The sequence below is a fragment of the Larus michahellis genome, chromosome 3, assembly GCF_964199755.1.
Source record: "Larus michahellis chromosome 3, bLarMic1.1, whole genome shotgun sequence".
NCBI lineage: Eukaryota > Metazoa > Chordata > Aves > Charadriiformes > Laridae > Larus > Larus michahellis.
This window is the reverse complement of record NC_133898.1, coordinates 48,052,409-48,124,497: the sequence shown is the minus strand read 5'-3', so window position 1 is coordinate 48,124,497 and position 72,089 is coordinate 48,052,409.

Genomic DNA, 72,089 nt, shown 5'->3' with positions numbered 1-72,089 from the left:
TCCAAGTCTGTATCACACTAAAGCCTTACGGTTTTCACTGTGCTTGACCAGTACATGCATGGATCCTTTTCCTCTTTCATCGCTTCCAAGTGCCAAGGCAGCAGAAGTTCTCACTGCATGTTTCTAACACTTACACATTTGGTTCTTACACAGTTTACTCCAGCCCTTGGGATTAGCTAGTTCTTTCTGTATGCAGCAATGGTCTTTTGCACTAATACCTTAGAACTGCAGTTTTGCTGCACCATTGTGAGTATTGTGGCGCTTACAAGAAGAAATGGTTGCTTTGTTATATGCCCTTCTTCTTTCCACCTGTCTGGGAAAGAACGGAGGAGCTGAAGGGGATTTAATTCACTGTTGAGTTTACTACGTCTCCAATTTACCTATGCTACTGTCTTTCACTCTAACCTCTGATCACTTTTTGATCCTTTCGACACTGCTGTATTTGTTATAAAAGCAGAATTTCACATTTTGGAGGCAGGAGTTTTGTTGATCTGGGAAGTTTCACTGATCCAGCAGGATTGCATTCACAGTTACAGCTTTTACCTTTTTTTGTCATTCATGCTGACTAAAGGGAGGATATGAGAGACAACTGATACTCTGAGTCTACGGTTATACAGTACAGGAAGAAGTAACACGCTTTTTTAAGATGTACAGGTACAGAAAATACAGATCCTCAATGGTTCTGTATCGATCTAGAGCAGGACAGGATCTGATGTGTAGTTTTTTATCAGGATACACAAGATTTTCTTAAGGATTAGTATCTAAATTTGAAAAGATTGAGCAGGTTTTTGTCTTTACAAGTGGCTGGGCTCCAGGGAATAATGTGTGTCTAAATTAGTCACCATTGCAGTTTTACCCTTTCGTCTTCATAGATTTTAATATTTTTTTTTTATATCATATTATTTTAAATAGCTAACCATCCCTCTGTGTTGAGGCAGTTAACTCATAGTTGCCCAGATAGGCAGTCTTTCTGGACATTCTTTAAGCTGTCTAAGGAGGCACCTTGAGAGGCTTGTCGAGAAGAAGTGTGTGCATGAGCTTGAAGGTTCTCTACTTGTAAAGCTGGGACCAGACGTTGCACTGCTAGAAATAGCAGTCAGCCTCTGCCCACAGGCCAAATCCAGTCTGCACAAACCATTCAGCTGTCCGATGGTTGACTCCTTTCTGCCCTCTTTCCTCAGTGGTCAGTGGAAGCATGACCCAACACATACACCTCCCCCTGATCACACTGAGCTGTATCATCAAGAGATGAATGCCCAGCTCATTAGATGATAGCACGTGACATGATGGTGGGATGAATGGCTATCAGGAGTGCCTATCAGCTCTGGGACAAGCACACATCTGGTCACAAGTTGAAAATTTGCAGTGCTGTATGATCCTTGCATGCCCCTATGAGAGGGCACGAAGCATAACCTGGACAAAAGCTTGGGCACCTCTATGCTACTACATAAGAACTAGGAAGAAAAGATGACTGAAAAGGAAAACAAAGGCCTGCTCTTTCTCACGTTTGTTAAATCAGAAAGGGAAGCATCCCTCCTGTCTAAGTTATATCCAGCTGGGTTTGCTGTTTTACCGGATTGCTGTTAGGACAAGCAAGACTTACAGCAAATCTCGTCACATAATGTTTCTTTACAAGGCGGATTTGTAATGAATGGATTTGATGGCAGCAGGCTGACAAACGAGACAAATATTGATTGCAAATGCCAAAAGGCACAAGAAAAGAGAGGGGATAGGTGTCAAGTTCTGCTGGGGATGCTGTGACAACAAGTATTAAGCCCTAGTGTTCAGCTTAATGCTATCCAAACGAAAATACCATGATGTAGGCAGTCATACAAATGTTAACGGCCCATGAGGGGGAACAGGCAATTCCTGTGCATTCAGTATAGGCAAGGAAATTATTTGCATGAAGAAGGCTTGCTAATTTAGTCCATAAAAGGGAAAAATAAATCATATTCCAAAGTAATGAGCTCTCAAGATCTCTCACGGAGACACTCTACTGGATTCTGGTTTCATTTACACCAGCAGAAATTGCTCAGCTGGAGTCAGCAGAGATTAGAATCAGACCTGCAGAGGTCCCATTGATGATTTCACATGCATTTTGTTGTTAAACAGACTGATTTCTCTCTTTGTGCAATATTATACTCTCACAGAATTGGGAGCTGGAGCTCCAGGACTGAGGGGAGAATCAACAACGAATACAACCGAAGGAAAAAGCAGGTAAAAGATCAATATCTGGGGGCAAACACATTCTGTATTGAGAATGCAAACTGCATGATTCCCTGATCTTCTTCAGGATGAGGTTAGTGTTGCTCCATTAGGAGTGGCATTCAGAGATTTTATATAGCTGAGTTTTAATGTAAATTGCAGGTAACCATACATGCTATATTCCTTTTCTCCTTAGACGTGTCTCTATATGCCCCTGTGGCAGTTAGCAAGGCAGACGTAACACAGCACCACCTTAGAGATTGCTTTTGAATCAACTTAGAGATGCTTTTGAACCAACTAATTGGAATACACAGGAGGAAGGCGTCCATGGAATTAGAGCCATGAAATAAACCAAAAGTAAAGAAAAACATTTCACTCAAAGTGACGTTTAGTGTGAACAGATTTTTTTCCTCTCAAAGTAAATATTTTTACTGTCCTTAAGTACACAATTATCACAAACCTAGTTCATTATTCCAAGTGGCACTTACCAGTTTTGCTTCATTTCGGTGCATTTTTGGTTTAATTTCTAAACAACTAACAGTGCTTTGACATGAAATAAATGCTGGTATTATTTTGGACCTGAAGGAAATTGAACAATTGTCTGCACGCCGTGCAGGTGTTATTACATCGTGAGAAGTCTTTACATCTTTCTGCGGTGGCACATGACGTATAGCCGTGGGTGTAAAAATTTAGAGCGTGAGACAGGAGTGGGCCTCCTGGGCCACACAGAGCTTGTGGGAAGTTGAGGTGCAGCTCCTGTGCTGGAAGCAGGTCAGGAGACGATGCTCATGTGAAGACGGGTGGCTGCCTGTGATCCCCCGGAGTGCTCCTCACCTGAGGACTGAGCTGAGGCTTGTGCTGAGGGAGCCACAGGGGGTTTCCTAAGAAAAGGAGGGGGGAAAAAACCTTTATGGGCTGAGATAAAGAGAGTTTAATAGAACAGTAATGGAAGAGGAAAAGAATAATAGTAATGGTAATAATAATAATAATAATAATAATAATAATAATAAAAAATATACAAAATAAAGTGATACAATGCAATCCTGATGATCGGTTTCCCAGCCCATCCTGAGCAGCGATCAAGCATTCCTGCTCCCCCACCAGCCCCCATTTAGATCCTGAGCATGACGTGTATGGTATGGAATATTCCTTTGGCCAGCTTATCCTGCCTATGCTCCCTCTCAGCTTCTATGGGAAGCTGAAAAATCCTTGACTCGTATAAACATTACTTACCATGTTATCAGTATTATTCTCATACTAAATTTAAAACACAGCAGCTACTAGAAAGAAAATTAACTCTACCCCAGCTGAAACCAGGACACAGTGCATGACAGCAATTAAAGCCAAGCAAAAACTTTATAGCTTTGTCTCATATTCACCTTTCCAAAGTAAATATATATATATAAAATATAATATATATATATATATATATATAATTTAATCTCTAGCTTAATGCATTGAAAATAACGTGGTGGATTTCAGGTCATCCAGCCAGTGAAAAATGTGCTCCTTTAGTTCCCCATTTTTGCACTGGTATTCATCACTGGGCTAGTTTCATCCATCACAGGAACACGAGAAATTGTTGCTACTTGGAAACTCAAAGGAAAGGCTGTAGCATAAAGCTACACTCCATTGACTCTCCTGGCACTCAAAAAAAAAAATTTCTTCTGATGCAAATGAGAGTAAAATCAAAACATTAGCTTTAAGCTACGGCGAGATTTTCACCATTTTTTTTCTTTTTTTTTTTTTTTTTTCTTCTCAGCTCTTGAATGCTTTTCTGCAGTAACTGCTGGGCTGCCCGTCCCGTAACTCTCAAGCCGCTTGACATAGATGCTACGAAATCCCGCACTGGAGCACTGAAGTTGAGGCGCTAGATTTCTGAAACAGTTCCTATCCCTGCACTATCTATGCTGCAAGCAAAAGTGCCAGGAAATTTACTGTGTACAGAGGTAAAAATCAAAATGTTCCTCTTCTAATACAACTGTGGTTCTCTTATCCGCAGGGAAGATTTCCATTACCTGTTCTCAAAGTCATTCTATAGGGAAGAATCATAGTGAAGACATGCAACTTCAGTGCTCAACTACAAAGCAAAATTATTGAGAAGCTTTCAGTACAGACAGAAAATGTAGCCTTGGAAAAGATCAATGTTACTTCGGGGGTATGAGACACTTGCTGGTCTGGTAGTACTTAACAAAATATATAATTTTTTTATTTTGATGTTAGGTAGAAATACCCTGGTTAGGTGAGGAAAAGCAAAACAGATCCCTGTTATGAAGCAAACGTTCAAAAGAGGTTAAGTTCTAGAGCTGCATGGGGATAAAAAGCCAGATTTTCAGAAGGCAGAATGGCTGCATTGTAAATATCCAGTGCTTGATTAATAATCATCCCTTGAAATCTTTTTGAAAACTGCGGGTCAAAATGTTTGGCCTAAAATCCTTTGCAATTACTAGAAAGTCTCCTGAACTCCTCAAGTTCAGTCCTGTGAGCGCACTTTAACACTGAAAATCCCTTTAATGACACTGACAGGGAGACTGCAAAATGTGCAGGCAGGTATTTCCCATCAAGTGATGTATCCCCCACTGGGGACTGGGAACCCAGCCTTATACCAGTTTCCTCACAGCCCTCTAAACATGCTGTGTGAAGCAGCGGCGTGAAACTTGGGGAAAAAAAATCAGGAGACCACATGTATTGCTCTGCATTGACTTGAAAATTTTGCTGGGATCGATGCATAACTTTGTCGGTATTATTTTTTTTTTCAATTTATTTTATGTAAGCTCGTGACTCATTTATTTGGCTTTCTAGCGGGCTGGAAGCATGGACTGAATGAATCAACTATTTTCCTGAGTATCTCTACAGCGAGATTTAGTCACCATGATGCACTGTGATGCACTGACCCTTCTAAGATTTGTATTTCTTCTTAAAACATAGTCATGGACTAAACCACGGTAATAAGATAATTTATTTGGATAAGTATAACTGGAAATAATTTCAGCTGTTTTTTTAAAATAAATTAACACTGGAAGCGATGGACAGTTTCCTGGAGATTGCTCTCTTCCACCTGGTGATGGGCTGACAGCTCCCACTGTTATGCATGCAGTGTAAGCTGCTGCTTTCCACTGGACTTTGAGAGCAAGAGTGTTTTCATTGTAAGTCTGTTCTGTCATGCCTTTAGTTTTTGAATATTCAAGTCTATGCTGACCTCCTCACCTTTGTTAATTTTTTTTTTTTTCTTTTTTCCTCTCTATTGACTGAGCCATAATTCTGTGTGTGTAGAGATCTCTGTTTAGTATCTGGAGTTGTCGAGAAGCCACTTATTGATTCTCATGCTGTGGCTACTGAAGTTTCTCTGTGACCTGCTGTAATTTATGCTGGTGTCTGTAGTTCCCAGAATATGCCCTCCAGTAGTTGACTGATGCCATGTCATTGTCCTCAGGCGCGTGGCAGGGCTGAGAAAATTGGCTGAAGGGGTGACCTCTAGCTCTGATGTGGCTCAGCTATGGACAGGTTTTGATTTAAATGTGACAAATAGGAAGGTAAATTTAAATTGAGGTCATTATTTAATTCAAGTTAAAACCCGTGTGCATATTATGAAAATGCCTCATTCTTTAGTTCCTGACTATTGTAAATTACCAAGATAAAGCTTTGGTATCAAAAGAGATGTACACTCATTTCCTAGAATTGTTAGCAGTCGGTGTGTTGGAAGAAAGAGTTATATATAGGCTTTAAATTCAGAAGTGCAGCCTACTTATTATACAGCTGTTGAATTATTTTTAGATAGTTCTTCTCTGTTTACTGTAATTAAATATTTTTAATTTGATATAAAGGATAAATGGTACAAAGCAGAACGTGAATTCAGGGCAAATAATAGTATAATTTAACATCTTAAGAAAAAACAACTGCAAAGTTATATGAACTGCAGAAAATCAGTGTCTCCTCTGCACTGGCTTTGGAAAGCTCACAAGGCATCCACCTCCTAACGGGTGAGCTGCCAGGCTCTCAGACATGCACCCAACACACACAGGCACTTCTGAAGAGAACTTCCACTCCAGTGTGGACCTTTCCTATCAGCATGAGAAGGCACTGGCCAAATCACTGAACAAGAAAAGATAATGTGTCACAATTTATTCTAGCTCTTCTACATACTGTATGTCAGAAGATTTTGGTGAACTTTCCAGAGGGAGTGCAATCTTCCTAAGGAAGCAATTCATCTATGTATAGCCCCTTGTGTTATGGCTGGTGGGCACCAAGGCCAGCTTGATGAAAAAGCAGCATCTTCACACCTTTGTGGTGTCAGAATTAATTACAATTAGTTTCAACGCTGATTTATTAGGGTATCATTTGCGATTAGCCCTAAAAGTATTTCAAAGTAGTGCTGAAATGTTGTTAGAAACAGGTTATAGCCCTTTGATCTGGGAAATAACAGCTAATGATACTGACATGATTGACAAACCCACAAACAGTATAATTGCAAATCTTATCAGCTATTCATGCACTCATCCATTTGTTAAGCTGATCTCATCTGGCATGGGACAGGCTGCATGCCAAACAGACACTGCTCAAAGGGGTTTAATTTTTTCTCTGCCAAAGTACCAGCTTTGGAATGTGTTTTTGTACCTTCCTGCTCTCAGTCCACCTGTTGTACGTGTTTCCCTTTGCCATTTTTTATTATATTACTCTATGTTGGATATGATTTGGTTTTTTATTTGTAATATTCATCCAAATGCCAGTACTTATATTTCTAGGACGTATGTTCCTACAATTTTGTAGCTTTATTATTATCACCAGTGTCATTTGATCTGCTCAGTAATTTCATAGCAAAAATTCATAAAAAAATCTATATTCTCGCAATTTATCAATCAGACTCGAAAGCAGCAAAGAACTGTGTGATTTAAGTCTTTGCATATACCTACAGCAGCACAGGACTTGTAATTATACCATGTGCCTGAGCATGGCTTATAACGTCACCATCAGAATCTTGGATCGTCTAAAGGTAACTTGGATCAGAGTTGCTACGACAAGAGAGCAGAATCAAATTTGTCCCCAGTAACTCTTATGATTTGTATGTCCCTGAGCTGTGTAAAAGGGGACGATCTCTTTTTAAATGTCTTCCTGACTGAGCTCTTTGGCTTGATTAGCAGCAGCAACGATTTTGTCTGCACACTTTTCTTACACCTTTATTGGGGCATGAGATCGGAGTTGGCAGGATCAAATGAGTGAGTTTAGATAGCTTAAATAAACAGAATCAGTTAACTCAAACTTTGATGTTGACAATTTTATCCAAGTCAGTTTGGCTACTCTAGCCTGAAGCCAGGAATCCCAAAAGATTTGCTTGCAAAAGTATTAACACTTTTTTCTTGAAATAGTCTTCAATGACCTAAGTTACTCCAAAATATTCATGATGTGCTTTATGGAGAAAAGCAAGTTTTTTTCTGCCATAATGTACTGTCAGAGAGATAATCCAATCATCTATTAGCAATACGGGTTAATTAAAAAACGTAACAGGTCAAAGGATGATTCATCCTCTTGGATTACTTAGTGTCTTTGCTCCATAACTTGGATTTTATCTTGTTATTTTGCCATTTGGATAGGGAAGTAGTGGAATTCATGCACAGAAGCACAGATGGCACCTATTCAAGGCTGGCGCAATCTGCAAAATCCCCTGTTAAAAGCCAGATCCCTGCTAAATGCAAGTAAGGCTTTGCAGTCGCTATTGGGGTGCCTGCTGGTACACCACGTAATTTTCTCTTGGGAAAGGTACGTCTGCATTCCTGCCCACAGGTTTTAATCACAAAGGCATGTAGCTTGGGAATTTACCTGGGGACTTCATACGCCTTACAGATGGCTGCTGCTAGCAAAAGCACTCAGTCTGTGGTGATATCACTGCCATCGAGCTAGTTCTTTTGCTATAAAATGGCATCAGTGCCAGCACAAATCAAGTCTGCTGCAAGAGGCAACAGTAATCATGTAGTCTTCTCCCCTCTCTCTTTTTCTGGGCCTAGTCCTGGGGCACTTAATGCATGAATGTTTTATTGTGAGTGGTATAGGTCAGTTGTAAGCAATTCTCAAACCAATCGTAAACAGAGACTAGTAATGTGCTGGCATTTTTCAGTCTGCGTCGTGTTTTGATGGCAGCTATTAAGGCCCTGCAAGAGGGCTACCATAAATTGACTCTTCCTAGGTCTATGAAATAATTGCCCACTGGATTGCCACTCATTTAAAACAGAAATTATTTAAATTTTTAATGATATTCAATACCACGCTGAGGAGTAGGTGGACTCCTTGAACGACAGCCTCTGGCAGCATTGGACAAGCTTCTTATCTGGCCTTGATTCAGTGAAGCAACGCCAGTTTAGAGCTGCTGTATCTCTGACCTGTCAATACCTTTAAAAAGCAAAGATCTTATGGCAAAGTGATTAAAGTCCTACTGGGAAATAGCTGCCAGTTTGAAAGAGGCCTGATCAGGTGCTACTATCCCAGTGACACCCACTATTATAGTTTGGAAAGATTCTTTTACCAGCAAAGTAGGTAAAGGCTCAAGTTTGATAATGATTTTCTGTCATAAGGCAAGATAACAGTGGTCACGTAAGCAGAGACTGAAGCTGGTTTTATGTTTGGTAATTCACATCCATTTTTATTTTGTAGCAAAACTCAGAATAGTTTCAGTGGTGCTACATAAGCATTTTAGTTTGTATTGAAAATTAATTTCGGACAAAATTCTACATTTCTGCCCATTTATGGTATTTTGGCTCACATCAAGGAATAGTTTTAAAATCTGCAAATGAGTGGGTTTTTTTTAATTAAACTAAACCAGAAGTGCCCCATTAATGGGCATTCAGCCAACAGGGCCAGACTAAATCTAATCTGAAATAACGCCCTTGCCCCAGAAATGTGTGAAGAAAAGACAACAGGATCTTGGAAATTTGGCACTATCTTCTGTCTGCCTTTAGATCTCCTCTTACTGGCTGCAAGACTTGTTAGTGTCAAAAAAGCTTTGTCATCCTGGTGCTTATTAAGCCATCTTCAGCGGCTCCATTCTTTCAGATCTGCCTATATTTAAAAATTTTCAGACAAGTTACACATGATGTTCTCCAGTCCTCTGCCTCTGAGACGTTGTGCCAGCCACATCCATTTGTGTCTAACTGGAAGAAAGGAGGTATGGGAATACCAGACGTAAAAACACACAGGGGGGCAGTTTTAAAGTATAATCAATTCATTCCACCTGTCTAGCTCTCTGTTACTGAAAAATGTCTAATTGGATGCAGGCACTTAGTTGAGCAGCAATGACCTCCAAACCTCCTCACCACAGGCTGCCGGCGGCGAGGCTTGCAAAACCTGGGCTCCCGCCACCCGTCCCATTAGTGGCATTCACCACTGGGGTTGCTTGACAGCGCTGACTCCTCTGTGGAGCACCCACTTCAGAAATTGTATTCCCCAGTTTTCACAGCTGACCACCTCCTTGGATAATTAAAACCTGACAGTAATCTTATGTCCTCCATGTCACTCATGGAAATCCCTTAGGTCTGGGAAGGAATCATCAGGGGTGACTTTTGGTATGGAAATGAGGTGCTTGCATGACATCCAACTTTCATTTGAGTGCTTACTAACGGTGTTAGAAGGATAGCTGTGGAAAATGAAGCCAATTATTTATCCATACAAGAGTTAACACATGCATAAAAGCTTTCCTCTAAATAGCTTCTACCTAAATGGCTAAATGCTGTTTTGAATAGTTATCGACAAAAAGAAACTTTGCTAATTCTGTTATTTTTTTCCTTAAATCAGACTAATTCTGTTTTCCGCGCTATTCACTTAGAGTCTGCCCCACTGTTTTTAACGATAAATGTAAAGCAGGCAGAGTCAACTATTTTTGCCTACTTTTAAGCTCCTCCAAGCATGATAGATTTGAATATTCAAATCAGCCCAGAAGTTCTGTGTTGCCTCCTTTTTTTGACAGGCTGAAAGAGGGGAAAAAAACCACGTACAGAAACTTGGCTGGCAGGTGATACTGAAGCTGATCTAAAAGTTCTGCTAATAAGGCTCAAGAGAGGGAGAGGCAGGGAACCAGGAGGTTTGGATGAAAACAGGCATATGATACACTGCCACCTCTGTGTGCACGGGGGAAGATTCTCAGCTGCTCAGCCCACACCGTGGAGCTCAGCATTCAGCAGCTCCTTATGTGACATTTAAAACCTGATTTCCAAGGAAATTGGCAGTGGCACTGAGTGAAGGTGGCACTTTCCTAATAAAGAAACACACACTTGGATTTCGTGAGTTGGGGTTCACTTCACCCAGTTTTTGGGGGTAGGCAGAGGGGAAGAAACCTGAATGAAATATTCCAAATTTGAAGCTAAATAAGGTTTCAAATATTCGATTTGAAATGGACATTTTACATTTGTGAATTAATTGAATTATTTTTAAACATTAAAACAAAACCAACACATTTGTTTCTTTCATAGGTAACTGAAAAACACTCAAATTTTGGTGAACAAAACAATAATTATGCTCACGGTGCTCTTTGATATCCAGCACTGTGCTTTTTAGAAAGCTTGTTCAGAGCAACACAACTTGTCATTGACTGCCCATTTCAGAATATTCTTCTATCTTTCACAGAGTGTAGAGAAACCTTTTTGTAAGCTAAAAAAACAAGGTAACAAAAATAGCATTGTGTTGGAATGAAAGCCTGGGATGCAGAGGGTGACTTTATGCCAAATGCCTCCACCGCTCGCTGGGGCTTTTGCGGATTGAGAGCTGGGGAAATGGCGATGATGGGAACTGAATGTGGGTCTATATGTCAAAAGCAGAGCACGTTTTCTGTTAAACCCTGTTCCATTTGGAGCTGAAACAATTGCTTTCCTTCCCTACGCATGGTGGGGCTAGGAGAGCTTGGCTGGGTCTCCTCTGATTCCTGTCAGAGGCACAGGTCCTTTTTTAAACCTGTATTTCTGGGAACAGTCTTGTGCCAGATTCTGCAATCTCTTAAATAGCCACCAGTATGTTTCTGTGCTGGTGTGCACTGTGTTCCCATTTTATAATCCCCAAGGTTCACTTCGTCCTAGGGAAACCAGAAATAGGTTAATTAAGATGCCTATCTTGTTTAAATAACACAAAATACTGGGTGAGTGCCAGAATTGCAAAGTACTGATCATAATCAGTATTTGTGGATGTGGCATGTGGATTTCCAATTTTTTGCAAATTTGTACTTTGGGAAAATCTCTCTTTTATATAAACCCGTGATCTTATTTATAGATAACCTGTCATTAACAACTCTCTGCTTAGAAAATTAATTCTAGCTAGACCAGAGACTGCAATCTGGAAATCTTAAGAGTGTTTGGGTTAATTAACTCATCATTTGATTTGTCCACATGTTAATCAGCTCTTGAGGATCAATAAATTCTCATTCAGCATAAATAAATTGGATGAGAGAAACCGTTAATACTGTAATAACAGTGGTGCCCATTGGGGCTGGTTTGTGTATGTAGTTCACTTGTTAATCACCAGTCAGTTTGAAAGGAAGCGCACTGCAGGGTCTGAGTTGTTTTATTTTCTTTCCATTGGCTGAGAAACAGAAAGATCTGGTGTGGAAGGCTTGGGACACTGCCTGGCAAAAAACTCAGTCTGTCTTACCACAGAGCCTTTTATTTTTACCTTAAAATGCGGACTACAGATCAGGTTATTCCCATCTTTCACTCCTCACAGCACTGAATTGTCTGTCATTTAAGCTTCTGAAATTAATTCCAATGGTTTGGGCTGAGCATATTTAATCCTCATCAGGGATGCCCTTTGCACATTTTCTTTCTCATCAAGATTTTTAAGGCTTGCTCATTGGTAATGAGACTAGTGGGACACAGAAGACATTTTAACAAGCTGTTATGAATCTTTGAGGATGAATGTCTCCTATGAGTTTTATTTTTCTCTTTAAAAATATTCACTTACTGTTTGAGTACAGTTGAAAGCTGCCGTAATGATCATTTTATAGATCAAGGAATTACCAAACGACATTCTGTGTTTGTGGCATCTCTCACATAGACAGAATCCCCATAAGAAATTTCTTGTGAATCTTATCATAGGATACATATAACACAGGATTGTTTGAATTGTAATGATCCTAGATGCAAGAAGAAAAATGAATCATAAAATTACAAAAGAATGACAAAACCTATATACAATAAACCCCGGCATCCAGAATTTTCTAAATATTTTAAGCTGTGGATTATGGAATTGGTGTTGAGATAATTAAAAGGTACTGAAAATCATCTAGAGACACACATCTGAGTTAGCTGCTTTTTTAGATATGAAGATGCTTAACTGTCTTTGTAAATCTTAATAGTCAGACTGCCCAGCGAGCATTTATCTTCCTGTTTATAATGTTATAGGCTTTCCTTTTTTTCCATGTACTTCACACAGCTCCATCAATCTACAGTTCTCGTGCTCTAAAAATGTTGCTACTTCCACGGTGTTTCTCTTCAAAAGCCTGTGTCTAATGACTAACACAAAATCACCAGTCTGCCTATAATGAGCGGCTATTTTTTATTATATATATTGTGACTTAACATCTCTGGTGTTAGGATTGACTGTCTTTTTAGATGTATGCATTGTGCAGTGATCTTCAATATAATAAGGCCTGAAAACAGATCCAAGGTCAGACAACACAATGAGCTTTGGCTTCTGCAGTGCTCAGTACTTACAACCTGCATGAAAATCAATCAGCCTTTAAGAAATTTAGAGGTGTTAATCATATTGACATCTTCTCAAGCTGATGTAAATGGCTATAGCTGAACAAAAGGAATTACAGAAATCAATGCAACTGTGCTCTTTTTTGCTAGTGAAGGATCTAAGGCACTGGTTTTTTGCCCTGTGTTTCATTAGCATGTGTTTCCCCACTCTTACGGGCGTATCATTGCTCTTTACTGCATAATTATTACTTCTTCAAGCTTTGCAGTCTTGAAAACTCTCAAGTAGCCAAAACTCCAGCTCATAACTGGAGCTCACAGCTAAATAGGCCCCACAGGCTGAACATTTGCCCTCGTGTTCAAACAAAATTGCCTTCAGTGGAGTTTATGCCACTGCATTTAAGTATAAATTTTGTGCCAGTCTGATGGTTATCTTAGGCACATTAAAAGAGCTACAAACCATGACGTTACTGTAAACCCCTAATCTGCTGCTAAATAATTATCCTGTGCCATTGTAACATGACAAGGACAGAGGAATTGTCCTCTGCTGGTTTCACTGACAGAGAGTCGGGATCATTTTTTTGACCTGCTATTCACCTTTGCTGCTGCCAGCTCACCATCCCCAGAGTTTTCACCTGTATGTTTGATTCGCTATTTTTGGAACTGGAAGGTGATCAGACTTGGCTGTTAGGGTCTATGCAGTCCCCCTTTTTGATGAAAGATACTTATGAAGCTGCAGGCAGAGGGTGAAAAGAGGCTCCCATCGCGCCTGCGAGGGAGCAGAGGTGCAGGTGCGGATGCTGGGCCACCTATGAGGTCTCTGGGGGTGTGGGGAGCGTGCAGCCCCATGTGCATCCCAGGGCAGGCATCTGCTGATACCCTGTCCCGAGGCAGGTAAAATCATCAGGTACGATGTGCTACAGAGCCGGTACATGCCATAATTTGTGTTTGCTGTTACACCTTTTGGAAACTGGAAGCAGGATGTCAAGGGTCTCCAGGAGTGAATTTCTGAGGTTTGATTTTGGGCCGGGCTGGCATTTTTAATGTCACGTTGTCTGGCTTAAGCTCAGGCCAGTCGAATAAGTCCTGGTTGCCATTGCTTGAATAGCGAGTAAGTGACCTTTGCTGGAAGAGGAGACCTTGGGGTTTTCCTTTTCCTTTGCAATAAGAGGATTTGTATTTTAAGGCTTCTCTGCTGAAATATTTGTCTTCCTAAAGATTATTGTTAACAAAGAATAAAACTGCATTCTGCCTGCTATTTTCCTAACCAATTTCTATGGGAATCCATCCTTGCTCGGCTCTCTTGGGAATTACGGGGAGAAGAAGAGGAAGGATTGTATTGATCTCGAGTGCTGTGTGTCGGTCAATGGGTTTGTGTAAGGAGTCATGTCACATAATGATGAACTAACACTAATCTTTGTAATTGATTGGTCATTGATTGCTCCCAGGAATACGTTTTTTGATATGAGAAAGGGACTTGTCTTCAGTTCAATTACGGTATGTAAACAAAATTCAGGATTTATCTGAAGGAAATTGGAAAAGCAATAGGGAAAGTTCACGGTTTATGTTCTCTTCAGAGCAAGGTTAGTCTGCTGGAGGAAATCGATTTTATTTGAGATTACCTAGTGCTTACCAATGCAAACTTTTCTTTTTCCATTATTATGTAAAGTTAAGAGCATCGTGCTTTTTCATGCCAATACACTGCCTAACAATAGTAATAATTTTACCAATTCATCAAGTGATTCAGTTGGTGTTTTTTTAAGCACAGTCTAGCCATACTTGCTATGCTTGTTGATATCGAGAAGCTCATAAATGATGAGTTTAAATAGCTGGAGTGAAGGTTTGAGCTGTGAAGTTTGGAGGTGGCTGAGTCACAAAACACATCTGCATTTCTTTGAGCCAGTTGATTCAGATCCATGTTTCAGTTTGAGTTTTTCATAATACCAGGTTGGAATAATCATGAAATAAGTTTGTGGTTCAGACTGATCTTTGTGTTGAAAACAGTTGTTTAATACAATCCTGCTTTATGGATCATAACAGGTTACCCAAGTCGGTAGATGTAACAAAGTGCGTGTTGCTAATTTTAGTTAATGTCTATTTGAGTTGGAAAGTCTCTTTCAGCTGCTTTTACACTCAAACTCTTGCTCAAGTCAAAAAAGGAAAAAATCTTACATACAAAGCTGAGAATTTGTATAGCTGAAACTTTAACATTCTAATAAAATAACAATTGTTAATGCAGGTCTAAAAGAAAGAAAGAAAAAAGGAATGGATGCTACTGCACAGAAAAGGTATCAATAATAAAAATTAAGTTGAAATTATTATGTATATTTCCTGGTTTCTAATCCTTTTCCTGGTGTTATGGACCTCTTTCCAATACCCATCTGTGTTCTAAAGTTGATGGGTGTGTGTTTGCAGGAGTATGGTGAGTCATCGGCATCCAGAACGCTTTGCCAAGAGGAAGATGGTGTTGAAGTCTTCACTTTAGGATCTGCTTGGGCAGAGCGAGCCAGCTGGCAAGCTTTGGGAATGAGCCCTGGCAAACCCTGGGCAGAGCCTGAGGCACCAGCACCAGCCCTCCTGCATCACTGGGCTGCTGGGCATCCCAGGAAGACACCGTCACACTTAAAGATGCTCCAGGCCATCTCATTTTCTTCTTTGACTTTTGACCCTTTTCCTTAAGATAGTTTTCAATGATGTGTCAATTTTTTTCATACTCCATATGTTTCCTGAAGGAAAAGGAAGAAGATATTACAGACACAGTATAATTTGGCATGCTAATAAAGTACAGATAGGCACTGAGGTCAAATGCTGCAGGCTTGGCAAAGGCAGTAAAAAATTTGCCCGAGCAATGAGACTTCTTTATATATCACTTAGGAGGTGTGCGATACTGTGTACTTATTGCATAGATGTTTTTAACGACATGGGTTAATTGTGATTGAGTTAATGGTTTTGATTTCCAGTGAAAAAAGACCAGGTAGTAAATGCTGTTCACAACTTTCATTAACATGACAGAGGACTGAATGAGAAGAAAGAATAGGTTATCTGGGAAACACATGATTAAACAGATACATCATAGTGCTTTTTTTTGACTGAAAGAAATCATTCCCCCTGTAGGCATGCCTGGATCCTTCCTTTACTCACTACCGTTTGCCCTGTGCTTTGTGAACTGGTCAAGCAAACTGTGTGAAAGACTGAAAAGTTGCTAGTTCTTGTTAGCAGGAAGATTTTCCTGTATATACTGTACAGTCCAAATTTGTTAACTTTCTATCTTCACTTATAATAATACTCCTTCTATTGCATTAAACTATCTCACTAGGGCCACATAAAGACATTAGTTTATAATTAGGTTTTCCTACAAAAATCCCACTACTTTAAAGTAGATACAGTCCAGCCTGGTCATTCGTGTTCAAGCTTTTCAGGTATTTGGAAGCTTCCTTTTAAATCATCATGAATCTATTAACCTGAACAAAATAGGTAAATATTTTATTTTTCTGCTTTCATTTAAATTCGTTCATTTAGTTTACATTTGACCATACTAAACAAAAGGATTGTTATGTGGGCAAGAAGATTAACTTAAGCAAAAATGTTAGCACTAAATTTATTTAGGAACTGTGAATGTAACCTTTGTCAAAAAATCTCGTTCTGTTGAATTTACAGGTTTATTACATGTGTGAATAAAAGTATTAACTGAAAGCAAGAGATATCTGGACTTCATAAAATCTTCATGCGACATGAAGAAAAGAGAGTATGACATATGAGACCAAAAGAACAGGACTGTGAAAAGTAACTTAAAATTCTTTCTTCCTCTCTTTTTGAGCCTAGTTCCTAAACCTGGATAAATAAAATGTTATTTCCCACATAGCCAAATTCAAACTGAAAATTTAACGTAGTAAATCAGATTATTTTTTACTAAAGTGAGATTTAAGGTAAGTGGTCAAGAACATAAAGAAAACAAAACATTTACATTTTGCTCACAGAATTTTACCTGGATTTACTTGCATTGGTTTCTATTCTAATGCTTTTTTATCCTGCTGTCAGATTTTGACCGTACTGCAATAACTAATGCTACACTGATCTCACTACTGGGAGATTCTGAGAACTGTTCTCTCTGACTTAAAAATTGAAAGGCTTGGCCATTTATTTCATAAAATGTATGCTCCCTTCTGGGCATTTTTTACAACATAAGATGAAATAGCTTTTTAAGTATGAGTTTCTTGCCAATACTTAGGTACTGTTTTTAGACCCTTATACAACAGATACAAAGAGATTTTATAGATGCCATTCTTTTTCACTGCTGACAATGACGCTAACTACCTCTCTTCTTTTTGCACCATCTTTCCTTTCTCTTGTTCTTTTTGTTTTACTTTTGAAGGCAGCATCTCTTCTGTTATTTCTCATCTTCAGTATGCACCATGCAAAACAGGAAAAAAAATCGAATCAACCAAGTTTGGAAACATATTGTTCAAGGGAGAAATAGCTAACCCATAACCACTAAGAAGAAATGATCAGGTCCCAAAAGCTTTGTAAAGGAAAAGCAAGTATTGCAAAGAAGGCATCCAAAACAATGCAAAGAAAATTGTAATGTATTTGTCCCTCAGTATCCTTCTAACGCCTAATTCCTAATCAGAATGGTCTGATTCACCATGATATTTTGAACATGCAGCCAATCTGGCATATTTTATATGAAACCATCCATAGAAGTTCCTCCTAATCTTACATCTTCTGTTATAGCACCTTTTCCACCTATGATGACCTTCTACACACAAACCACCTTGTCCCCACCACATTTCTCTTTCTGCTAGTACTTCTTTTTATTTTTCATCAAGAATAATTTTCTTCTATAAATACTATTATTTTAGATCTTCTTATATCTTCTAGGAAAAAAAATAAAAATATGTTTTTCTTTTTATAGTCTTATTTTTACAAATTTGAAGGCCAAAGAGTGTGGGTCTGATGTCCGGCCTAGCTGCACTTCAGATAAGGTCACTTAGAACCTGACCTATGTCTTATGCTCTTAGTTCTTGTGATCTACATGCAACGACTGAGTTGAGGAAGCCTGAGTGTAACATTTTACTGTAAGGAAGCAAGAAAAGTAGTTGGTTTTGACCTTCAGATCTATAGCACCAACAAAGTTGGCAGAACTGTTACAACTTGTTCTAATTTCTTCTAAACAAAGTTTAAAAGGTTGGATCTGTGGGAGGTTTTGGATTTATTTATTTTTTTTTAATTTCAGGTATTGATTCAGGTATTTCTTAAAAAAATATCTTCCAGAAGAGGCTTTTGGGAAACAAGGAACTATGTATTTTTCCAACTTATTTTCTGCTTTGTCTGTTGTCATACAAGATTTTTATAACAATGTGGAATCAACATTGTATCAAACCAAAGGATTGTAATGAAAGTCATTGGTAAGGGAGAGAGATCTGTACAATGATGCAGCCTCTTACCTGTCATTGACACAAGTAGATGTCACATGGACCAGTGCTAAAGTCTCTCTAAGTCCAAAATGAGCTCAAGAATCTGGAAAAAACATCCTCAGGCAGGTCCGAAGTGTACAAACTACTTCCTTGTGCAATTCTTCACATGGCAGAAAATTCTTCATTTTCAAATGTGGCGCTTAAGCTTTTGGGCATTCCAGGTCATAACAAAGTCTGCAGAAAATGCAAGGCTATATCATGCTGCTGGTTTTATGGTCTGTCTTCATCAAAGTGAGGCATTTTCAAAGACTGAGACTAGATGTGGGTAAAATGAGACAAGAAATAGGAAAAAAAACACCCCATAACTTCTACAGTGTGCCTTGACTTCTTTTATATATGCATGTTTATACACGTGTCTTTTCTATGTGTGTGTATAAGATGAAACTGACCTAGTGGCAAAAGTCTTTGGGAAGCGTATCATAACATCCATAGTTGAAAGGTTTCTGCCAAGTGTTAGAGGCTTTGGATGTGGATAATTTCAGGAGCTGGGAAGGAAAGTGGCAACTAAGCTTTACTTAGTCTCCTCACTAGCTCTGCCTACTATCTTTTTTTTTTTTTTTTTTTTTTTTTCCCCTGGATTGTTGCCTTAAAGGAAGTAGGGGAAGCTGGTTATTTGGAAATGTTTTAGCTCTTTCTACTTGTTTGACCATCCGCTAATGGCAGAGGTGCTGGCAAATATTTACCATGAGCATGCTAATTGGCAATGGAGACACAGGCTTAACTGGGCTGGTGCAGGCATAGCAAGCCCAATGCTTTCTGGGGGTCTGGCACTTACCGCCAGTACTTTTGCAGCGTGTATGTGCTCATATTTCTACTTAGGAGATCACACTAAAATGGGAGCCTGGACACAGCTCCTCATTTAGTCACCAAATAATACAGCTGTAGTCCCCTGGTTATGTGCGCCCTCTGCATTACCTTGGGTTGGGACTGTCCCTAAAGCATGCCCAATTTCAGGCCCTTATGAAAACCTGGTGAAACCAGAGCCCCTTGGCTTTGCCTCAAGACAAAAAGGCTCTGCAACAATCTTAGCTGGTGAAAATAACTGATTATTTTTTTTTCCTCAGGGCTTTATTATTAGAAAGGACCTTTTCTTTGCAGTCTGTTCTCCCTCCTGAGTCTGCTAAGGGTCTCTTTTTTCCTTTTTTTTTTCTCTTTTCTGAACCGGACAATTTTCTGTTCAAGCAAATCACGACACAGTTGAGTTGAAAGAAAAAGCAATTTATGTGCTTGAGAGTGTGTGTCTATCCAGCCCCCAGGTGCTGTCACAACAGCCAGGAGGTATACTGGCACATGTGACAGAAAAGTCTCTAATAAATTTAGCTATGATTACTAAGAAGTCCTGTGCTTATGCCTGCAGAGGCATTTCATTTTCAGAGATAGTTCTTTGTTAAAAAAAACAACACAGGAGACGGCTTCTTTGTCTGAAAATTAGGATTTGCCAAAGTAAGAGGATTTGCCAAAGACTATATTAAATTATTTGTTTTCAGACAGTAGTGTCGTTGCATTGCCTGCCATATTTGCATATCTTTGTGGCGTACCTTTCAGGGGATTTTGCACAAACTAAAGGTGAGCTATGTGTGTGTTGTTGTTTTGGAAGTTCTGGGAATAACAGCACTGCATGAATGGGAATTCATTAGGACACCAGTGGATAGTGTTATTATATTCTTCAATATGAACTCAGCAAACAGGTGCCACCCTATCTGTAATCCTCCTCAGTTTAGGCTGTGACTGCAGAATGGATAAGGACTGGAATTAGCAAGTCATTAAAGATGGGTGGGGATATGTGTTTGTGGCCTTGCTTCATTCCACTCATTCAAGATCAAACCACTCGCATCCTCACAGACTTTATGCAGAAAACCATGGAACATAGAAAGAAAAACAATTTGCTAACTCTTAATGTTTTGTGTAGCATGTGATGCAAGTGTAGATCTAATACTGCAGGATTGTTTCCTGAAGTAACTCTTGAGTTCAGGGAATTGCAGGAGCTCCCCAGCAGGAAGGTGAGGCACTCCAGCCGTATGGGGCTGTGGTATAAGCGGAGATCTTCAGGCTTCAGTGGGTTACTTCTGATTTTTGTTCAGGAGAAAATGGGGTCTCTCTGGCAAGATTGTTCTCTGCAAGTACCTCAGAATATTGAGGAGAAATTCAAAGTTGGAAATCTGAACGCTTTCAGCAGCCCCCCGGAGTTATCCGAGTCTCTCCAGCAACTGTAGGAAAACCCAGGAGACACCAGACAGATAGAGAGAAGTGCATGCACTTTTCTTTGTTCCCCAACCTTGCACTGTGTCCCCAGGGGCTCACCTTCAGGTTTGAATGTCAATTTTACATTTCTGTTTACCGCTTGTAGTCATTTATATGTTCCAAACTGTCCTGAAAGATGCCTGACCTTCTCATCAGTACCTCAAATTTCTGCAGAACAAGGCACCATATAGGCTGATAGCAACGAGAAAGAGAGAAGTCAAATGCTACAGCACCAAGGAATGTCTGTACAGGACTTTGCAATTTGTTGGTTGTTGTTGTGGTTTTTTTTAAACTTTTCCACTGCAGCTTGGTGTGATTAGGTGGTAATGACTATAGCTCATGCTAAATCCAGCCCTGTCAGCAATACTGAAGTGCTTGTCCCCACTTAAGACAGTTATTGATTGCTACTCTCTATCGGTGGTAGCAGTAATTATCTGTCCCCAGGAACACATAACTTTTCTTCTATCAGGCTTCTTTATTTTTTCTTCCTGTCTGGGAGAGGCATGGTGCTGGGGAGGAGGTGATGCCTCATCTCACTTTGCAGCCTCAGGAGATGTCCACAGCGAATCCACAGCAAGCAGCAGCCCTGACTCCAGCCTCTGAATCTCTCTTCCCTTGGTGCGTTGTGGTCACTGAGGGCTTGACTCTTTTGCTGTGGATGATGAATACCATTTGAGCTTGTGTGTGTGTGAGGGGAATGGCCATCCTTCTCAACCTACATGGACTTATTAACTATGACGTAATTTCTTTTGGTTATGGAGGACAAACTTGGTGACTCACCTGGTCCTTTGCAGGCCTGTTTTCCCAGATAATTCTCATTTTTTTCTAATTTCTGGTCATAAATACAAACAAATAACCAGCAACCAAGATACAAACTCACCAAGATAGCAGTGAGTCGGATTGGAGATTAAATAGTTTCTGACTTTAGAGAGGTTTGTTCTCTCTCTTCTATTAGTCACTGTGTTTTTTTGGTGTCTTGGGATGGATTTGTTGGTCTGCTGTGACACTGTTATTTGGATTTTGCTACTGCTCCAAGCAAGAAAGTCATTTAATGTACGGAAAGCTCTGACTGTTATGTTACGGCTAACAGCGGAGCTGCCCTTCAGCTGTGAACAGCCATACAATTAATAGACATAAATTTCCTTATTCTAGGTTATGTTTTGAATGCAGATAGAAAGAAAAAAATCTGCCAGCTGGTTAGCAGTTATTTACCTATCTTCTCCTCTGCCAATGGACTTTTAGGGAAAAAGCTTTGGACCTGCTTATTTTACTTCTATACATTCCCATCATTCCGCAGGCTGGTCATATGAGGTACAGCACGGGAGAGAAGGATTGACTGTCCTCCCACACCGGACAAAGAAATATCATTGAAGCAGGGAATCATGTCTCTAGAATCGTAGATGAGCATTTAACTACATGTTAAACCATGAAGTGGCTGTAAGTATGACTTTGTTTTATTTTTTTAAATACAATGAGGCTTAACTAACCTGCCCTGTATGAAGCAGGGAGAATCTTTTGGTACCTAACTTCCTGGGATGGAGGCAGTTGAAACCCAACCAAACTTGAAATCAGAATATAGGACTTTTTCCAGGACTGCTGTTTCATTTCATGTGTGGGCATTTATTGTAGCCAGGTCAAAACACTGCAGCCCATCTTCTGACTTGCCTCCCTCCTCCCCCTAATAAACTCCTATATTTTTGTGTCACCAAAGCCCTCTGCAGTGAGAAAACTGTCCCAAAGACAAGGTCATGCGCATGAGCAATGGGGGATGGGAAGGGTTGGGAGACGTGGAGCATAAGGGTGCTGAGAGAGTAATGTAGTATCTGCACTTGGAGAAACTTCATTCCAAATGTACATTAAAGGGCAGAAAATATTTATGGTTACGTTGATCCTTGAGAAATATCAGGCATGGTAATGGTATAAGAGCTTTTTACAGGGACAATAAATAATATTTATTATAAATAAGCCTTGAAGCCATGAAAATCCCTCCTTGGCCACCTGAAAGCTTCTGTATTACCATTATTTCATAATGCACTATAAATAATAGTGTTTTTCTTAGACCAAGGCATAAAATACACATGAGGTTTTTGACTGAAAGTCACCCTTTTTCCTAAAGGGTCGTGAGTGATACATTATTTATTGTAAGATTCAAATTATTCCTAATTTTTCCCAGTTTCTGAAGAGAAGGTCAGATCAATCTCTAATTTTGTAGTTGCAGTTATTTATAAGCACAGAGAAACATTGGTGCAATCAATGGCTTTTGAATGTCTGTCCATCAGGTTGAGTTATGTCTTTCCAGAGACAAAAAGCAAAAAGATTTTTTCTTTCATCGGTATGTAGAGACTGTGAAACACTTCAGAGCAGCACAGAGTTGTCCATGAAAGCACAGTGTGTTTGTTTTTTCTTTGTAGCAAAGTGATTGGTACTGAACAGCGTGGAAAATAGCTACCAGAGGGCAGAGCCCTTCGAAGCTTAAAGATGTGACAAGCGAGAGCAGAATTGTAACTCTTATGTGTGCATATACACTGCAGCACCTTCCAACCTCAGAAACATTATCACCATTGGTACATACCTGTAGACACATTTATTTAGATATGGCAGCACCAGGCCACAGCTACCGCTATCGCTACTGGTGGCTATAGACAGAAAACAACTGGTCAAGATAAAATAACGGGTGCACATACTAGAAGCAAATATTACAGCCCTCAATTAATTACTTCTAGTTTAGTAGAGCGTGAGGACTGTATCTCCATGTTGAGAGAGAAGATAACAGCAAGCCTTGACTCATCTGCTGGCTGCCAGCTCAGACCCTGCCAGGATCCACCTCTTAAGTCTCCTGTCTTCTTTTGGCATCCCATAGCATGAAGAGCTTCCAGGAGTTTCTCTGTCCTTAAGATCTTTTTCCCTAGCAACTCTTCTTGACAAATTAAATCCCTGGCACACTGCCTGTCCATGTGATTATCTGGCAGCACGGGGAAAGGGAGTAAAACACACACTAAATTGCACTGTACCTTGCCAGGCAAAGTTTAATGTCATAACATTTTTTCCACAAATGTTTACATATGTATTGCAGTATTCATAGAACTGAAAAATGTCGGCTGTTGGCCAACTGAATGTATCATATCACTACTCTTCTCTACCCACATCACACGTCTAGGTGATGCTTCTGGCCATCAATACACAGTTCGTTTACTTTAGACTTCTGTTGAGAAACAACAAAAATGCTAGCAGCAAAACTGCTATTCATCCCAGGAGAATGAGTCTGGATACGTCTGAACCAGCACACTGAGAAGGCCCAGGACCCATTCTCTGGCCTTGAAACCAACTGGAATGTTTTGCCCATGACCATACTTTTAAATTATCTTATCATTCAAAAAAGAGTGGCTGTATCCAGGTGGCCTAGTGCGAATGGTCCCTGACCCATCAGAAACCTCAAATTGTCCCTAGGAGCTGCCTGAGAGGGTGTTAGTTGCCCCTGGTTCAAAACCATGTTAATAACCTTTCAATGGTTACGCAGTCAAGAGGCTATAATTATGTACCAAGATGCTGGCACTGTTGAATTTATGAGTTTAGATGTAGCCAGTAACAGCTGGATGCTTCTGAAAATGCAGGTTTCTATATGAATTCCAACATGCAAGTCATATCGGAATGCACATGCACACACATATGCTGTCATATATGTGTGAAAGAATGACTGTGTTTATGCTGAGGTCTATACGTATTTTCTGGTTTAGCTGTTCCCACAAACAAGACAAAATAGTTAAGTTTCCCAGGCCCTTTTCTGGTTGCCCTATTCTGCTGGCTAGACTACTGTAACAGAGATTGTTCCCTTCCTCCCTGTCCTTTAGATGATGATTAGGTGGAGGGAATCCTCTGAACCAATTTCTCAGGGACTCTTTGGGGCTCCTGGTAGCTTCTGTGATCCAGGACTTGCATGATTATAGCACCTACAGCCTCTAACCCCAAATTCTTGGCCAAGAGAGCAGATTGCATGATTTTAGCACCCACTATGGCCTCCTGAGCTTGGATGCATTGAAGCTCTGCCTCACCAGCACATGAGTAGGAGAGGGTGATGATCAGCTTAATGTGGGTTACTGGGGTGGTGTTCTCCATCTGGGAAGCTTCTTTAGACACTTTTTCTTCTTTTTTGACCTCTATGGTTCCTTTCTGACTGAAGCATGTACATCCTGGATGATCTGGAATATAAACTGTAGGCTTCCTTCCCAGCTGCTGGATTCCCCACCTCTGTGAGACTCTGTCATCTGCTCAGGTATCTAAGTCTGGACAGATGAATTTCAGGCCATATGTGAAAACTAAACCCACAGCTTGCTTCTGCCTTGTCGGGATCAAGCTTAGTGGTGCTGTAACCAACAGTATACCTCCTCCTTAGCCCTCCTCACTACTTCTTTTCTTCTCACTGAGAACAGCACAACCTTCCCTGGACCTCAGCATTGCCTTCAGCTGAGCCCCCACCCTGGGCTCTCTATGAACTTCAAAGATTCCTCCTACCTAGTAGCACTAAAATGCGGATGTCCTCCATCCCCTCAGCTAGATCCATACCTCATCCGTTCCTAACTTGATTATTGCAGCATCATCTCGTCTTGCTTCCTGCATTTCTCACATTTATCTACAACACTGCTAACTCACTGCTTTCCCAGGGCCCTGTGTTCCCTCTCTGTGTGTCATTCTTCTTTGTCCATCCTTTGTCCACTCTTCTTTTGTCCATTGTATCTGACAGAAACATCTTGGTTCTACTAGGAGGTCATTATTGTCTCCATCTTGACCAGTAAATAGACAGTGACAGGTCACAGGCAGAGGTGCAGAAGTAGGCTGCCTGCACTGTTAAACTTCAAACTGTCCCATGCACAGTTGTGGTTAATTAGCATTCTCACGGCTAATTCCTGGGGCAGTTTGGAAATTAATATAGGGGAGGTTGTTAACCCTGGGCAGTTTGGGTATGGCCATCCTATTTCCAGGCTGTTTACCATTCCTGTGTGGATGTTACCAGACTGTGCCAGATTGTCTCAGGACCAGAGAAGGGACTCGGGACATCTGTGTAGTGCTTCAGGCTTCTGGAGATCAGAAATGGTGGTAGATTTCTACTGCAGAAAACTAAAGTGCGTAGTAACGAGTAATTGAGATGTGTAATAAAATTGTATCATAACGTGTTTTCTCCTGGGACTCACACTCCCACTGTGTTACTTAATTACTGCTGCTTAATATCCGTGCTCTAAACAAGCTCTTGGTTCCCCTGAGATTATTTCAGTCACCTTTACCAAAGTTTAATGGTCCAGGCAGTGATTATAATTTTGTTATCTAGTAATTACTCTATAAAGTAATTGAGTCTTCAGACTTTAAAAATGTGAAGACATCTGCCTACAAGTTACCTTTTCATGAAGAAAGGAAAGATACTTTTTCAAAAGATTCCACAGTGCTATCTTCTAAATCGCACTGTTGTTGTAATCTCTTCTCAGATAGCCTCAGATTTGCCTTTCCCCTGTACAATTAATTGGTATATTTCTCACAGATGCTTCCTTTGTCAAATCTGTTGGCACTTGAAGTATTGTTATTGAATTAAATTTTTGCCTATAAAAGAATGGCTAGATACCTAAGCCTCCAGGATGAAAGCTTAAAAAACATACTAAGATGTAGGAAAGCATCTACTATGAGTAACAAATTTTGTTACAACATGATGTAATTATGGAGGCCAGCCATTTGTCGCCCTAGTTCATCACTAAGTTGTATTAAAAAATGACTTTGCAAACACGGGGAATGTCAGACACTGCAGAGACTGCTGAACTGCAAATAACTTGTGTTTTCCAGAGGGCCTCTAGTTTCAGAGACACATGAATAATTGAGTAAAGTTGTCCTCTGGTGGTTAAGATATCCAGTCATTTACTCCTAAGGACAGAACACTGGGCTGGGAGTCAGGAAACTTGGATTTAATTTCCAAAGCTGTGTCGGCCTGATGGATCGCCCTGGGCAGTCACTCCGCCTTTTGTGCCTTGTTTTCTCTCCTGGAAAACAGGAAAAGTAAGTCTGACCCTGATACCTATTGATGAAAAGCGAAGTATAATAGATGACCATTATTACCGTTACTCATAAAATGTTATCCTGTACTTCCTGTGCTTTATACAATCCTTTTCTTTTTTTTTTTTCTTTTTTTTTTTTTTGGTAGAGAAGCAATTTCAGGTCTCTCACAAAGTTCATGTGACGCCATAATGAGAGTAGTCAGTTTTCTTCTATTGTTTGTTCTGCTTTAAACAAAGCATGTGACTTTGAAGACAAAGCATACGGAATCAATCCTTCATTAGTATGGTTATGTATGTGTAACAAAACTTGTACCAATTACTATTTTATTACAGTGACTACTTTTCCACTGTTTAGTTTTCTACACTAAAAGTAGTACTAATATCTAAAGACTACTGGCTGTATTTGCAAAAAAAAAAAAAAAGGTATTTATACTCTCCATAGCACTAATTTAGCCACAGAAGTGATGTTAGAAAGTTCTTGATCACTAAAAAATATCACCAATATGCAGAGAAAGGATGAGATGGTTCTGGGAAGTCTGTTGCAGTCTGGGTTCTCTGTGCCTCCCATCTTCCTCTGCCCTCTGAGGCTGAAGAGGTGGAAGATAAATCAGGAACTCTGGATTCTGACCACTGAGGCAAGCTGTGAAAGCAATGTGGGCAGGTATCAGCACCTCCTCATCCCCTCGGGTCTGGATCCTCCAGAGGATCTGTGCAAAAAACTAAAGAGGAGCTCTATGAGTCTGCAGAGCTCTTTCGTGATGACTGACAGATGGGAGCTGGAAGAGAGGAGAGAGAATATATTTTTCATGGCCTAGCTCTAACCCGCAGAACTTGGGGATCAAAGAGGAATGTCTCTCACCCAAAAGGCGCAAGAGGGAAGCTGATTTTAGCTTCTAAATGCAATTTTTCTCCCCCAGTTAGGATCCTTTTCCTTTATTGTCACCTCCTCACCGAAGAATTTTTCTCTTTCTTAACAAGCAGCAAATCCTTAAGGCTTAAGCAATAGAATGATTGATGGAATTTGTCAGAGAAATGTAAGAAGTGCAGGAACTTTTGTGCTTCCTACATTTTGCTGGCTTTCAAAGCACTGTAGGTTCTGCACTGCTCTGACAGATACAGCTGAGTTTGACAGGAGAAAACGCACAGCTACGTTTCAGCTTTCTGTGCCAAGAGACAAGGAGCTGCAGAGCAGATTTGGTGTGTGTTACAGTGGTGCCTGGGAGCCCCAGCCACCGTCCTCGGAGTGGTTATGGTAGATATTGCAGGGACATGGTTCTTATTGTCACCTGCCCCTTCCCTGACCACTGTTTAACATCACACAAAACCTTTTAATTCCTGTGCCAGGCTGAGTGCATAGCTGGGTGAAGCTTGTTTGGTACCAGGCAGAGCTACAGAGAGATCAATGGTGCTCAGGGACCTGCAACACCCAACGTGGTCCTTGGGGCTCCATGGGCTGCATCTCCAGTGCACGTGGCTTCAGGATTTGAGTCATGACTGCTTCCTAGCGAGAGGGATGGGAGCTTAAACACGCATGCGTGGGCCTCCTGTTTCCTCCTGTGTGGGTCTAAGCAGCTGTGCATTCAGCATGCATGCCTTTTTGGTTACATCTCAATCTCCCCGCTCTCTTCCCACTGTCAATAGCATGGAAAAGGCCTCTGACTCACAGTAGCTCAGACAATTGTAGGAGTTACACAGCTAGAGTTGGAGGTGCCTAATTAAATACTCTAGAGATCTTTCTTAATTTCTATGACCTCATTTCAACAGAGGAAGTCAAGCTGATACCTAAGTTAGAGCATTAGCCATTTCACTGAAGTCAATGGGTTGATTGCAAATGCTCATGAATGCGTCCCTATGCAACCCTGCCAGGGGAGAAGGCAATGTCTCTGCATTTCCAGGCAGGAAGCCACCAGTCCTCAATTCTCAGGGCACTCACACGGGTATTTATATCTTTCAGTTGTTCCTTTAGACCCACGGAATGACTTGTGCTTAAAGTTAGGCATGTGCTTAAATGATCCGCTATCTGTTTTAAGCTCCCTAAGAGCAGTAAGTTGTAATTACTCAGAATAAGATCAAAGAACTTTTCAAGTGCAGGGAACTCAATAATTTGTGAAAATTAGGGCATTGTGGTGTTTGAAAAAACAAATAACATGGTAGATAAGGAGAAAAGTCTGCTCTCAAGGAGAAAAGTTGTGTTGGAAACAGTTGTTCCAAAACTGGTTGCCTGGGTCTGCCTCCTTATGAAGGCACCAGATACAAGTTGTTGCAGCAGCAACAGAGGAGAATATTAATCTTAGGTGGCCTCAGTGCACTGGAAATTTCCTATTACAGGTTTATCCAGATTTAACTCAAGACCTGCACATGAATTATTCAGGTGAGAGAGCACAATTTCAGTTAGAATAAACACCACAGGAAATTTTGCAACGCTGCAACAAAATGCTGCAAGTGACCAGTTAACATAACAAACTGGTAGGGAACAGTATAATTGATGCTTCTGTATTTAACTACATCTTTGCGGTCTCTAGCTACCTGCTCTCTTCATGTCTTTAACCTCACTAACATATCTATCAAAAGAAACTGACCACCCTATTACTTGATCCTTCCAACACAGTTGTACACGAAAACAACACAACCAAGGAGTAGCTTTGAATTTACACTGCTTAAGCCCGAATGAGGCGTCCATTGCAGCATATAAGGGAAGAAAGACTGAAGGGATTTCTTCTTTAGCTAATATTTTTTCTCTAATAGCTCTGGAAATTCTACAGGGAGGTATATGCTTCCATAGCATAAAAAAGTCATCAGGCAGGAGGTATTAAAGCAGATGCAGTGATCCTCAGTGATTCAGAAGCCAGTTTATGTGAAATAAATTCAGTTTGAAGCTAAATAAAAGGTTTGGTTCAGTTATTGGAAAGTGAAGGTTATTATTATTATTTCACCTAGAATCTTTTAAGAACTAGATATATTGTGAGTCACTTTCCCTATTTTGTGTTATTTTCCATTTTCATAGCACCTCCCTTCCTGACTTTAGCAAAGCAAGTTCCTAAGTACTGTGAGAAAGGCTGTGCTCCTGATGATAACACTGATGATGTTTGCAGAGCTGGGAAGCCTCATGAGAAAACTTGTTATACAGATCCAGAAGGATCAGATAAGCTGCTTCTACTTCAACAGGATCAAAAGTGGAGCCACATTTTAAGAAAAGCGCTTGATATGTGTTTTCAGATTTTTGAGTCTGTTTTAAGCACACTTAAAACAGGAGGGCAGGCTCAGCTGACACGAATCATGTTGAGGGAGCTCTGCCAGGCTACATCTGCTTAATACCTGCTGCTGCACAGTTCTCCCAGTGCTCTTTAGGTAATAATTCAGCACATTAAAGAACTTTGGACTACCTCAGTGGAATCGCCTAAATGATAATATATAGAGGATGACTTGGAACATCTGCAACCAAGACTCTTTGTTTCTTACTTGGTGTAAAGAAGTTAGAAACAGTGCAGAGGTAAAAAAGTGAGGAAAAAAAGACACATTGCCTAGAAGCATACTTGAGAAATAAAATTAATGGAATTTTGTAGAATTCACCATTCAATGCTTGCTTAATCAATACGGGTAAGTAGTGACCAGTACACCTTCTAATGAAGAGAGGTTTAAAGAAAATTACCTAGCAATTTTTGTACAGCACTCACTTTAGAATAGACAACACAACACTTGGAATAAGGCACCACAGTCTGCTTCCTTGTTTCTTGTTTCTTAAATGTTAGCAACCATTTCAACAGTTTTAAAATCAGAACAGGTAGCATTTGCCTGTAACACAGATTATAGATTTTCCCACTTGCTGTTTTAGATTGAAGACTTTCAACGTGTCTAGCCTTTCATTTCCCCTCTTAATGTGCTTTGCAACAGATGGACTATGTTAAGCCTATAATTTGGTGAATATTTTTGATTACCAGCTAAGTAATTTCTCTTATTTTCTTTACATTCATGATCTCTTCTTTTAGATACAGTATATACAACCTTAAATCATATTTTAGCAAATATGCCAGACTTCCTGATTTTTGTGGTAGCCTACTGGTCTGAATGGTGATCTAGTTCACTGCAGACACACAGGAATCCCAAACAGGATTGATGACAAGATCACTATTTGCCCTGATTTACTGGCATGTTCCGAACATTTGCGTTCACGTCGGCTTTCCATGGGCAGCAGGTCCAAAACTCCACGTTGTCCACAAAGCTTGGCTGCATAAGCCTGAGCCAAAGGAAGTATTTTTTGAATTCTCGCATTCTGTGTTACTCCATAATCCTTACTTTCTAAATATTAATAATAACAACATTCGGATATGTAATAGCTGTAGTGTATGAAGGAAGAGAACATCTGTTTGGCTCTCCTTTATGAGGTTTTATTTATGTTGAGAGTTGTGGTAATTCTGTGAAGCTTTCACCGTAATTTTCATCAACAGCAATCTCCTGAGGCTACCAGATGTTTTGAAGCCAGATCTTATCTGTGAAGACACCTTAACTTTATCTTAGTTCCTGTTTCCATTCTGGGCTTTACATTCTAGTGTTTTTAATGAAACAAAGTTTTTGCATGCCACTGCCTTTCAGTTGCGTACAGTAAATTTGTACATTGCTGTCAAAACCAGAAAAGAAAATAAAGGAAGCGACTGGAAACAGGGCTTCTTTTAAGAGTGACAAAACAATTCTTCTTCCTTTTAAGTACTTTGTGGCTATCTCGTGAAAGGTGATATGTGACAGCAATAAGCATTAAGGTACATGAGAAGCACTTGATACAGGTTTTGAAATTCTTGAGGCATTGTTACAGGCAGATACGCACCCAGTTTCCCCAAAGTGTCAATGCCAGAGGAACAGATAATAAGCCTTCATAGATTTTTCCTAACTATTTCAGTGTTCTATACATTGTTTAAACATATGCTGAAGACTAAGAGTGGAATAAACCTAAAGGAGGGGACCAGAGCAGGGAGAATGGCCGGTGTCTCGGGCAGCAGCTGCTGGAGCCCTTTGGCAGGAGGGGGTGGCTGAGGCAGGGCTGGGGACAGGGATGTAGGTGACTGGAGAAGGTGGGAGCCCTTGGCTCTATCTCTCCCTGCACTGGGGAAAAGGGGGCAACGGTAGTGATTAAAGACAATAGGAGATAAGGAGGAACCCAGAGTTTGCATGGCCTCCTTCAGATGCTGCTTTCTGGTTTACTTGTGCTCTTTCCCAGCCATAAATACCCTCAAACAGATCCACCCTCTGACCATCCCAGACACCTCTTTTTGGGCACCACCCTCTCTGCTGCCAATCTAAGTTTTCAGTTAACGTGTTACTAAGTAATATAGTATGTTTTGAAATAATATCAAATTTCCTTCCGGCTTAGTCCGAAAACTCATACGTTGTCCTCAGTTTTTGTTCTCACAGAAGGCTAAATTTGGAAGGTGAATCACGTGTTTCAGAAGGAAGTGATGTTTTGTTAGAGACTGTGCATGTTCCTTGAGAAGCTCGGTGCTTCGTGTTAATTGAAATGCATTTATCAATAAAGGTATCATCTAAAGCGCTTCTACCCATGAGAATGGAGTGGAAAAATCTTTTCCACGTCAAGCTCAATAACGTTCCATGGGGAGTGTCAGAAACTTCCTGTATTTTCAGTTTCCCCCAAAGGCCAGGACTTACTGACACTGGTGAAAAACGAGACCCAGAAACCATGGCAGCAATGTGTCATGACAATGAACTAACAAGACACCAAGTTCTCTGTATCAAAACAGAGGTAAGGTAGTACAGGTGTGTGCACCGAAGATTAAGAGATGGGAATGGACAATATAATAGGAACTAAAATGGAAGAAATAATCCAACTGCTTTTTAACTGGTCAAGATTAACCTAGACAAGTCAAAGCTTTCAAGTGCAGCTTGGAGTTTGGGGGCTGACCACAAAACAGGAAACGACTGGTATGTTCAGAGGCAAAATAACAAAATTCATTAAAATTGCCTGTAAAAAAAATAGAATTGTAATCTAAAAATACGGTAAATGGAAGTGAACGAGCTCTTTAGCTCAGAGGCCCAGTTTTTCTAGCACGTCATTTCTATAGGTTCTTCTGTACGAAACTAAATGCCTGACTTGCATTGTTTTTTCATTGCACTTCTTTAAGATGTTGAATGGGAAAAATAAAGGGCAATTTTGAAATTCGTTCATCTTTAAATGTTTAGTATGGTTCCACTCCCCGTAATGTAGTTGAATGTCCAAATATAGGTAAGAAGGAAGTAAACATTGTTACATAATCTCTTAAAAATGAAGATGGAAAATGCAATGGCAGTTTTGCTAAAGTCTAGTCTTTTACACAGAAAATAAAAGGGGCTGTTTTGTTTCAACACAGATCCAAAGACTTTGAATTAGTTAATTGGAAGCGCTTAACGGTGAATGGAGTTTCCTAGCAATTCCCAGGGTGTTGTTTGGGAGTGCACTCTTGCCTGTGAGCTGAGCTCCCCAGAGGACTACACAGCCCAGGACAAAATGAAGAATTCCCCTCTGAACAATGTTGTGTTATATGCTCTGAAATGAGTATACTTATGGAGAGAGAGTTTGATGAGGTGGCTTTCATTTCAACTCCTGTAAAGCATTGCAATTTAACATAGTTAAAATTAAATGTTGTGCATCATCCCTGGACTGAACTGGACGCTTTCTTTTGCTCAGCACTTTTGAAATGAAACATTTCAGCATACTTGAACCAAAAATATTGGATTTTTTTAACCGTGTGAAAACATTTGATAGTCTAAATTTTGTCTAGGCAAAGAACAAGTGTTGAAATACGCATCTTCTACTGGGCTGGAAATTTGAAATTCAGTTACTGTTAGGTTGGGAGGATATTCTTATTGGGATATAGTGTGAGCTATAGCGAACCTACAAAGTGAGTAAAATTCCTGGTGCAACATATCTGTATTTGTACTTCTCACTGTTGTACAGGGCAAAGGAGGGAAGTACTGTTCAACATTAAAGAGACTCTGTTCCTCAGGAAAAGGCATTCCTGGCTCTGGGCTCAAACGTTGAAGGGGCTAAATGCGGCATTTCTTTAAACCCATACGTGGAAGGACAAAAGTCAAGTTTTGAGGATCAGCTGTTAGGCTAGTGCTGAATATTCCCTGCAATATGCAGGATTTCCCTCAGATCTGTCCATTGGAGCAACCCTGAGAGGATAAAGTGATTTCAGAACTGTGAAAAACTGAGTCAGCATCAGAATTAAGAACAGACCCCAAGGATACTGGATTCCCCTTTGCTACTGTCACTACTAAACTGTGCGCTTGCTCCATTAGAAGACTAAAGGAAGTCCATTTCAGTATGTTTTGTGCAAGTGCAATGGAAGTGCACTCAGTCCAGGTCACTAAACACTGAAACTAGTGGAGCTACCCCCGACGACTGCTAAGTATTTATAAAGTCCCAACCACTAAAGCAACTGAGATTATGGCAAGCAATTTCTTGCCTTTGAAGTGTCAAGAAAAGTACCCTTGTTTAAATTGTCCTGGGGAATACCACTCTATGTTTCAGTAACTTGATTTGTGTTCCATACAACCAAGAAGCAATGTTCTGATTATACATGTCAAAACCAAATTGTATTAATAAAATGACACTTCTTACTGCAAAGGTAGCTGGTTCCAATGCGCTGTTAAACGCCAGCTAATTCACTCTCAAATGATGCAAGTGAGCCATTGATTTAAATGAAGTTATGCTAATTTAGATCAGTTTAGTAATTTGGTCCCATATATTCCATTATCAGAGAAAAAGAATACAGATTTGTGGAATTATTTTCTTTCATATCTCCTCAATTGCTCTTCTTTTCTGGATTTATGAGTAATTGACTCATAAACCAGCCTGAATTAAATTGAATGTAGTTATTGAGTACTACCTTTGCATCTGCAGCTCAGAGATGGTTTAAATGAATTATTCTGCTGTTTTTTCAGCAGATGCCTCATCGTCTGTGAACTTCCCTGTTTCTTCCCACACATGAACAAATGGATTTGGGAGCACTCTGTGGGCACAGAAGTGGGCCCTAAACCACCAAATTCTCCACTGGAAGGCACGCGCAGCCAGGTACATTGTTCACCAGGAAAATTATTGGAACTTGTTATCACTGACTTAGAGAGAACTGTCCAAATGAGCAGTGAGTAAATATCAACTTCAAATGCAGCAACTAGTATTTACTTGGGATAATGACTTTTTTTTTCTTCTGTGAATATAAAAATGCTGCAGCCAGAAGCTGAATCTCGGATACATGCCGAAACAATTTTTTAATGATCTGTTCACTGTAAAAAGAAGACTGTAACTAACAGCCATTCAGTATTTGGAAAGTTTCAGAATAGTCTTGATGCTATCATATTTAGTTTAAAATATGCCACAAGGCAGACCTGGCTTCATTTCATTTTCACGTGGGAAAAATATTCCATAGATTCAGAGATTTTACTATCAAGTAGATTTGCCCAAATATTCAGCCTACGTGGGCCTTCTCCACGCTTCACTCCAATTATTTGGATTATAACTGTAGATATTACAAGTTTAAATATTCAATTACAAGTCAAATTTTAAAACAAAACTGGAAATAAGAAATGTAACTCATTTAGCTTTTAAATATGGTGGAACAGAAACTAGTGACAGAATTTTAAAAAAATAAATATTTGGCTACTTAATAACATAATAAAGACAGATTATGTTCATATTTTTATTGATTCTTCTACTCATTTTTCTGCTAATCTAAGAAGTGTTTTCCAGCTGATGAAGTTGCTATCACAGTGTGTTGCAACACAGCATGCCAGAAACAAGTAGCAAAAAGTGAAGTGACCCCAAACCTACTATCCCCAACCTGGCAAAGACGTGCAAAGATACTGAAAAAAGGAGAGAAGCTTTGTTTTGTATTTCTGCTGGGGAGAATAAGGTACAATAACTTTCACAATTGTGTTATATGTCAGAAACTCAAGCCAGATTTTGAAAGTCTTAGAAGGTATGTAATAGAATATAGTTTGGAATAAATGTGGCATATTTAGGGACTGTGATCACACAGATAGATATGATAAAAAATGCTCCCTTGTTTTCCAGACAGGTTGAAAAAATACATTTCACAAATGACAGTCACTAATCATATAAGTGAGGAAGAGAAACCTAGACCTTTTTTACAGTTAGGCTAACACGGCAACAGTTCCTTCATATGCAAGTCTATGAAAACACATAATGATCAAAAAAACTTTAGATTAAATAGATGCTAGTGCATTGCTTGAAGATTGTATGGTGTCTGGATTTTTTTTTTGCTGACAGATGCATGATGAAAATCCCCACTGGTATCAGGACCTGAGGGAAGCAGCTCTCCTTTGGAGCCAATCAACTGTATATCAGCTCTTACTTGGACAGCCTTTATTAAAGGCCCTTCTTTTGCAGTGTTTTAAGGATAAAAGAGAGGTCACACAAACTGTAAATGACAACTTGCCAAGGTTTTTTAGGTACAGGTTTAGTATATTGAATAATGCCTACACAAAGCCTCCTCGTTTAGTACATTTGATGAAAGGATGTGAAGAACAGTTTCCCCTTCTCTGGCTTGTCTTTTTTTTTTCTGTCAGTATTTTTTTCATACGCATTTAAAATGCTGGGTTTATCTATAATGCTTTAAGAGAAGTAAAGTTCTCCGAACAGCTTGTTTTTGGGGGATGCTCTATGACAGATAAAATTACTGCTATAGAACATCCCCTTCATAATGCAAGAGTATACAGGAGCTGTGTCGTATGACTCAGGAAGAGGTTTATTCATTTGTTTTTATCAAATTAATGACTGAGATATAATGACTTGACCAAAGAAAGAAAACAGAGTTAGTATTACAACTAGTATTACAGCTAGGAAGGTTAAACATAATGCAAGTTGTTTCTAGGTTATTTGGAAATATTCAAAAGTGGAATAGAAAAGCAAAGTAATCTTGCTGCTGAAGGAAGAATGGATGAAAAAGGTAATTAAAAGTTGGAAAGCTGCAGGAAAAATGACTAAGACATAAACAAGAGTTTTCTTTTATGATTTTTAAGGGACTAGAGGGAAAACAGCCATTACAAAATCCATCACACTCATTAGAATATTTAGTCAGGAGTAATGAATATCCAAGAAGTCACAGCAACTTTCTAAAATATCAGACCAAGACATAGTACAGGCTGTGGTCTAAAAGCCGTTTTCCAGAAAGACCACTGGCGGGAAGATGTTAACAAGAGGCAGTGTAGTAGATTCAGGAAGTCAAATTCACATCCTTAAACCACTTTTTTATCCTACACAAGTGTGCAGACAGCATTACCACTCAGAAGAGGCGTTTCGTACCCAATTGTGCAATAGACACAACAGAGAGTACAAAGCCGTACAGGCTCGGGACAAAACTGTCCATCCATTATTGCATACAAGACAACCGCAGTGAAAATAAAAAAAGGTAAATAGACAGAAGACTTTTGAAGCAAGAGGATGCTATAGCACCAGCTGTCCAATAAGCTGTGTAGGAAATGACTTCATTTTAAGTAGTGTGGATTAAAATACGACGTGAAGTGTGTTGGAGTGACCACATGATAGCTTTGGTTGCTTTTGGCTTCCGAGTTGCAGCGATAAATATTGCAATGTGCTCGTTTGGTTCTTCCCACTTCTCATCATAAAACCGTCTTTCATGATGCGACCTTGTTTACAAAGGACACATTTTTGTGAGGTGTTTTCTGTTAAGGTAGGTTGAATCTGTCCCTGTAATCAGAGTCCTCTTTGACTCTCCTTTCTGAAAATACTTGAATTGGTCATTAGAAAAAAGCAAGTTCTTGCCTCTGATGCATTGTAGTAATATAGCTGTAGCAGCCTGCATGCAGGAATAAAATAAAACAATACCGTAATTGCATGGAAAAAAAGAAGCAGGGGACCAACATACTTAAAAATATGTTTTCATAAAAAAATATCTCAAGGAAAAATTGAAGTAATGTAATTCCACCTCCTGTCTAGTCAGGCTGCATTTCAAACCTTGGAAATGTAGAACAGCCACTCAAAAAATATTTCTCACACATTAGGCTCATGAGAAAACTATGAGAATGTCAAATCTCCAGGAGAGGAGCTGTGAATCACAGCCTGTAATAGACCAGAGAGCAGAAATTGTGGAAAGCACTTTTGCTTGGGATTTGCTGTGAAGATGGTCATGCTCATAGACTAGTTCCTTAAAGAAACTCAAAGTTTCTATTTTCTCAAGGGCTGTTTCTTCTTCTCCCTTGGTTTTGTTATTCTGACATTCTGATTCATCTCAATTGCCTTTCATTTACCTAGCAGGGAGAGAAGAGGTAAGTCAGGATTTCTAAATTATCTGTCAGAGAGAGGGAAATAAATAGGCAGACTGTCAGAATTGGGAGTAGAGTTTTTCACTCTTTTCAGGTTCCACTGCCAAAGCATGGGACCAGTGCTGATGTTAGTATGTTAGCTGCAAGTTTAGGAAAAGAATCAAAAGATTTAACTCTAGATTTGGAGCTATGTCAAAATCGACTTGGTACTGGAGGAAGACTGGGTCAGAACAGGCAACTGGCAAAGTGCCTCTTCAGTTTAAATTATGGAAGTTGAATGGCTATGGTGACAAATGCTTCCAAGAGACTGTGTCCCAGCAAGAACTGGCACATCTAGAAAAGCACTCCCTGGGGTCAAGGAAGCTGGATAAACTGCAATGGAGCAGGCAAGGTGCGGTCCTGTTTGGTAACTGTCAATGGTTTGGGCAGCAGGCCATACAGCAATTGTTACTGCTGGGCAAGGTCTTGAGGGGTTACGGTGCTGGCCACAGCAGGAGTAGTGTATAGTCGAGTCTGAGAGAATTTTTAATTTAGTCTAACACTCATTTTTGATTTCACTATCCTGGAACAAGGGCCACCATGAAAACCAGACAATGCAGCTAAAGAGAAGAGAGGTCACACTGGGAATGGGATAGGAATTAAAGAAAAAGGAAAATAAAGGCTGTGCAGCCTATAGAATGAAAATTAAAGAGATAATTGTAATTTAAAAGCTGTGGACTAGATAAGAGTATAAAATTCTCCATTAACTGTATTTGGGTTTAGCTGTACACTTTCGAGTTATTATTTGTATTTTATGCTTTCTGGTTCTGATACAACTATGTCATCAAATATTCGTGCATTAAAGTAATTTTTGTTTCTGGGATGGACTGTCAGTGTTTCAGCAAGCCAGCCAGGCTGCTTCCAATGCCTGCACTTTATCAGAACGCTTCGGGAGAGACAGTTTCTCTTAAACTGTCCGTATTTCACACCCTCTTAAATCACCAGGACACTGGCTTTTCTGTCTGCCTTGTTCCGCAGCTACGATCCATCTGGCAGAGGGATACTCACTGGCAGGCATATGGGGGAGTTATCTGCAGTGAATGGAAAAATATTTTACAAGTCTTTGATGTTTGTGGACAGTTCAAAGTTCCTCCCATTTTGAGTATGAATGAATGGAGGGAAAAGCGGGGTCAGTGCCTTGGGTCTGAAAAGATTCATTGATTTAACAGCCACAAGTGCATGTGGAGACTGCTCCTCCCATCTCCCACAGTTTCCCTCTGGGGAGAAAGCTTATCGTCTTCATACTGAAGTGGAGCTTTTTTGGAGAAATCCATCGCTATGTGTCACTGTTGGATGTTGGATGTGGAAGGGTGTTAACTGGGGTACAGTGAAAAGCATCCACAAGAAAGAAGTGTCTGGTCTTAATCTGGTGAAGCGTGTCCATTAATTTATCTGGCTTGGGATTCAATCTCTAAGAGCAGAAACAATATTGCAACACTCCACGATTAATTGCAAGTATGCTTGGGATAATCGTCATCTTTACATAAGACTTTTGCTTAGTCCCTACATGTTAAAGGTCTTGCGTAGGCCTTATTTTCGTCCTCTTCGTGAGAATGCCACCCCACCTGGCACTTCTAGCTTATGTACCTCAGGAAAGTAAAGAGTCAAAGATTTGTCAAGATGCCCAGTGCTCTGGGTTGCCTTTTTCGTGCATCCACAGAAAATCTTTTGCACGATCAAGTAAGTCTTTGTACATACCAAATCCAGGCACATTTGAACAAACGGAGATTACCAGCTATGGTCTTTCTGATAGCTGACCCACCATGAAAGATCAAGTGTGATGCATATCTTATTAAGACACGTAAAGACTAGGATGTGAAACTTTTTAAGTCAGTAACTGAAACTTGAATAGATGATTGGGAGAAAGCATTGGATATATATTATTAAAGGAGAGAAATTTACTAGATTTTTGTGTTATTAAGTGATAGAGAATGTATTTAATACAACAAAATGTATTTGATCCTAAATTCAGGTCCTAAATTCCCTTGTTTGCAGGACTGGAAAATTTTTTTTAACACTGTGTCTGGTATTGGGGAAGATGTGTGCCAGACACAGCTTTAAAGTAAAAAAACGTGATTCTTCAGAAAAAGCAGACTTATTCCCTGACTTTTGCATTAGCAACTGCTTTAATTCATATTGTAAATTTCTTCTTTTACTTCTGCTTGAGTTTCACAGTAATATAAATTGTGAAAACAACTCCTTCCTTTACAGATTTGCAGCTGGTATAACGAGGTGTGATCTGGAACGACTCTTGGAATGCAGGACATGCCACTCACCTCCTCTATGAACATGTTGGTGGTCTCCAGAGAGGACAAATGAGAAAAAAAGTAGCTACTTCCACTTGCTGCTCATAGAGCCCAGATGGCCAGATGTCTCAGCCACCGTTTGTGGTGGACAGTTAATTTGAGTCAGTGACATGCTGTGCTAGATCTGGGTTTGATTTAATAGCCTTGTTTCTGTAGGGAAAAAGAATCTGTGACTCCACCTCTTCTGTGCATGCCAGGGTCTAGTAGACCTATGTAGAGCTATGGCTGGGCAATGATGTGCTTTAGTAACCTAAGAACAAAACAGAAAAGAAATAATGATTTTGGGCACTGACTCACAGAAACTCTGTGAAGACATGTCCACAGGATCAAGAGAACCCTGAGCTAGGAGAAATCTCTTGCCTGCTGCAAACCATGGCTGTGCTGTTCCCCAGCTGGCTATGTTCAAACCGTGAGTGTCCCCACACTTAGGTCATGGGTCTAAAAACACAGTTTATTTAATGCAGAAACAATGCAGAAAAAGTGAATACCATTGTTTTATTTTTGAGTTGTGCTTGGCCTCCTTCACAATTTATGTCTTTGCTGTACAAAGCAGGGTGGGATCGAGCTGCAGCACAGACAAGCTGTTGTATGGCTGGTAGCACAAACCATTCTGGGCTGAGCTGGTAAAGAAAATTTCTGGCTGGTTCTCCCTGGCTATCCTGGCAGTCTGCGTGTTTGTCTCTTTCAATAAGTTTAAGATATTTAAATATTTACTTGGCTTTTTGCTTTCCTATTAGAAAATGGTAAGGCAGTTTGTTTCTAACGTCTGCCAGGATCTCTTCAACTTGTGAGGTTATCTTTCCTTAAATTGCTAAGCACATTCTTTACTGAGAGGGATGAGGAAGAGGTCATGCCACTGTAAGGCTGGGCGAGAATCTCAGATCAAACGATGCTGTGTTGGTGTTGAAGCTAGAGGGCCATCCTAAGGTCATAATTTCAAAGTGGCTTTGAGGACTTACACTTTTAAGTCCTATTAAAAATTAGCAGCCCTGTTAAACACCTGTATTTCCGTGGTATTTTGGAAACCGTAGTGTCACCCAGCAGGAAGAGGAGCTGCCTCCTTCCTGAGGGAAGGACGGGGTCAGGCGGGGGCTAACAGGGGCGAGCAGGAAGAAGGTGGCCAGCAGCATCGCAGCTGAAATCCTGCCCCCTAAAAGAAGGTTGCTTCTTCTGGCAAAGGAATACAGTGTTGTGAGTCCCCAGGAAGAGGAGGAGGAGGAGCCCGGAACCAGATCCAGATGGGAAGAAAGGGCAGGGATGGTGGTAAGGTGGGATGGTAACTGAAACTGGATGAAAGTGGGAGTGGGGAATGGCAAAAGTGTCCAAACTGAATGGTGAACAAGTGAAGCACATGGAATTAAGTTGGATACTTCCTGGGCAGAAGAAAACATTGGACGATCTACCCTGTTTGAGCAGTATTAGAGTAGCTGTCAGTCATTACTGGAAAAGGTCTGAAGACTACAGGTTGACAAGATATTAATGCTAATTTTATTTTGTGCACTTACATTTTAAATATATATATTTATATAAATGCAAAGATGCAAAGAATGCATATGTCTGCCAAATGTTTATGCTTCAGCAGTACAGTCAAACTATTGAAACCTTGATCTCCTTGACCCCACTAATTTAAAATGTTTATTCTATGATTTAGAGTCTTCGTTCATTGTATTAATGTCAAATGCTTTCTCAGTAATCACACAACTACAGGGGAGATGGGGGCATTCAAACATACGAGGTTCAATGAGTCCTGTGAAGAAAAGAAAATAGTTTTTCTGGTGCAGATGTGATGAAAGATTAAAAAGGACCACAGTGCACACAAAATGATTACGTTCTGTGTTTACGGCTAGGCAAATAGAAAATAATACCTTACTGACAGCAGACCAAGTACTGGGATCAGATTCATCGGTATGCTCTGGCTGCCCAGTGCTGTGTCAGAATGTACAGCTGGTTTGTGTGTTTGAAGCAACAGAAAGCAGCCAGGAGTTACAAGAGAAACTGTTTTGTCATGCACTTTTTTATTATTGTTATTTTTAAAGGTAAAACAAAAAAACCCCAAAACACTGTCATGCATCACAAAGCCGACACCTGCTCTATAGTCAATTTGACATGACAGACTGACTTTTCAGAGGCTGCTATGGTTATTTAAAAACAAGCTACTCTTGAGTATAATTGCTGTAACAAGCGTCCAGCCACAGGCCATACTCGGGGCTGTCATTCACCATCTCTCCGCAAGCAGCCGGGGGCAGGCGAAGCCTGACGTACAGCCAGGAAACGAGCAGTTCGATCCCTGGATTTGGTAAGTTAATTCTGGGCCAGAGTCCCTGCTGTTATCCTGCCCTTCCTGTGCTGCGTGAGGGAGTTCCCCCAGCACGGGGCAATTCACGAATTACATCTAAGTGCTGTGCCAGTCCCTGAAATGCTGATTTAACAGGTACTGAAACCACGTCTGGGAAGGGGTTAGTTGCTTTCAAAGTACTGACCTCTCTGATATGCTGAGGCAAAAGTGGCACCTCGGTCACCGTGTCCATCTCCTGCACCCCACGTGCATGCTCTAAATGCAATTTGTCGTTATTGTCAGATGATCATATAAATTAAAACCCACGGAAATATTATCATTTGTATTACCTCCCTAGCTGCTCAGGTTTTCTCTCTGAAACCACAGTTGCCTCACCTGCCAGTGCAGATGCTTGTGCGTGTGCTCAAACTTGCTCCAATTCAAATGAGTTTGCGTGCGCACACACCGTGTTTTGACTGCTGAAAGCAACCTAACTCGTTTTGACCAAAACAAATTATGGACTGATTGCCTCAGAGAGGTCAGTCAGCAGATGCGACTGAAAAGTGTCTTCCAACTGAGGTCAGGCGGGAGCTTTAGCCTCTTTAACCAGCACGCTGGCCGGAAGACAATGTGTGCACTCTGGCTGGGCAAGCCTTCTGGGGCACGGGCTGTCATCTGCTCATCTGCACCGTGCCAGCCGCCAGCCTCCGCTTGGGATTCAAAGCCTTGCTCCAACAGACGTAAAGGCAAACAATGTGGTTCCAATCATCAAGCAAAAATATGCCTGTGATTATTTCTTACTTTGTTTTTGCTTTGATACTGATTTACCTCCACACAGCGACAAGCGAAAGAGAACATTGTCAAACCACACTGAAAAAATGCAGTAACAGGGGTGGCTGGTAACTGAATCAGGACTGGGGGAGCAAGAGAGCTACAAAGAAAATCCCCAGAACGGGAATTTTAGTTTAATCAGAGCCGTAGTATCATCTCCTGTAACAGATACCTGTTCATAAGTTCATATACTCGATTTTATAATGCACACAGTACCATCCTGGTTATATGAGACCTACCATGGACGTTTAGGAAGTGATCAGACTGTAAATAGAGAAAATCTGGTTCTCTCTCTTGCTTTTGGCACTAGAATAACAAGGATACTGATATTGGTTGATATTATTATAGGCGTGCAGACGGGAATGTTAAATCTCCCGTTAATTTTTTTGGTTTTGTTCTCGCTGATTAGTGAAAATGGAGGGTGAGATATGACCTAGTGAGGCTTCAGATCTGACCAGTAATTGAGACAAATTCCAGACATGAAAGGACTGCCTCATGTTTAGAAATCATTAAAGGCTGAAAAATACTCTCTGTGAGGGAGCTGGAATAAAAGAGTTCTTTGGAAAATAAACAAAAACATTAGAAATTGCTTTCAGAAGTTCTGCTGAGAGGTTGATTGTGCAACTGCCATTTTTGTAAACATTTACGTTGTTTGAATGAGTGTCTTGACCGCAGCAAACAGGCAACAAAGGGCAACTGATCTTGCTTCCAGCTGTGCGCTGATCAGTGACTTGCTAATCAGCTTTATAAAATTTAAATTTGGGGCCTATTTTTAACTAAGCAGAATGGAGTTATTGCTGGTATTACTACAAATGTATGCAAATGAACAAACATTACCTTTCGTTGTATAAAATTTGTGAGTGGTTTTGTTGGTATTTTATGATTCATTCTTCTAGTACCAGTGCATGCAGCAAGTCATGCCTAAGAGGGGTCCATTTATTTTGATATTTGCTTTCTGTTTTGTTTTTCCATAGTTAAGCTGGGGGAGGGGAAGTCAGGTTTCATACCAAGCCCTGGTGAAAATGAGTTGACAGTGTATTTATTCTTTGGTGCACTTCAGAGCAACACCAGCAGGAGCATTTTATTCGGGGAGAGAACCTTATCAGAGCTTTTGCTTTTGCAGTTCTCAAGGGCGATGATTAAATGGGGGGCATTAATCTCTTTCAGAAACAGAAAAGACTTGATACACTGCAGCGGCTAAGGTAAGAGCATTCCCCCCTCTTTCCTGCTGCAGGTTTTTACTTAGTTCCCTTAGTTCTTTCATGTAGTAAAAATACCCACTACCTTTTGGTAGGTGCGATTGAACTGGGAGAGCTAGAAATTCAGCTGTGTTGGCTGAATGGAGGAGCTGGTAACCTGTGATGGCAAAGTGGGCCACCTGGCTGGTGGCCACTTGGCTTCCACGCTGTCAGGCGCAGCGTGGTGCCTGTTTGTGGGGCATAGACAGGGTGCTGCAGCGTGCTGAACCGTTCTGCTTCCCTGCCTCCTGATGGGTGTTACCCGGGAAAGGGCTGAGACAACACGTGCTCAATGCACGTGCTAGCTGCCTCTCTGTTGCTGTGTGAGACTGGGTCTCGCTGTTCAGCTCACAGAGTGTTAACGTGAATTTCTCTGGAAATGCTGTTCTTTTGGGAGCAGGAGAGAAAGAAGTACTAATAAAACATTTTTCTTTAGCCTTTCCTCTTCTCTTGTACTACCTTCTTTAAAGTGTTACAGTTTTTCCAGTGCCTCTTTATAACTTGTTTCTACACCAGGAGAACCAAATCTCTCCATAATGCTGTTCCTGTTTCCCTAACCGTCAGAAACCTTCAAGCTTTCCCAAAACTACAACCCAAAATTCCATTATAATTACAGTGATTTCCAAAAGTGTTAGTTCTCCTGCTGCATTACCTCAGGGTATAATGGTATAAGGAATATGGGAAATCAATTATTTAGGGTTTTTGTACAAGAGTTATATGACCTGTAGAAGACACTGGAACTGAACTACACGTTCAGTTCACTTCTCAGCTTGTTACCACTCTGGACTGGGGCAAAGACCCAGACCTTACACTCAAGAACAGTCCGGAGAGGGAAAGGCAGAGGCAGGACCCTAAGCCATTTGGTTGAGGGGACAGTCAGATCAGTTTTCTTGATTTGTGCTCAGCATCAGCTTATCATTAGTTTGCTATATAGCACTAATACCTCTGTAACTTTTTTAATAATTAACCTACAAAGTTCATCTACAAGCAGAAACTCATGCAAGCAGGTATTCGAGAGAGATTCTTGCCTGCTGTGAAGCCGCAGTTTAATAGAAACATAGAAACTCTGCAGCACAGCCAGCTGCTGGTAGCTGTGGGCAGCCTATGCTGTAGGCACCGGGAAAGTCAGTCGTTGCCCAAAGCAATGATCTGCCTGGGAGGGCAAAATGATCACACGTATGGCTTCAAATACCTGAAATTCATCCTACCGTATTATAAATTTCAGCCATTAAGGAAGTTTAAGAATATGGATTTAAAATCATACAATAAATGAAAATACGGTATAACATTGGCCTCTGAAGCTAGTGCAGACTGCTGATATGTTTTCATTCTTTGGAGGTTGTATTATTAGCTTGTTTTTATCTGGATGACATGATGATTGACAGGTGGAATGAACATAGCCGAAATATTTCCACAGTTACTAGATTACTATGAATTCTGTTCATCCACCTTCACATTAAGTTTGGGTTTGATTCCCACAAACTTTCAGCTCTTGCAGTTTCCTGGCAAAATGTTTCCAGACAATGGATTTCAAAACACATTTCTGTAATTTGTCTGAAAGTGCCCATGCGCTCTTCTCCCTGGGTACCAGACAGCATCACGCCTGCAGGCCCGGCTCAGGGCCAGCCTGGCAGGGAGGAAGAGGAGGCTGCGAGTAGAAGAGATACCTGGGAGCCAGACTGGATAATCAGCTGGGCATGGTAATATAATGCCCATTTACAGTGGGAAAGAAATATGATAGGTCTCTCTGGTCTGTAAATCAAAGACAGGAGAGTATAATTGTCCAGCAGCGGTGCTCTCTGGCTTTACAGTCTCTGAACCTGCTCAGCTGCGTGAAGTTCAGGATGCTGTGATCAACCCATATTGTAAAGATCTAAAAGATAACCGAATCAAAATACATTTGATACCATCACATCATGAGTAGAGAAAAGAGCTAAGTTGAGGAGTACCTCCATGCATTAATGGTGCATTGAAGGACATCTCTTGTTTTACTTGCAGGGATTCAGTCTGTCATCTCTGCTTGTAAGCTTATTTCCACATTTTTAAGTGAAGCCCAAAAAAAGTTCAAAATTGCTAAATTTTTCAAATAAAAATGTGTTCTAGAGACACTTAGTATGTATTTTCATTTATCCTCTGTTTTTCACCTGCACTGTGATAAGCAAAGCTAACACTTAAAGATGACAATGGCCAATCCCATTTCCTTAAAAATCAATACTGCAAGCCCTGTTCCAATAATGTGAATTCAGGGTCAGGATTTTAATTTCCATAAGCTCTGAAAGGGTTTCTATGTTTAATTTAAGTGGCTAAAATAGTAGGATTAAAAGGTTTTATTTCTTCTGGTACCACCAAGCTCTGATCAAACATTATACATTGGCAGTAAAAACCTGGTTAGATGTTTGTACCTAAACTTCAACATGCTTCCATCTTCTTCCCACGCATCTTTGTCTCTTTCCTCTGAAACTCCCTGCTGAAGTAAATTTTTACTTCATACAGAGAGAATAAATGAAAGCATCTGATATACTGTTATGGTAGTTGTTTGTGTGTGTATATGTATTTATATTTAAAATATTTTAAGAGGAAGAAAGCCTAGCAATTTTTTCATTAGCTCAAATGATGTCATTAATTCTTTCAGAAGTGGTTGCCACCGTTTAGCCACTGAATGGCTGAGTCCCTTGGTGACAGCCGAGGGGTATCCTCATCAGTGAGTGCTTTGGGGAGAATCTGACTCAGGAAATTCTTTTGCCAAAGGCAAACCAAGCTGTTCATATTGAAAATGTTTGTCAGACCTCGAGCTGGTCCTGGAGAGGGTTTCACTGACAGCCCAAGTGAAAGTGGATTGAAAAAAAAGGAGGTTTTGATGGCAACAGGAAAGGGCACCAGGCTACAGGTTGAAGTGAGAGGAGGAAAATAAATAAAGTTCTTTGTCTTCAGTTCATCCTCAAACCTCTGCAGGCCTAACTTGCAGCTGTCTGCTGGTAAGCAGCTGCACCTATCCTCAACTACCTAGGCCATCTCTACGAATCACATAAACGTACCTCCTGATATATTCTAGATGTGCAGCTGCAACAAGCAATTGGTAGTTTTGAATACGGTGGAAATAATGGATTTAGGATGCCTTACTACAGCAAAGCTTTGCTTCATTTAAAAATAAAAGCCCCTCAAAGCTCATATTTGCTATCTTCCTCTGGTACATCTCTTTCACCTGATTGCATAAATCCTGCTGCTTGTCCAGGGGACAAGAAAGCCTTAAGATTCCGGATCACAGCATGTAGCACACTCTATATTCACATAATCATAGTTGTATATGAGGATGCAATCCCAAGCTAATTTAGCATTCTGATAACATTGAATGTCTGTAACATTTCGATTAATTAATTAATTTCTTTATTTATTTTACATCTTTTCCTTTTGAAATTCTTTTAAGTAACTCCATGTAAGTCATCAGGAAATGAAGTACACTGAATTATTTAGCTCAATGCGTTAAATCTGTTTTAGTCTGGATACATTTATTAATCACAGTTAGTCCCTATGAAATGCTTGACAATCTTAGCAAATAATGATGTATTATGCAAGTAACTGAACATGAAGTAAAAAAAAAATTGTTTGGTTTTGTGACAATTGTACCAACAGATAATTCATTGTTGACGTCATAAATAAGGGGAGATTGTTACTGTTTTATGTTAGAAGGATACTGAAGTGATTTTGCTGTAGCTGTGTTCTTCATAGCTACATCTATCTCCTTTTCTATCTTACCATCCAATTACTATGTCGTAGTTGTAATAAAAAGAGAAATAGAGTATTTTCTATTGTACCCTGTCACGCTACTCTTCAGCTCCTACTGGGAAGAAAATGAAATGGGGAAATATTAAAGCATGGTAGTATTTTTGTTCTCCAAGTAGTTTAGTGGTGCTATACTTGCTTTCTGGCTCCTGTTCTGCAACAAGGTCAAGAAAACCTCTGTTGTGTTCCCAGATCTAAATGCATGCATCTCCTCTCCCTACCTTCTCCCAGTTGGGACTGCAAAACTTGTCCGTGGCCTTTTACAAATGCTCACAAAGGAGAGCAATATTTAGAGAGTCTTCAATAAATTTCTCCTGTATTTTTCAACCCTGACATCCCCCTTGGCACAGATGACCTGTGTTAAGGCTGTCAACGGGGGACCAGGCTCAGCTGTAGAACCCAAAGAGAAGTTAAAAGAGGGGGACTGGGTATGTGGAGTCTTTTTTAACATCTTGGTACACTTGCTGCCATGAGCTTATTACGGTTTTCCTCAGGTAGAGTATGAGAAGTCCATGGAAGCTGTCGCTTTTGTGAGGCAACCTATGATTTTTTTTTTTTTCCTGAGGAAAATTCTTTAACTTTATAATTTGTATCCTTGCATTGCAGTAGCAGATGGTGAGAAAAAGAAATATTGCAGTTCTTAGCATGCCAAGCTAAGGTTGATCTTGGCTCTGCTTGGCTTGCCTTATCTCAAAAACAGCTGAGAAGTGGCAATAAGGGAAAGGAATCATGAATATGTACACTGTAAAACATTTTTATGTCACAACCACTCGGGATCACCCGGGCAAAGCAGTCAGAAAAGATGGCTGGTATACAAAATACTCACTCTTACATCGACACTGACAACAAAACACACAGAAAAACGTGAACTCCTACACAAAACTTTTCACTTTACTCAGGACTTTCTTTGAGGCCCAAGCTCCTTCTAAACAGCATCTTTGCTTTTTTACAAGAGGAAGGCAATTGGTTGCCAGTACAGCAAAGCTTCTTTCAGCCATGGAGTCTGTAAAACTCTTTTCTGTGTCTCACTGACTCCCACTTCACCTGTTCAAGTTGAATGGCCTTTCCTGAAGGAGCAGGGGGAGAAGGGGAAGGCTACACAGCCCAGGAGAAGGGGTGGAGAGATGGTCTCTGGGTAGATCTAAAAGCTGGCCACTCCTTAAAACAAAGAAAGACCATGAAGGGGAATCAGCATAAAACAAAAAAAGAGCAAGAAAGAAAACTGCAAGGACTTCATGTTTCTCTTACAAATACTCCTACAGAATGAGAAATTATAAAAAAAGCCAAGCTTTTGTGGCACAAACCGCTTCTTATCATATATCCAGGTCCAGGTCCCGAGCTCAGCAAGAGCTGGGGAGGTTTTTAAGCGGTCTCTACCCTGCTGTCCCGGAGGCATACTATCTCGTGTGCTCAGCTCAATTCAAAGAACATTTGAATGGGCCAAAACATACTTGGAACACCACGGATACCCTGAATCTGCTTCTGAGACATTTTCTGATCAAATGTGGTACAGCTGCTCATGGAGAGTGTTCACATGGAGCCTTTTCAGCACATCTTGTTAGTCAAAATATGCAAGTTAGAAGGAAGGACAAAAGAAGCCAATCTTTTATATTGTGTTCTTTTTTTTTTCCCCATTTCATGCACATTTATCATTATTATTTTACAAATACTGTAACATATCCTTAATGTCTTACTAAAAAGGCTAGAGAAACTTGTCCTATTTCGGAGGTATGATATGTATTCAGGGGGAACACAAAAAAAATCTTATTCTGCTGTTGTTCAACGTATTTTTGCTGCTGAGCTCCCCTGCTATATCTCACAAGGACACTTTTCAAATGAATTCACTCAGGTTTCCCTATAATCAAGAGAACAGCATGGTATTTATTTCATGCTAATCATTTCTCTGACTCGCATATGGAGCTAATTTATTTGCAGGAAGTGACATGTCCTTAAAGCGTTTTTGAATACAGGCAATGTGGAGAAAAGATTAACTAGGTTTGTGGCAAGAAAAATTTCTGTAAATATTTTCTGAAAGTACGCGGTGAGGAAGTTATTTCTTATCTTGTTTAAAATAATTGTAAACTGTTAGTCTTCCTTATATTCCTCTTGAGCGGGACTGCTTATATTCTTGGACTTCTAAAAATACGTTGTACAATTTCAGTACATTTGAAGCTACCGGAAGAAATTTGCTTTAGGGTATATTGCAATCTATATAAATCGCTATCAGTATGGAACCACCTTTTATTATTACCATAAATATACTGTAGTCAAAACTGCTTTTTCCCTTTCTTAACTTGGGGTTGGTGCCTATTGAAATAAAAGTGGGATATGGTCCTTTATGCTTGCTGCTTTGCATCGTGTTTAGCAGTAGTTTCTGGAGTAAAATGAGCTCTTTCCAGCTGTGCAAAATCATTGCTATGAGGAATAATTGTAAAGGTGAATTTTGCATACAGAGGTAACTCACTGAGATGAGAGAAACTAATTTAGTGTCTCTGCCTTGGGTCCCATGTCGAGATGGTCTCCAAGGGGCGCAGTAGGTCTCAGCTGTAGCTGTATCTCGTTCACCCACGCAGTAGCTGGTAACTGGTACAACTGGAGCGTGGTTTTTTGTTCTTGATGTGGCTATCTTTGGACTCACGGAGCATTTTGAGCTGTATCTCTGTGAAGAGAGCATGGCCATGGGTGCTGTAAACTATGGCCCATACACCAAGGCGGCGGAGGTGGGGCTCTGAACCTCTGCCCCGAGCAGTGGCTGCTGCCCTGCCACTCCATGGGGTTCGTCACATAGCAGTCCAAAATGTCCAAGCACTTGGTTGCGCAGCTAGCACTTTTAGATGAAAATGTCTGGATCTGCATAAAAAAAATAGCATCTCCTCTGCCCAAATCAGTAGGGTTTTTCCTAACTCGGGGGGGAGTGTGGTAAGGCTGCAACAGGCAACAATGTGGCAGACATGCTGGAGATGAATTTGCCAAAAAGAATGGAAGCTCTCCCAAAATATCTTCTCATCCTCCTGGAAAGAGGAAAATATCATACCACTTCTATTGCTTACTGATATACTCCTTTTCACAACCTGCTGACCCTATTTTCTCTACCTTTTTTGTCCTACTATCATGTCTACCATCATCTTGAAAGTAAGGTAATATGTTTGTGGGTGTTTTGGTAACTTGAATATGTAACACTGGCACAGCTGTCTGTACTGGAGTGTTTCTAACTCGTAGTGCAATGCAGAATAATAATTCATTGAACTAACTTTATGATATCTACCAAGAAACACAGATGCTCCGTGTTGCTTCCTTAGGAAGCATTTAAAGATCCTACAGGGCTTTGCAAATTCTAGCTTCAGCCTCAGATTGTAAGCTGAACTCAACTTTTGAAGAAGTATTTTTGTTTGTAGTTTTTCCAACTAAAACACCCCCCCGCAACTTTCATTGCTGTTAGCAGCTGTTGTACTTTTTAGCATGTGCGCCGATCTTTCAGAAGAAACAGAATTTGTGAAATTCTGCCATGTGGGATGAGACATTAGAAAACGAGCAAGTAACTCCAATGGGGATGGAAAGACATTATACAACTTTAATTATGGCTCCTTCAGCAACTGACCACTAAAATATTAATGTTAAAACATAAGCATGAGCTTCACGGATTTGGCCATTGTATTCAGTTTGCCTGCTGTCTGTGTTGCCTGGCCTGCTGTGGGGCGGCATCATGGCAGCATATTGCTTTGAGACAAAAAATTGTTTTGTTTAAGCTGATATCAGAAAGCGGCTGAAGACGTATGGGGCTTCCACCTGCTGCAAACTTTTCAGATTGGACAGGTGCCATTTCAAATGACGGCAGCTGTCTTAGCTGACAAAAGAATATTTAAAATGATGAATTATGCCACATAACCAGGATTACATAAACTAACATAAAATCACACAGATCTTTAAATCAGCCATCAATTAGCACAAGCACGTGCTTCTTCATTAGATGACTTGTTCCATGAAATAAAGAGAAATAGTCCATTTCATGAATTATAACGTCACTGGTGTATACCCGCTCTTTCTAATACTATTTGTGAAATCTCCTATTCAACTTTTTCATCATTCTATTCTGATTTTTCCAGCCCAGATAAGTCAGATTTGGCTTTCTGGGGTATGGAGTAAGCTATTGTTCAGACACTGGATCTATGTCTTAGACTTTCATTTCCCTAGCTTTCACAGGTTTATTTTGTGGTGTTACTATACTGGTGTCAAAAATACATAGGTACCAAATTGAGGTTTCACAAAATCTCTAGGAGTGCATGCTAGATGGATTTCAAATTATTCGGAGTTTCCCTCTTTATTAGTTTTTTTATATCCCTCAATTTGTCTTCAATTCAGAGAAGCACTCAGGCAAGTGCTTAACTCTGAGAATGTGTTCAAATCCAGCTTCTTTTTTTTTTTTTCCCCCCAGTGGAAACTTAGGCTCACACTAAGTGCTTTGCAAAGCAAGAAATTTTGCCATTTTTGTCCCCCGTATTTTAGCCATGGGCTTGCCTGTTACTTTAAGTTAAGGATTTCTGCACTTCTAGAGGAAATGCAAAAATAAGTCTATAAGTAGATTGGATGAATTCAAACTTGTTTTCCTATCTTTACTCATAACTTTTAACTGGCTTTTATTCCTGTAAACTGAATAAATGTATCTAAAATAGAACCCTCATGAGCCTGAATATATTTCTTCTGCCTTTAAAAATGGGATCACTATTTAAGTAGTCTTGACAGTGATACTTTCCCAAGGGATTCTGTCTTCCTGGGAGTAATTGATCATCACTGAATCTCACAGGATTGTGCAGACAATTTCTGCATAATTCCAATTTATTCACATAAAATTTGCATGTGAGAGTTGAATGTAGGTTACATATTTTCTTCATCACTGCTAATGGTTAAGCTGTGAGAAAAAAAGGCTCAAAACCAGATATGGAATATTACATAGTCTCAATTCTTGCTGTCTCTGGAACCCTATCTTAAACTTAGTTTTAAGTCCTCAGTTAAGAGAATTTTCTGTCCAAAGGAAGTTCATTGGATTCAGAACTGAGAATTTGCTGTAATAAATCAGAAAGTTAATTTTTTGCATTAGCAACATTCTAACTGCCAAAAGAGGGAGAGTAGTCCTTTAATTCTTTTCTCTCAATGATATAGGGTGGAAAACAACATGTGTCTATTTTCTGTATTTAAAGATAATCCAAAGTTCTGGATAACATTTTTTATTTCTTTAATCATTTCTGACAGGACTTAGTTTGAAGTCCCGAAAAACTAGACCTTTCAGAAATTATTTTGATGATACATACTGTAGCTTTTGTCTTGGTCTGTCAATTGTTAAATTGTTAAAGCTGTATAGATGATTGTCAGAATAGTTATTTCATTAAATGGTACTTGGAGGTAGAGCTAGAGTTGAGATACCAACACTGAAAACAAACCCTGTTGACAAAATAAAATCATCACCTTTAAATAAAAGTGTCACTTATTATAGTATTATTAGTAATATTGTAAGAACAATACAATACTGAAAAATGAGTTAGTAGAGCTGGCAATGAAATCCATCACATCGACTGGAAATGTCCTTTCAAAATGTGGGCAAGCATACTTTTTCATTGATTTATTTAATGTGAAAACTGGTAAGAGTAGAGGACATGAAAATTTCTGCATGAATGGACCAAATTCTGCAAAAGTTGGGGTTGTTCAGCCTGGAGAAGAGAAGACTCCGGGAAAACCTTATTGCAGCCTTCAATACTTAAAGGAGGCTTATAAGAAAGATGGGAACAAACTTTTTAGAAGGGCCTGTTGCAATAGGACAAGGGATAATGTTTTTAAACAAAAAGAGGGTAGATTTAGACTAGATATAAGGAAAAAAATTTTTACAATGAGGGTGGTGAAACACTGGAACAAGTTGTCCAGAGAGGTGGTAGATGCCCCATCCCTGGAAACATTCAAGGTCAGGTTGGACGGGGCTCTGAGCAACCTGATCTAGTTGAAGATGTCCCTGCTTACTGCAGGGGGCGTTGGACTAGATGACTTTCAGATGTGCCTTCCAACCCAAACCATTCTATGATGCTATGATTCTGTGATTAGTAAAGGTGAACATCCAAAGGTGAGTTCCCCTACTCACAGAAGAGAGTGAGCAGGCGAGAATAATGAAGGAATTCCCCACTTTGTGTAATTCCTTGCACTCTGAGTAACTTTTTTAATTAATGACAAACATCATCTCACAGTGAATGATTTACCTCATCACACCATGGAAGACTGTCTTTAAAGGCGCTGACTTCTCTTCCTCTGGCCACAGACTAGATGATGTAGTGGTACATGGAAACAGGGTTTGTTTGTTTTATTTTTAAGTCCTGGATAGCTGATTGGAAGATCAGTAAATGTTGTATAAAAGTTTCCGAGTAATCAATGCGTTTTTACCAGTAATCCTCCAAGCAGTATTTGTGAAGATAATAAAATGTGTGTATAGCTATATTATCAATATATTTCCATTGCAACCATGGCTGATAATAGGACCACCCCTGCTCCAAATACTCTGAGTGTAGAGTTGAAGCACCGTGCGACAGAGAAAAGCAATGTCAGACTCGAATAGGGATGATGAGGCAACAAAGTTATAGCTGAACAGGAGAACTAGCATAATATGGAATAGTAGAGCAATGGCTAAGGACAGCTTTATCCATATTTCCAGTTGATGAAGGATAGTATTACTCCCTATAAATGTTGTCTCAGATACCCTCCAACCATCACGGAGGCAAAGGCACTGGTACTAATGAACCTCAAAAACTGCTGAAAGATAGATTCCTTCAAGATTTAAAGGATGCACGGTGAAATTTTTCTTGCTTACTTTAGCCATGTTGCATCGCAACCTGAACAAATGCAGCTAGAAGGGCATCTGACAGCAAATACGGTGCTTGAGTACAGAAGGTTATTTGGAGACATATTGGCATTCATACATCCCTAAAGGCAACTCCTGAAAGACGTTTGTTTCTGTTTTCTGGAATGCAGAATGATTGATGGTCTGGTCCAAAATGCAGTTCTTACACAGGCGTAGAAGAGCCAGAAGGAGAAAGTAAGATCTTAAAGACAGAAAGCAATGTGGAAGCAGATTGAATGGCACATTTTTCTTCCAAATAACCTTTATGTCCCATTGGCATTGAAAGGTATAGTTGCTCAGTGCTACAGAAAATGATAATGTGTTTTCTGAAATGTTTTCTCTTTTGTATCATGTTCCACAGAACCCAATGATGACTTTTATTGTCAGAAATTGGAGAAAGAAATTGGGTCTCCTGGAAGTTACAGCTATTTTCTTTCACTTTTTTTTCCCCCGTCTGACTTAACTGCTTTCTCTCATCTCTTTATTTTTATCATTTTAATATGGAAAAACATAATAGATTTCAAGTTTGATACCTAGGTTCCACAAAATACCGCAAGTTAAGAGGCTGAATGAGTCCTCTGGGGATGGGTTAGTAGCACAAGGGACTAGTGCAAAAGGGTTTATCATTGGGGCAAAAGCCAGCGGTGACACCGCTGCCACCGAGAGAGATTCCTGCTCCTCCTGAGGTGGCTCTCATTTGAGCAACTGGAGAAGCATCTCTCAGTCTGCCCAATCAGTTCATCTACAAGTCTGCTGTCACCTGCAGGACATGAGGAGAAAGCAAATGGCAGCCGGCCAAAACTCTGTCATGAAAAACAGTTAAAAAAGCAAGTGAACTGTGGTCTGTCTTATTTATTTATTTATTTATTTTTTAAAACGGGCTTTTTGTCATTCAGTTGTCAATGTGTACCTGTTTGCAAAATGTTTTTACTTTGAAAGTCATCTTTATCTAAAGTTTCAGACAAGCAAAGGAAATTCACTTATTTAGAAATAGAGAGGTTTTATAATTTAGAAATAGGGAGGCTTTATAGTTCTTTAGAGTTTTTTGTCAGAAGTTTGGTCTTTTTGAATACTCGTCTCTGAAATGTAAATAAGAGATGTCTAACTTCTGGGCTACAAACTGATATCAGCGGGGTTTTTATGCATGAAATCATTATTAAGCAGGCAGATTTTAGAAGACTGATAAAAGGGGGAAATACGAGGATGATGGCTGCATGGCATTTTGGCTGACAGTCTAGTGCAACGCTGACAGCAGGGTAGGAGCCTGCCTTCCTCAGAGGCAGTTCTGGAAACTGGATGACTGAGGCAGGATGCCCTCCGTGGTCAACCATAAAACAGCCCGACTCTGGGAAGAAATGAATTAGGAAAAAGATTGACCAAATGCCCCCAAACTGGAGTAGTGTTTTTCTATATACATGTGAGGTAGGAAAAGGAAAACTTTTCTTGATCAAATTGCCTATAAAGGATAGAGTACAAAGGCTAAGAAATTGCAATAATGGTTTTAGAAAGCTAAAATTGCTAAGCGTCTACTGCCACAGAATACTTTAAACATGATTACACTGCCAGAAATCTGTATAAAACTGCTGATTCTTAGTATAAAGAAATCAAGAACATTTATTTTAAAAAGAGAGAGAGAGAGAGGGAGATACCCATTGCTTCATTTTCTAGTGGGCGTAGCTTGTGATTAAAAAAATCACAGTATCCAGAAGCCAAGCTGGATATGGAAAGGGCTAACTTTTGACCTTCAACTGAAGAGGCATTTCCATTAGTTTGCATCAAATAAGAATTCAGTTTTATCACATAAATGGTAGGTACATGGTGAAGTTTTGCCATATTCTCATACTTTTAAAGAAAATGCCTGCAAATTTAACGTACTAACTTGTACGCTACAAGATGACCTGTATTGTTTAAAACCTCTCTATTTTCTACAAGTCAGCATTCAGATAAGCTTGTTGCCCAGTCATTTATGGTTCATAACGATGCCATTTTACCTGGGGGTGAACTTGCTCTAAGGTAAGCATTTAAATAGCCTTGTAAAATAACGCCTTTTGCACTATAACTATTTTCAGAAACAGGACAAATGTTTCTCTACTTCTGTCAGATACTTACTCAAAAAGGTTTTTTGCCCTTTTTTTTTTTTTTAATGACCATTTCAGGGCAGAAAGGAGTAGCTTAAAACAGTCTGCATCAAAGGAGAGACTTTGCAAGTCCAATGTATTTCCTCCTTCACAGGAAGAACCCATCCAAATAAAAGACCAGGCTTTCAGTGAAAAGTAGATGGTCTCTCTGAAGATGTGGCTGCCTGTAAGGAGGTACAGGTATGTGAGTCTTGGATTGTTTTGATACTATTGTAAACTAGTACAATAAGTGTATTTGGCAAATCCTTTTGGTATGTGAAAGTAGGTCTCTCAGGTACCCAAACCAATCAATTTTTCTTATTTAATTCTTTAAGTCCATAGCTCTCTGCCGCTATGAAGTTCCTGATGGGGAAAAAAAGAGTTTTGAGGACATTTAGAGTCTTGTACATCCCAGATTCATACCCTGTTCTTTCTGTTGATCAGCAGATCTCCTTTAGGTCATGCCAGAATGGAAACTGTAGGTCTGGAAGAGACCCCAGCCCAGACATGGAGGTGATACAAGAGCCTGATCAAGTGGTAGTCCTTTCAATTAATTCAAGGACAGTGTTTGACCATCAAAATTCAGTTTTGCTCACCAGGGTTTCATCTGTTCTGCACTCTGTAGCATACATTAATTTGCAGAGAATGGTTATGAGCATGTTTGATTTGCCAGTACAGTCATGGCTACTGAGTTCAGGAAGAAGCTATGTCAGGTTGGACATGGAACCGATCTCCTAAATGTACGGTGACCCACATCCTTAGGAATCTTTCCTTAATTTGAAGAGACTATGGGGACAGGGGAAAAAAAACACATATACCTGCAGTACCATGTGGCCCTCCTGACAAGTTTGAATGTGCTGCTCTAAAGGATGATTTTCAATGAAGTGATTAACAGAACTGTTATTTCTTTCCATTTTGAAGAAAGCAAAATCCTCAATGTTTGCCATTGTACTATTTTCTGTGTGATTTTTTATGCTGAAATGTTTCAAACAAATTCAGACTCCATCACAAGAAAGTCAAACCTAATGACTAAATTATGGATAAATTATAAGCAAATTAAAAACAGATTTCCTAATATAAACTGTCAGACATATTTAACAAGACACAGTTTTCCCATGCAAGTCTATCTTAAACATGAGTCTCTTTCAGGTCCACTTTTAGAAATAACTATTCTCATCTACAGGCCCATATATTTTTCTATTCTAATGCTCATCTATTTGAATAGCTAATGATTTATAATAAAATCGTTTGAGTTCTAGCAGGATGGCATGTAGCTTTCTGTGGAGTTATAATACTTATTGTAAAATATGAATATTAAGATTAGGAGTTATTTTTCTATTAATATTTTTTCAATAATAACCTAAATTCCTATTATTTTATGGTCTGAAATAGACTTATCAGAGAATATTTGGATAAATTTTTGTAGAAGTCAAAGTATGGCCAATATGCTCTCTGCAAGCTGGTTGTTCACATTTAAAAGCAGAGGTAGAAATAAATTCATTAAAACGTATTAGGGAAAATCCACAATTTGCAATGTTGAAGATGAATAATGAAACCTTACCAATGGCATGATTTCTTTAGCATTTCCTGTAGCCCCTTCCAGGAAGGAGCCGGTGAGTGCTACAAGCAAATCTGAATGCAGTAGCTGACCCACTGAACATTCAAAAGGCTTACAGAGTTTAAGGATTACTGCAAAGTTCCTATGAATATTTCATCAACCAACCTGTCTGACCGACAGACACTACTGACACTTGGAAAGTCATTTATTCAAAGAAATGTCATCTCATTATGCGAGGAGCTTATCTAATAGATGAGTCCTTTTTTCAATCTGTAACTTTCATCTGTAATAGCTGGTTGGAAGACGGTATGTTGTTTACTGGATTTCTCAGCATGAAATTACAACCAATAGGGATGTTGTATTCTTGCAAATAATTACAACAGATTTTAATATAATTTTGTTTGACTAGACAATGCTTTCACTGAAGTTGTGGACAGTTATGGTTTGTTTAGAACATGGTCCATGGAACATTTGGAACTTGTTATCTAGCAGTAAGCCATGCCTTTGCAAATCTCCCTCTGAACAGGTTCACTCTTCAGCTGTTATGTAGCAAGCTGGATGAGACTGAGTAATTTCTTTTCCAGTCAGAGACCTTTGAGGTATATCCTATATATAAGAAGTGCCTACAAGAAAAAAAAAAGGAGCTAAAAGCCACATGGATAAGACAAGAAAAGTTCTAGTTTCCATCTGCGACACTGCTAAACCACAGATGATGTCGTACCCCTTAACTGTTGTAAGACTTTTGATGTCATCTTCCCCAGTGCTCCCGAGAGTGACCTGGGGAGGTATGGCCAAAGTGGAAATTTGAATGGGTAGGTGCAGAACTGATGAAATAACTGCACCAAGGGCATAGGAAAGTGGGACAATACTGTCTTTTATTTTTTTTTATTTAATCCTACACTCCTTTTTTCCCTACATTTTGATTCATACTTGCTAAAAAAAAGTTAGACTTGTCTTGGAAAAGAAGAAAAGAAATGCTTTCTCACTGTCCTGTATCTAAAATATGGCTTATTTGAAACACATTCAGTCAAAAGGTCTGCTATTTTTAAAGATAAGTGTTCTTATTGTGACTTACAATAAAAGGTTTAGATCTAATTGAGATCTGACCTGGAACACAATATTGCCAGCTGAAGGGCTAAATTTGATCCTGTGTTTCGACCTCTGCTGTAGCAGTGGTTCTATGTCTACATTATCCCTGAAGAGGACAGATACTGGGACATTTATTAATAAATAACCCAAGAATAAAAGGAAGAAAGTATAGGCAAAAATCAAATCTTAATGAAATGATGACAGTTCAGTTTACAATCACATTATGGTATAGTAGCCAAGTGGACAAAGCCCAAACATTTTAAATGTAATAAAAATTTGTTAATATCAACCATTGTATGCTATTTCAAAATAATTATATAGTATATTTCTGCTTCTGACAAGCACCTGGGAGCATAAGTGATACTTGGAAATACCGCTTCATTATTAAACAGTTGTTTTCCTCTAGATAAATCCAGAAAGGGGATGGAATGTGTTTTAGAAGAAAAGTTAGACTGGAAGTTGACTTTTCAGAAGTGAAGCCTCTTTTTGTTAGATAAGCAGACCCATAGCTTTTCTGCAAAGACATGCAAGTTTGAGGTGCTAATGACCTGGGATCTCTATCAATCTACTCATAATGCTTTGTGTTTTCCTCATAGACAGAATGCTGATTCTAGAGAAATGGTGTCCAAGTAATGTTCAGTATATACCCATTGAAAGACAATGGAAATCACAGCTTGTCTATGCTAGAAGTTATAAAACTTTATCTTCCATGGCATTTAAGTTGAATGGCTGCTTCATATTGATGCACTTATACTGATCTTTATATTAGTTATTTGCTGTTCTGCTTTGGAAAGGAAAGACATATTACCAATACTTACCTGGTTTTATGGGAAACATGCTAGACTCCTTACTGGTAAAATCAATTCAAGGAATAAAAAAAGCCTAAAAGCAAACCCAAAACTTATTGAAGCAATTTTGATGTTAAAGCTTTCAAGAGTATAAGCCTTTTATACTGCTTGAAAAAAAAGTCAAAATGCAGAAATGATTCCACTAATATGGAGCTATTTAGAGCACATGCATGTCTGATGGAGGGAGTTTATCCAAAACAGGCAGAGTCAAAACCAGTCTTTTTGACACTAAATGAACTGCTACTCTTATAAATGTGTACTTGAGCAGTAAAACACTTATTAATGTAGATAAGAGGTGCTTTAAATTCATGTTCTAGTCAGCTGGACAGAAATGAGAATTAGTCCCACAGTAGTATGATGGTCTGTCAAGAGCCTGAGGGACGATCACAGAATCACAGAAAGGTAGGGGTTGGAAGGGACCGCTGGAGATCAACTAGTCCAACTCCCCTGCCAGAGCAGGGTCAAATAATATGAAACTTAATGTAATTAAGCTTTTACCTGAAAAAAATTATTTTCAATCAATGCAATATTTGTTATTGATTTAAGAGATTGATAGAAATAGCTTAGGCTAATGAAACAAATGACACTTCTGATGTGGCATATCTGATGCTTAAGAGTAATGCTAGATTTATCACAACATGCAGCATGAAGGTCAGAAATACTTATGTCTCCCTCTGTCAGCAATGTTTTCAAGTTTATTTTTAGCTGTAGCCTAGAAGAGACTCATTGCTTGTAGATGCTGAATTTTTCTGTAAGATGAACACGTGAGGGTCCAGAGAGCTTGGGAACAGACCAGCTGGGGAGGGACAAACTCACTTGGTTTACCTCCTCACCTCAGCAATGCAAAGACAACAAGGTTGTCAGTTGCTTAATTTAAACAGACTTGTGGAAAAAGTGGAACAAAAATAGGCAAAAATATTCAAAGAGCTACATGTGTCTCTGGGTGTCTCCTAATTTTTTGCTGTGAATTTTCTTTTTGTTAGAAAATCTTTTAGCTTATGCCAAATAAAGCAATTTATCTGCATTTGACAGCAGGTTTCTGTAAAGCATTATGGCTTCAATCCATGTGAATTGAAGGCCTTGCCCTCTTAAAGTATGAAAGCAATCCATCTTCTTTTTTATTTTTTCGTTTGAGATTCAAAGATAATTTTCTCCATTTCACAGGGATTGTAGGAAAAAAAACCCAAAAAACACTAGCTTGCAGTAATTTTCTGTTGCTCCTGCAAAACCGTTTTGTCAGCAGTCACAGCTACCTCAAAGCTCTGCAGAGGTGTAGATGGTATTCAGTTTTCCCATTTTAGACTGCTTTCAGTTTTCTGTCTATAAGCAATGAGAGAGGATAGGCAAGAAGACTCAGTGGGAACAAGATGGGTAGCTTAAGGGGTTGTAAAGGGTAGATGATAAGAGTCAATAGTGTACTAGGATGTGGACGCACTGTTTTTTGTGGTTCCTAGGCAATATAAAGAGACTGGCAAAGTTGAGAGGATGCAGGAGGAAAATAAGTTCTACTCATCCCATGTTTCCATCTAATAAATTGTTCCTCCTCTTCCACATTCCTCAAGTATAGGACCTCTTTCCGCTGCCATAGTCACCTTCCACTGTTCCTCACTTCCTGTAAGTAGGGGACTCTTCTAATTCTTCAGAAATCAGTTACTCAGACTTTTGAGCGCCCAGTAAACTCTCAGAGGTGGGAACAGTTCTGGAAACCTGCCAGGTTAGAGCAGGTCCTAGGATGCACTAATCTCTGCTGGTTTAGTGAAGTGCCTAGCATATCCTTTCTGAATGCATGCTGTAGTCAGACTTCTGAGGTTTTAAGGATGAAGTAAATTTCTATTCATGGTATGTGTAGCAAGACGGAAGTTTAAATTCTGCAGCTTGAATCTTGTGACACTGCTGTGCTGAGATCTAAGTCAACTGCAGGCAGGTACGCAACTGAGAGGTTCTGCCAAATATGGAAATAAGTTATTACAAATAAAGACAGCATTTAGATATATTGCTAAGGCTGCATCAGGGCATGGTATCTTAATCCAAATTATTGATGGAAATAAGGAAGGAAAGAGGAAAGTTTCATAATTATGTCCTATACCCTTCAACATTCTCAATAATGCATTCACTAGGGGTGTTTGTTTCATTCTTGTCCAAACCTAACATGTGACCGTATAACACTTATTAAAACTTTAATGGCAGTTTCTCACCTTGTGTCAGTCTATCTATATGAGAGATTATAAAGTTGCTGTATGGACTTTTGCATTAGGTGATTTGATTTTATAAATGCTAAGTCATCCAGAAGGTTTGACCGTTAATGTCAATGGAAACAGGAACAATGTCTTTACAATGATGCACATAATTTCTCTTGATTTCAGCAGGATTTCGCTACTGACTATCTTAGTATATTTGGATTTAAATTCCTCTCCATATCGTCGTTATTCTTCATTTCATTTAAAAATGGCTCAGGAAGGCATTTTCAAAAGGAAGACCCAAAAGCTAATTTAGAAAGCTAACGCTATAGAAAATTCTCTTTGCCATAATATATGTAACTTTGTGCACAGACTGACCAATAAGCAGCAGCCTTTTTGCCTGAACAAAATCTCAACCATCAATATTAATCTTCTTTCTTTAAGTAAGATATTAATGCTTTTTTTGTAGAATAACTACTGATTTGTTTATTGCTTCCTAAATTTTAAAAAAAGGCATAAAAATACCATTCATACATGAGAGTAAATGAATCTATTTGCCCAGTCTTCCAACACTACTAGTCAGAAAGCTGCCTGATGCTTTCACATGAATCATGCACCTGCAATGTTTCTGCTAATCATCACTACAATTGTTGAAAAGCTTGGGGGGAGAGCTTGCCATATTTTATTTTTTTTAAAGCGTGTGCTCTTTCTGCACAACTGATCTAAAGGTATCTGTGGGTGGGATGCAGAGAGAATGACTACTGCTTTTTTTGTACTTGAGTTACAAAGAATTTTACTTATTTTCTTTCATCTATTTATTAGCTTGTCTAAAGAGATACTGAAACAACACTCACATAACCAAGACTAAACAACACAGTAGAAAACAAAAAAAAATTTATACTTATGACCACTACAATGTTAAATTTGCTGTATAGGCTTGACTTTTTTACTTACAGGACTCCTATTTCCCATCAAATACCTAAAGTACACCTCTTTCCGCTCATAAAATTTTATCTGTTCTCCTTGTATATAGCTGTTGACTAATAAAAGGTAATTACACACAAATGCAGAAGACAAAATATGTTGGTAAATGAATCTCACTCATATAAATGTCTGAATAAAAGTTTGACAGCCATCTGCTTTGCACGTAACAGAGCACAACGTCTGCAGGATGTCATCCTTTTCAGAGATCAGAAAAATTACAGTGGGTTGTTCTGTAGTGAATAGACTCAATCTGCATCTTTCCTTCCTCACTTATGAACAGGGATTCCACCTGCTTGGGCATCCCAAGACACTCTTAAATGGAAATATTCCTTCGACTATCCCTATTTGCATCTTCGTCCAGCCGTCCAGTGTCATTGCTGCTACAATGGACACTTAAGTCTTCACAAATGTCCCCCACACTTATAGCCTTTTCTACATAGCTGTAGAAATAATAATTTGATGAACTCCGAAGATACCAGTATTAGCCATAATACCTTCCATTTAACACCTGACGTTTTCTGAAAACATTTGCCTGTTGAGACATTTAGACATCTGTTGGCACAGTTTGTAGGTCTCTAACTGGCACATTCATAAGAAGATGGAAATAAGATGTAAGCGATGAGCAGTAGTTGGTTCTTTCAATTTGTGGGTTGGAATGACGGTACTCAGTTTCAGAAACACAACAAGGTATTAATCATTCCAACCAACTCAAGAGCAAATCAAAAAAGCCTGACACTGTGCATTACTGCAATGTTAATATAGGCATTTCCCAATACTGATGACTTTTTTTTTATTAGACAACAAGGAACAGGTTGTTTGATATCAGGTATACATTTTGTGATTATAGATTATTCTAATGCTTAAATTGCTGGAAATATTTTACCATAATGTATCAGAATACCGAGATTTTACTATAATATTTTAAATTTCATCTCCTTGTCACTCTGAGATGAATGTACCATGGTGGGGTTTTTTTGTTTTGGTTTGGTTTTTTTTTGCTAGATAGCTGAATCAGAGGTTTTGGAAAAAAAAATAAATTGCTTGAAATACATTTTTACTTCTATTTGAACAACATGGCTTTGGAAAATGAAAAATAAGTAACTTCTCCTTAGGAAAAAATAGATATCCTCTGTCTGACTCAAAAAAAAAAAGTTTTATTTTGCTTTAGGATTATTCTTTTCTTTAATAATTTTCATTTAGGTTAATATTTTGAGGGAAATAGTGTAATTTAACCTGAAATATAAGATTTCTAGTTCAAACAAGCAAAGACGCTCTTCAGTATTTCTGGAATGAAGTATGTCAGATCCATCAGAATGAATATTCTAACATTTTCGAAAAATGTTGCTTTTCATTTGGGCCTTGCTTTATGGTGGCTACTTTTTATGCAAAATCAACCCAAATTCAGGTTCATTCAGAATTCAGGGGTATTTATACATCGGATTGCAATCTTCAATTGTTAGTCTTTGTTTTATTTTCTCAAAGTTTGCTTCATTTATTTATTTTTAAAAATTGTCTAATTTTGTTGCTATCACTATTTAAGGAAGATCACAAAACTATGTTGTTCTTTTTCTCTGGTATAATTGGAACATTAGTAATTATTGAGAAAGCTACAAAACTTTGGATAGCAGTAGTGAGTAATGGGAAGTTTGCTTGGTTTCTATCTTTACCGGCATTTAATTTCAGGGTAACAAATCCAAGCAGAAAACTTCATGAAAATAGTCTCTTCTTATCCGACTTAATTGAAGAAAAATGCAGGCACCACAAATATTGATTGTGGACTCAAAGGTAACTATGTCATACACCAGACTTCCATCCACCATTTAAGGTATTGTCTTGTACTTAGAAAACGCCTTAATAACCCCGTCCCACAGAAATAACGTAATGGCATTCAGCAATTTCTAGGTAAAGGTGGCAGGAGCATTCAGGATGCTTTGTGTGAAAAAAGTGAATTGTAACGTGTCAAAACTTTTTCACTTTGGTAATACAGAAGCATAAAAATTGATTGCTACAAAGAGACAATTTGCTACCTGGAAGAAGTCAAAGCTCCTTGCCATGTCTTGTGTATCCCAACATGATCCCAACATGCCATGTCATGTGTATCCAACATCCCTGCAGTGCTAGCAGGACAGCTTGGCTCTTTGATAATCTGATTCCCGTGTCTTTTATTAATGCTGTTGTATTTTATATTGCTGTCTTCTACCAGAACAAGTCTATAGGTAATCACTTTTAATATTTTAGTGCTCCACACATAGGATTATATGTAATAAAATGTAAATTCATTATGCAAAACATTTGGTCTGGCTCTTCATAACCTTGTCTTTCTAGCATGTTAGATTTCTTTCACTGAAAACCAAACGCAGTGGGTTGTATGCATGCCTAGTGATAATCTCTTTAGTACAAACAGCACTGGATTGTGGGGAAAATGCAGTAGTAGGTTAAATATTCTCTTCCATCATTTATCAAAAAGGTCTTGAACTTCAAAATGATTTCCTTTCATTGGTACTTCAGTGCTTCATTTTCCTAATTAGAAAAAAGTAAAAAAGCAAAAAACAGAACTAAAAAGTTCTTTTTTTGAAGTTCCAGCAATCGTAGCAAACACACTTCAGTGACTACTTCCCACTTTCAAATTCATAATTTGAACTGTGTGACCTGTTTTAGGAGCTCTGCAACATGAGCATAATACCATGTGATGCAATGAAAATGCACCAAAGGGGAACACTGAGAATAAACAGAACACTTCAATTTCTCAAAATGACACATGCTTGGAGAAAGCAAGTACAAACATTGTTCAAAACCAACACCAACTCAAAGCTCCCTTTTTCAGCCACGTTGCTTGCCTTGTTCTCCGCAGGAACGGCTTGCTTCTTCCAACACATCATTTATCAGATGCCTTCATTTACTATTCTTGATGCTTCCCTTCCCACATGTTGGGTGATTAGTTTATTCCACTGGCTTAAATGAAGGACTAGTCAGGTTAACAAATGTCTAAGTGCAGCTGTGATCAATCTTCACACTCTGTTGGAAGCCCCAGTCCAAAGGCTTCCAAGGGATCAACCTGTGTCTCTTCTAGGAGATGCAGAACCCAAAGCAGGATCTGTCTCAGACTCTTGCATCCTTGTCCAGGAAGCCTACATCTCTCGTCAGCACTTAAGGAGTACTTCTACCAAGCTCAGCCAAGCCATGAGTTTGTCTTAATTGTGCCAGGGTAATTTGTTATCTTCCCCATCCATGGATTGAGTGACTGGTGATGCTAGGAGGCATGCCAAGCTGGGAATTCGAGATGAATAAATTTAGAGGCAGAAATCTTGAGTGGAAACTGTTCCACTCTTGTGTTACAGTTAATTACCTGTTGAGACGGGGATAATGTCCAGAGGCAATTTTGCAGTACATAGTTAATGACCACAGACAAAGCTGAACAACTCTTTCAGGGAGGCAGGGAGGAGCTCGCTCCATACCAAAATCTTTAACATGAGTCCAGGGTCTTTTCAACAGTTGTGCCTCTGTGCTCCTTTCTGGGTGTGCAGATGGGCTTTTATCACATAATCTGACAAGAATGGCTCAAACAGTGGATTTTATTCCATGAAATGAAGAATTCCTAGTAGTCAAAAGAGTAAAGGACATTGCTATGCAGCAGAATTTGCTATTGCTTTGCTGTCTCACTGGCGAAATACATTTCCATGCTTACATTCCCCTCACTGAACTTTAAACATGCAAAAATTAACCTTTCATCTGGTGCTATCCTGTGCCAAGAACAGGAGAACTGTTGTAATAGATAAATAATGGATTCCTCAGCAATGAGCACTAATGACTGCAAACACATAAAGAAATTAGGCTTAATTAGCGCTGTGTACAACTCATTACCATTTTTAAGCTGTGTAAAAGATACAGCTTAAATAATTAGTTTATGTACTAATAGTCTACTGGTGACCGCAGTGTGTATCCGCTCGCGCTGGGAAGGCTGAGAGCAGAGATGCTGCTCGCCGTGACTCAGCCAGGGCGCAGGTTCGCGTGGGTCCTCTCAGGTCAGAGAACACAGAATAGACTCAAAGTGCTGTGTTTTGCTAAATGACGTATTCAAGTAGAGATCTTTTTTTTCCTCCCCTTGGCGGACAGCAGGCTATGAACAATTCTGTGAAACCGTACGTGTGGGCTCCTTTTTCGTGATGCTTGTCCCTGGCACTGACCCAGGCAGCCACGCAGAGGCTTTGAGGGTAGCGGAGAAGGGTGTGAAAGGAAGGAACGGTGACATTTTGACTCAAGTTCAGGAAAGCAAACAGCTACGGTGGTTTAAAACAATCCTCTTTCCCTAGTAACCCACCTTCCCTCACCACCGGTTAGGGACGTTTTGGAATGGAAGGCAGGAGCAGGTGTGTTTGTGTGCCTCGCTCACTGCAGTTCAGCCTGAGGTACTGCTGCAATGCCAACCTTGCTGGTGGTTAAAGATCACACGTCAACGGGGAACATCTTTTCATTTTTTCTGCCACTGTTATGGCAGTGGTGTTTGGCAGAAAGCTGGTGTGGACAGATGGGACAGCAACCTCCTCAACTGCCTTGTCTAAATTCCCAAGATTCATCTGCCACAGCCCTCCATGACTGTGATTTCTAATGTGAGATAGGGCTTGAGATCACTCAGAAGTTCAAAACAGTCTGCCCAGTACGTCCAGCTGATTATTTTTCCATCTCTTCCTTCTACTGGCGGTCGTCAATATGTGTTGCAACAAGATAAAAATTGTTTGATTTTCTAAAGTGTTTAATAGAAACTGTTCAAATAAATTACCACTGCAGAAAGGAAGTCTAGCTGGCTTTGTGATGATGAGTTCAAGGTAATAGATAAAAATCCAAGATCATATGTTAGAGATGAAATGAGGGCTTTTTTTTTACTTTTATTTTTTGGTGGCTGGATGTTACCAAGAATTAATTAGAAGTAGAAGAGATGGAGAACCAAAAGCTGTCAACGAAAACGACAACAAGACAGAGGAGGATTTCTAAAGACTGTGCCAAAGAAACAGTTGGAGAGAGAAGGAGGGAATGAAAATCAGAAGATGGTGTCATGGGCACCAACAGAGAATAATATTTAAAGAGTGTTTCTGATGGTACTAAGACAGCTGACAGGTCCAGATGGATGAAGATGAACAGGTTCTGTGGTCTGGTAAGAATTTCATACAGATTTCAACCAAAAAAAAAAAAAAAAAAAGGCTTTTGATGAGTTTGAAAAAATCCTAAAATGGAACTGGAAAATAAAGTCCCCAGGGCAAAAGCAACTAGAGCAGACTTACAGGTGAGAAAAAAGATGGGATGAGAGCTGTAGAAAAACTGGAGCTGTGCTGGTATGGGTTATTAAAAAGGGTGAAAAATAACCTGTGATGAGGTAAAGACCAGAAGGGGTGCAGTGCAGGGATGCATGAATGGGTTAATCTGTGGTAAGGCAAGCTGTTCTCATTTAGAAAAATCTATGACCACATGAAACAGCCCTTGGAGCAAGACCTTCAGAGTGAAAAATTTACCTGTCAATGAATGAGGGAAATATGTGTCAGATTTCTAAATATGTGCCAGTTGGCTCCCTTGTTTCTCATATGTAGCCTGTTAGTCTGTGAGAGACTATCACAATGTAGTTTTCTCCTGTTTTACATTTAGAGCCTGGTTAATGCATCCATACATGGAGAAATCAGTGTGAAGACAAAGAGGGAAAATAACTGAGGGTGCGAGGGAGATCAGGAGAGAAGCTAGGTCTCTGATGCAAACTGGAAGGTGAGAGAACAGTTAGGACATTTCTAGGGCTGTGGCAAGAGAAAAAAAAAAGAAACGCGGGGGAAAGGGGAAAGGGGAAAGGAAGCCAAACCAAGGAGGCACAAAAAGCCCCAGATAATTTTGGGGATGTGCTTTGCAAGAGGAGCTGTGAGGCTGGGTAAGGTGGGTCAGTCCAAGGCTGTAGAAGTGCAGGAGCTGCTGTGTGCTGCTCTGCCAGCCCAGGGGTCAGCAGGACCAAAAAAGTGATGGAGTCCATGCTGGAGGCAGACTAGCCACAGGATATTCAACCTCTGATACTCTAAAGTGTTAAGCTTTTACATAGATATTTATATGTATACATTATTATTATTGAGAAGTATTAGACACAGCATTGAGAGATGATAAATTTCAGTGAAGCTCAATTCCAACTCCAGAAAAAACTCCAGGAAAATTTAAGATAAAACTCAGGCAGGTTGAGAATGTAGTAAAAGTTTAGCAATACCCCTTCCTTGACCTTCACATGACACAGAGAGTGATCAAAATACAAAACCATGTGCAGAGGGTAGACTCAGTCCTCTCATTCTAAGGGACACGGGGTCAAGACAGACCCAGCATAGTCATGTAATTAGGGGAAAATACTTTTCGCTGACTTTAATAGGAAGAGTTCAAACTGGAGGGGTCCATAGTTCACAAACATCAGTTAAAACTCACAATACCCTGGAAGTTCACAAGCCGTTCCTTCTGAATACATATGTAAATAAATCGAGGTCCAAGAAAGTTAGGACATACTGTTTTAGATGGTTTTAAGTACTAGATGATAAAATTATGGTTACTGTGATGTAATTAATGAAACCTTCGCAGGCACATCCTTCTTGTGGTCCTGGATGTTTCTGATTGCGTGAGTAATGTAATGTTTGTTTGCTTAATACATTACATCAAAAGAGAACAGTTTCTGAAGCAAAGCATTCCCTATTCTTTAGTGTTTTCCTGTTATTCTGTTACTTTCAGTAACTTGTCTCATGTTTTCTTTTATTTGTTTTCATATCTAAAATTAATTCACTCCACACTCTGGAATTATTCCAGAGTACTCTATCATTTGGTTTTGCAAGTGGTTGTATGAACCACTCAAGAATGGCTCAGAAAACATGAAGGCTTAAGAAAAGAGGGTTTTTCAGAGCACTTTGATTTGTCTGAAATATTTGCTTGAAATTTACCAGAAATAAAAATCTGTGTTCAGAATCCTTTGTATTCAGAAATCTTCTGTAAGATTTGTCGAACACTTTGGGTGAAAGGGACTGCAGTTTAATAAAGCCAGAGCAGCAAACGCAGAAACATGCAAAACCAGTCCTAATAACTTCAAAGTGCCGTCTTGCACGTGCATATTCATATGCTTAAGCTTCTTCTTAGAAGCAGACCAATGTGAATACAAACAAAAGAGGCAGCATTGATATTCATTCAGGGAAAAGCTAACACATCCCATGTCTAACAGGTATGTAAGACAGGGTCCAGCAGTTTTGGCTCATATTAATAGCTATTCCTGTGTTTGATTACATTTAGATAACACTTTGTTTTAAATTAATTACTTGATTTATAACTTGCCAAATACTTGCTTCACAGACCCAGTATTTCAGAATGCCAACATGGCAGAAATATCCTTTAGTAATGTTTTCAAGTTTATAAATAGCAATCACAAATCCTGCTCCCAGACTTCTGCTTCCATCCAGACAACAGGTGGGAAAACCGTGAGTTTGTATTTTGTGATTTTTGGGCTCACTTATGGCTAATACTGTCCTGATTGCTCCACAGTTCAGAAAAGCATAAGAGCTGGACCCATTTATCTTAGCCTTTAGTGCACCTCCAGATAATAAATCTAGCATTTAGTAGAGATCAGAGGATGACAGGCCATTTTGATAGCTAATACCAATGAAATAAAAATGTATACAGTTGTCCCACCTTTCTCCTGTATGTCTTCTAATTATACCTCCTACGTATATGAAAACAGAAAAAGTGATGCAGGAGCTGGTGGTTTCCAGACTGGATGCTTTATTTGTCTGTCTTTGTGACTGCACTTCCAATGACTTGATAAGCTTGACAAATACTAACATTTGGGAGCAAAATTCATATTTCGGCATGATTTACAAACAGTAAATGCCCTATGGGTATTAAAATCAGAATATTTACCTAAGTACTTCAGTGAGGATCTAGATTGCTAAACTTAGTTACAGATTATATTTCTGTTTAAATTAACTCACAAATTTAGCCAGAACTTTCATTAACTTCTTAAATTAATGATTTTGCACTTGTCCTCTTGTAGGTGGCAGTGCAAAGCAAGGCT